Source organism: Cibotium barometz, chromosome 17 (genome assembly GCF_041138505.1).
Source record: "Cibotium barometz isolate CiBa-2024 chromosome 17, ASM4113850v1, whole genome shotgun sequence".
Taxonomy (NCBI): Eukaryota; Viridiplantae; Streptophyta; class Polypodiopsida; order Cyatheales; family Cibotiaceae; genus Cibotium; species Cibotium barometz.
This window is the reverse complement of record NC_141062.1, coordinates 11,541,913-11,614,001: the sequence shown is the minus strand read 5'-3', so window position 1 is coordinate 11,614,001 and position 72,089 is coordinate 11,541,913. Positions and strand designations below refer to the sequence as shown.

The following is a 72,089-nucleotide window of genomic DNA, read 5'->3' as shown; positions in this document are numbered from 1 at the left end:
GACACTTGTTGATAACTACAGCAAGAAGATGTGGATTTACTTGTTGAAAAGCAAGGAAGAAGCCTTGGAGAAATTCTAAGAATGGAAGACAATTGTGGAAAACCAAACTCACAAATATGTGAGATACTTGAGGTTTGACAATGGTCAAGAAGACTCTACATGGAAATTCAATAAATTTTTGAAGATGCATAATATATAAAAACAATTGACAAGGAGATGTAATCAACATAAACATGGACTTGCACTTGAGTTTAAGAATATATGAAAATAGTTGACAAGGAGATATGCATAGTATATGGAAACAATTGACAAGGAGATATAGTCAACCTCAACATGGACTTGAACTTTGACTTTAAGAATGTACATATTGAGGTCATGGCAAGAGCTATGCTAAATAAAAAAGTCATGTCAAACAATCTTTGGGATGAAGCTGTACTTACAGCAATATATTTGCTCAATAGAAATGAAAGTACAAGAGTCTAAAAGTGGTGTACATGGGTTTTAAACAAAACCCATCTTATTTGAAGGTATTTGGAAGCATTGCCTATATTCGTGTAGGATAGAAAATGGACAGTACAAGAGTCCAGAAGAGGTGCACATAGGTTTTAAACCAAACCTACCTTATTTGAAGGTAAGCCTATGTGTACAAGGTCAAAGACAAAGAGGTGTATATTTCTTAGATATGCAACAAATAGAAAAGCATACAAATGTTGAAACCCACTCACAAAAGAACTACACATCACAAGTGAAGTGACATTTGATGAATCAAAATGTTGATACATTGGTACATTTAGAGAACATGAAAAATACTAGAGGAATTCAAAGTCTACATTTACTTGGAAAGGAATATCTAGCATCGAACAAATTCAATTCAAAAGATCACCAAGAGAGGCTAGGTCACCAAAGGAGGCTACTACACAAAAACAAAAATAAATTGGATATTTCTCAATCATTGAATGATGGGTCACAAAGTTTCGACAAAGAACTTAGTTCAAGGCACAGTAAGTATAAAAGCAAGCAACGTTAACAGTGACTCAATCCTTGATACAACAAAGATGGTTAATGACATAGAATTGTCAACAATGAAGTTTGCAAAAAACAATCGACATTGAAGCCTTAAAAGACTTAAAGGTGAACATGGATGAAGCTACCTTGAATAATAGCAGTACAAGCTATCTATTTTGAAGATCTTGAGCCTGAGGAATTTTCAGAAAAGACAAGCTCAACATGTTGACGAGGATAAGATGAGTTCAACAGATTAAATGACATCGAAATCAGAGCACTCTAGCATGTTCCATGTGCATGTTCATTAGTATGTGTGTGAAAGTGGGTTTTTAAGGCTTTAAGCTTTTCCCACGTAAGTGTTTTTAGCAAAGTGCTTACCATTGTTTTTAGAGTTTTTGCTTTTCATAACTTGTATATAAAGAGTTGAACCCTCTCATAATAAACATCGGATTGTGTGAAGCTTCCACATGTCTCCTTTTTATAACAAAACAGAAATAGAGAAACATAAAAAAAGAAAAGAAGAGAAACGAGAAAGAGAGAGAGAGAGAGAGAGAGACCTAACTAGGAAGAAGAGTGGCAACACAATCAAACTAGACAAAAGTCCGAGAATTAATTTGGCTCCGCATCTCCCTCCAAGGTGCAAAACATACAAACAACCATGCTAACAAAACGAGGTAAAGATAGCCACAAGTCATTGCAAAGCCGCATCCCACAACCAACATTGTTCAGCAAGCCACCTATCACTCGTAATTTACCAACATACATGCCACACTCAGTGTCCTCAATTGTGCCTCATCTCCGCCGATGTAATAAGGTAAGTGTGACCAGATTTTTACAGCTAATTCACAACAGTTAGGTCAACTATGTAGAATTACCACCTAAGACAATGGCAACGTGCAATATCTCCTTTGATGTAGGGGTCGATTTCTACCAAACAAGCGGTGCATTTGAAAGGATTAGGAAACCTTAGAATGGTGTGAATCTTGAATATTTTAACAGTGTAGACAGTGTTTGCACATGTATTGTTAATCTTGGATTAGGAAACCTTAGAATGGTGTGAATCTTAAATATTTTAACAGTGTAGACAGTGTTTGCACATGTATTGTTAATCTTGGGTGTATGTACATGTACTCTAGTCACATCTGGTGACATACATGTTATGCAGAAGTAACACTGTGAGACGGCAATTTACAGGTTGCATATAGAAATTGTCCATTTGAAGGTTTTCGGTTGTTGCAGGAAAACATGCTTAACGGACTCAATCAGATTATCAATGAGAAGTTGGACAAGAAAATCTTCAATGCTTGGAAGTTTAAAATGACCAATTTTGTGATGGGTAAAGGATTTTGGGACTATGTCAAAGGAGACAATGAGAGTTTCCTAAAGAGAATACCACTCTAGAAGATATAAAGACATTCAAGGACTGGAACCAAAGTGTAAGGAAAGTTGTGTATTTCAATCAATGTCATAAAAACAATGATAGGACACATATAGGATGCCAATAATCTAGCAGTTGCATGGAAGAACCTGTTGCAGATGTTCCAGACCAACAGAAAGGCAAGGAAACTATAGCAAGAGCTATATATTGTGGAGAAGAAAGCATATCTATCAATGAGTATGCTTTAAAGATCAAGGGCATTGTTGAATCCCTTGGATCTATCAATGTATCGGTGGAAGATGATGATTTAGTGAGTATCGATCTAAATGGGCTTGGAAAAGAGTAGAAGCCAGTCAAGACCTCTATTGCAGTTAGGAAAAATGTTCCTAACTTTCAGGAGTTAGTATTTATGCTAATCATAGAAGAAAAGTCCTTAGGTGAAGACTCTTCTTCACAAAACAAGAACACATCAGAACAGGCCTTCTACGCTAATTCAGGTAGAGGTCGTGGTGGTCAAGGCCAAGGTACTGGTGGGGCCGACATGGAAACTAAAATTATGGACAACAACAGTCAAATGATTCGCAGTAGCAAAACAACAGTAACAATCATACACAAGTGAAAGAGGCTAGTCTTAAGGAGAGCCAAAGAGCCCGTGGGCAATTGGAATAGACAACAATTAGGAACGAGTTCCAAGGATCCGATTGTTGAAATATACAAGTGAATAGGGTGTGTGTGGGAACAAGCTCTTGGATAGAGGCTGTAAAAGAGGAGATGTAATTGTGAAAGAACCTGTGAAAAGGTTAGAAGAATCTACTGGGAGAGAATAATGGATAGCATGAGGGAATTTAGGAGTGTGGAGATATTCTGGGAGATATTCTGGGAAAAGAGAAAAGGTGGAGAGAATCAGGCAAAAGGTGGAGATATTCTGGGAGTGAATCATGGAGAAATCAATGGGATTTGATGCTTGATGTAAACTCTATAAATTGAGGCATAGCCCTAATAAGAATTTGCTGGTTTTTGAGTATCCATGCCTACATTAATCTATTTGCTAATTATTCACTAATTACGTCTTAATCATTTGCTAATCACTTTGTTAATGATGTTGATTCTAGTGTTTGATCCACCATAGCTCATCATTATGCTCAAATTTCAACATGGTATCAGAGCCATGCCTAGAATCAATTAGATTTATGAGCCCATTAGTTAATTAATTAGGATTAGTAGATAATTAGTAAAAAATCAATTTTTTAGTGAGTTTTCACTTCTCTCCTTCACCCCCAGCCAGTGGAGGATCTCTAGCACCTTGCACACATAGAATTAGGGCATAAGCTTCTAACACAAGCTAGCTAACCCATAGGAGCTCCAGCCCATCGAATCAGAAGCGCAAACCGCCCACGAAAGCTCCCGATTTTCGCTGATTAAAAAGCTACGTTTTTCTGAGATGATTTGGTGATTTCTACTTCCACAGATCAAAGGTCTCTAATTCCTCTTAGCCCAAGGGGTAATCAAGCATGCTCTACAAGCTGGTGAAGACAGAATTGAGTTTCATCAAGTCTACATTGAGATCCAAGATCTTCATCAAATCTGCAGGTGACTTTGGTAAAACAGAGATTAAGCTTTCAATATTTGGTCAAATCTTGTGTTTCTTGGCTTAATCCTCTACTAGACTCATTGCTATTGATGCCTTTGAAAGCATTTGAGCTCATTTGAAGTGGAAGACACCAGATCTGGACTCCCCGCATACTCTGTTTTCTGCACACAAAACAGAGCATTAATTTGCTAATCAGTGATTAATCAGTGCTAATCACTGTATTTTGGTACAATTGAGGGTTCAAATTAACCATTAGGTATCTGATACAGATCCCTATAACTTCAAATTGCAAATCGGAGTTGGTTTGATACTCCAACCATCCCGTACAAATTGGTTACCCTTAATTTAATGTAATTTCTGGTAAAATTGTGCTGATAAATTTGTGAAAATCATCATTTTGCATTTAACCCTTGGTTAATGCCTGTAAATCTCACTCAAATTCAAGATTATTCACAGCCAGAGTTGCATTTGGAATGTGCATGAGAACGAATGCTATACGCATTATGTATTGGGCACATTTTATCAGTGTAAAAATGGGAACAGACACTGCCCTTGTCCAGATTAAGGCAAGAGGTAAGACCTCCCGCATAAATTTGGGTTTGCATTGCATAATGATACAAAATAAACATAAAAAGCCCAAAGGAACTGTCAGCAAAACATTGAAACATGTTGCTCGCATGGAGCAAAAAGACCTGACAGACGAGCTCATGGCCCCAGCCATGAAAGAAGAAGAATATCTCTTCCCAAGAAGAGGATCCACACCAAGAAGAAAAGCTGAAGGAAGACATGGACACGAGAAGAGAAGCTGCCACGAGAAGAGAAGCTGCCCCAACAAGACTGAAAGAAGAGACGGACGCCTGGAGAGAAGCTGCCACGACAAGAAGACTGAAGAGAAGAGAAGATGTGAGGCTCCAAAGAGTGAGGAGCCATGTGAAAATCTCTGAGAGAGAGAGAGAGAGAGACCCCACAACCCAATGTAACCTGCCCCAACAAAGTAAAACCACCTCTGAGCCACCGATGATGTAGGCCACGTGGTAGATGTATGTGTGAGCACTTTAGTCAAGGTCGCGGGCACTTATAGAGAGAGAGAGTGTTAAGGACTATGGAGTTTAGGGACTTGAGGCACTGGTCACGGACTGTCAAGTAAGAAAGAAACTTGATACAGGGTCCAGGTGTGCTGAGATAACTTGAGGGGAGGAGTAGACACTGGTCGCGGACTATCAAGTAAGGGGAGGCAAACTTGGTATAGGGTCTAGGTGTGCTAGGATTATTCACTTGAGGGGAGGTGTTGAAATATACAAGTGAATAGGGTGTGTGTGGGAACAAGCTCTTGGATAGAGGCTGTAAAAGAGGAGATGTAATTGTGAAAGAACCTGTGAAAAGGTTAGAAGAATCTACTGGGAGAGAATAATGGGTAGCATGAGGGAATTTAGGAGTGTGGAGATATTCTGGGAGATATTCAGGGAAAAGAGAAGAGGTGGAGAGAATCAGGCAAAAGGTGGAGATATTCTGGGAGTGAATCATGGAGAAATCAATGGGATTTGATGCTTGATGTAAACTCTATAAATTGAGGAATAGCCCTAATGAGAATTTGCTGGTTTTTGAGTATCCATGCCTACATTAATCTATTTGCTAATTATTTACTAATTACATCTTAATCATTTGCTAATCACTTTGTTAATGATGTTGATTCTAGTGTTTGATCTACCATAGCTCATCATTATGCTCAAATTTCAACACCGATTTGGAGTCAGAGCAGAGCGGATCTAGAGCTCAAAAGCGATCGAATCAACATGGAGCTGGATCAGCAAAACAATATATAATAAAGCTCAAAGTTGAATGATCGACCTCCAGTTGGATTCTTGAACATTTTGTTTCCTGTGTGAGTGTCTCCAAGGGGATGTCACATAATGGGTTGACGATGCTACAGACATTGTGGTATCTAGGATCATCGGTCAACTATGTAACCTACCAACACTTTCCGAGTATGAGGCAGGTGGATCTGTCCTCCAACAGTGGCCACATGTGCATGTAGTGCGTAGGTGGACGCCAGGTGCTTGACACATGTAGGGTGGCTCCATTTACTGCGTTATAGATTTGAGAGCTATGTAGTATCTTGCTCCTATTTTCCAAAACCCATTCACAAAGGGATATTGCAGAGGTGGTTACAATGGACACCTGCCAAAGGGAGGTTACACAACTCTAAACACTGATCTACATTCCGAATCTCGGGGGATTCATTTCTGCATTTGCAGTTTAAGTCCAAAGTTTTTCAACATGCTATAGAATTAGTGTGATGGGCCAGAAGCACTGTAATTTTTATAGTAGTAAGGAGCATTAGTCTAGTGAATGTGTGACTTGCAAGCTTTGTGGCAACAAACATGACCATGAGACCAAGGACTTTCTCTATCATGTGTGCAATAAGTGCATGGATAAGGGTCACAACTCTAAGGTATGTTCGAGGACATTTTTGGAGAGGTTGGAGGTTGTACAACAGAGGTTGCAAAAGCAAAGGAACGCAGGAGATATTGATTGCCTTCTAAAGAGTAAAAAGGAGCCGAAGTAGTTCGTTAGATGCCCACCACCAAGCAGCAGAATGACACTACCAACACCCTCGAAGAGGAGATTCTTTGTTACAAAATATTGAGTGGGCAGCATATGCACTAGGGCAGCTCTTGTCGGATGTGAAGCATGAGATTACAAGGCTGAGATAAGGATAGTAATTTGGAGGGCAGCTCAAAGAGTGACTCCGAAGCTTTATATGTGGATCCGAAAGATTCTTGTAGCTTCCATGATAATGGAGTAGACTGGGCTATGATTGAGCATGTTAAGGAGGGACTCATAGGTGGAGTATTTCAAGGGAGTTCCTCATCTATCTGTGACCCTATGCCGGACATTTCTAATGTTTTGGTAGATAGTTATGCTCTAGTGTGGGTTCTTAGCCTTGGCATGTTGCCATGAAATGGTTGCACCGTACTTACACTATGATATATGTTATGTGAGTGACATTAGCATGACCGTATGTTTGTGGATTCGAGTCATTATATTTTCTATCCAATCCACTAGTGTGCCAAGTGTTAGCCCTTGTGCATGCACTCCATGTGAACTCACCCTTAACTGCCATAACCCTTCATTTACCCTATGCCTTTTCGCATTTACCCATCTCTCTTCGTATCTTTGAGTGCGCATGGGATATAACTACCTATTATCTTTGTAATCGGACATGAGAGATACACAGAATGAATCAAGAAAGCTTTCATGGTAATCTTTAATCTCTCTCTCTCTCTCTCTCTCTCTCTCTCTCTCTCTCTCTCTCTCTCTCTCTCTCTCTCTCTCTCTCTCTCTTTGTTTTTCTATCTTTATATGTGTGCAAGTGTACCTTGCAGCATGCTTTAGCATGTTGAAGGGTTTTCCCTCTAACATAAACAAACTCAAATAAGTAGCCTATACCAAAGGAACAATACAACCCACTAAAGGATCCATGTTCCAATGGCAAATACTATAATCCTAAAGGGTATATAATGTAAGGCTCAAGTGATCACAAATAAGGTGCCAATGTACATCAATGATAACAAACGAACCCCCAAAAAAGGACTAGTAGTCCAATCAATACATGGCACAATATATGATCACAATGCAGGTTATGATGCCAGTATGAAGAGCTAACTCCAGCCCAAAAATAGGACGACTGGCCCAATCAACAAGTAAACATTGAGGTTTCCTCAGGGATAGCACCTACCCAAGGGTCTAGACAAGGGCACTTTATCCAAGAAGAGCACTCGCTACTAACGTAGCAAAATGATTGTTGAACGGGCATTTTCTTTTTATAACAAGGGCATCGGAGATCCTGTTAGAGTTTGTTTTAAACGTTATTTACATATGTTATTAACATATTGTCATTTATGTAATTACATCAATGAAATCCTTGTGGTAAGAAACCTTCTTCAATTACATATTTTAAAACATTTGATTGTGACTGTTTTTTCCATGTTCCATGCTCTTCCAAAACCAAGTGAGATTCCAAAAGCATAAAGTGCATCATGTATAATATGGAGTATTGGATATTAATATCCATCCTCATATTGTATTACACCAGGTGGCTCATGTGTTTGTATGGCCGCATTATGAGGAGTATCCATGGTTGAGTAGTCCATGCGCCTATCGACATCCCTATATATTTACATAGGAAGGTGGCCTAGGGGACTAGATGGTTAAGAGATGGCTTGGATTAGATTTAGCACAATGTAAAATAGGCTACATTCTACACTCAATACATAGAGGGTAGGTAGACTTCACTCTTAAACACTCTAGCATCCTGACATTATTAGGGGTCCAAACAAGGCCCAAGAAGAGCCTGAATGGCTATGAGAGCTGGGGAAATGCATAGAGTCTATAGTTAGGCTGAGTCTACTTGTTCATTAACCCTAAGCCCTATGGCCCTGACCTTGTTATCTTTTATCACCCCCTAATGGCCTTCGCATTATGCCCTTACCTACCCTAAGGCCATAGGCCATAAGGTGTTATGGCCTTACCTACCATAAGGCCTTATGGCCTATGGCAATGCAATTATCAAGAAGGTTTATTTCACCTTGTGGGCTAGCCTTATGGACTTATGGCTTTATGACCCAGCTTGGAGAAATTACATTTTGTTATAATGTTTGAGAACTTTGTTAGCTTCTTTATGTTGCCAACATTTAATTCTACATTAACTATTAATTCATGTGTGCTTGTAACATACTTTATTTGTGCATTGTGTTTTACCAGATGGATAAATGAGGTAAGAGAGGCAGGCCATGGAAAAGACAGTAGGGTCATCTATAAGAAGAAGAGGGGGAAGAAAAAGGACCCTCCACTAAGCCAAGCCTCTGTGGGGGTGAAGGTGCCTTGGAGGAGACTGATGAAACTCCGGCCATTGAGAGGGTGTCCACACTCCTCATGTTGATAAGTTGGTTGATGTTGTGGGGCTAGGTGCTTTGGTGCCATTGTAGGTGAATGTTAGGGGAAGTGAGGATGTGGAAAGTGGGGAACATGAGGTTAGTGATATTGCCCTCTAATTGGCATAATTGGCAAGTGGAGGTGATGTGATTAAAAAGTGCAAGATTGTGGAGTTCAACCAGTGTCCTTAAGTTCCTTTGTGCAAATTGGTCACTTATGCCCATGTGAGAGGATTGAGGAATGATGTATTGGCCCTCAAGTCTGCATTTCAGCATGAGGGGTACCTGGTGGAGAAGGGGGCATTTATTGCTTTTGTTTGTACATGTAATGGAGATGCGATTGTTGTGGATGATCCTATGAGGACCTCTTCATCTCATTTATGGCAAAGAGGTTGGGGGGTAAATTTAAGGCACAAATAGCAAGCATGTCATACCTTCACTTCTTATCCAATAGAATTTTGTATGGGAAGGAAATCATAGGACAATGGAATGGATGTTCGTGATTGAGGAGATGTACAACAAAATAAAGTGGAGGCACATAAGGGTAGGGTGCACAATCATTGATCCTAGGAAGACAAAGTGAGATTGCTCTACTTTCTTGCAAAGAATGAATGTGTGAGTATATCTATGGCAATTGAAAGTTGAAATTTAGTATGTTTATGGTTTATGTATCTAATATTTTGGTTTTTACTTTATAAAGGCTCAATGAGCATGCAGTGATCAAGCCTAGCTTGAGAGATACACTCATAAATGCCAACAACATTTGTGAGTGTAATGTTGAGAAATATATGAGTACTCTCACTCCAAAAGAGTGCAAGATTATTAAGCACATAAAGTCAAGGGAGCTAAAAGGTTTAAGGCCTTGGTATCCTTTGACACAAGCATACTTGGCACGGCTTGTGTTTCAAGTTGTTCAAAGCTTAGCAATTACTATTTTATAGATTGAATACATACTATTGATCTTTGGTCTAATATCCAAATTGTTTATGCTATGAAACTTTTGGTATAAATTAGGTTGAATATAATGCCGAAGTAAAGAGGATCATTAAAATAGTGAGAAGTAAAGTGCCAATCAAAGAAAGAGGTGCTGCTGAGAAGCAAGCCAAAGATCAGATTCTAAGAAGAATATCAGATCGAATGGGGAAGGTATTCTTGAATTGTGTAGATTCTATGTTTAGTAGGATGGGCATATCGTTGTGTGTATTAATTTGCAATATTTGTTTCACGATCATGATATTCCAGGTCTTGAATTGTATTGATCCCCAATTAGGAGATGTTCGGAAATAAAAGGTTATTTCCATTGTAGTATGATGACAAAGACTCCATAGTGACCCTTGAAAAGTCGAAATGCATTGCCTTGTCATCTCTCCCGAATGGAGAGGAGAGTCTTTCTACTTTCTTTGCTGGAGAGTAATCCCATGATGCGAAACATGTATCATATATCACATGCCCAAGAAAGATGTGGAATACTGAGAGTTGTTTTCTATCACTGAATCTTGTTGATGTGTACATAGATATACTAAACTTCATAAAAGATTTTGGGAGATTTTGATAACCTAATCTTTTGATGACTTGTATATGCATGCATGCATGAATGTGTGTATGTGGCTTTTGTATTATGCTATTGATTTACATTGTGTGTTTGTGTTGTGATAAAGATGGTGCATGGGGAGTGATCTTGTATAAGATTGAGAGGAATGTCATTGCCTATGTGTGGTGTTCTTTCATATGTGCACCCATTGGTGATCACAGGGGATCACTCCCTTTCGTATTATATGGATGAAATCAAACTAGAGGGAAGAAAGCACATGTTCACTACTTTGAGAATGAAAGATACAAAGGCGGAGTCGAAGAATGCAATGCAAGGTAATGAAATCAAACTAGAGGGAAGAAAGCACATGTTCACTACTTTGAGAATGAAAGATACCAAGGCGGAGTCAAAGAATGCAGTGCAAGGTGATGCATCAACTGTGAAGCCAAATGTTGAGCTTATACAAGCTGCAAGTTGAGTTGTATATAGGTATTGTTACCATTGATGGGTTCTACTTTAAATTGTGGCTCTAATATGCATGAATAAAACTATGGTTGAATTGTTTTTTTTTTGTTGGTGTTAGATATCTCTCTCACTCGTTGAAAAAAAAAAGGATTTTTGAGATGCCAAAGCAATGCACACGGTGGAAAGAAATATCTCATCCTTTGACTTGCATGTATCCTAAAAGTATGCATGGTCTCTCCCAATGGGATTTGCGATTGCCCTTTGGATAAGACTTTACCCCAAAAGGTCTGTCCCAATGGGATTTGGCCGATTGCCCTTGGTGGATAGACTTTACCCCAAAAGGTCCTCACAAGAGAGCAGGACATGTACAAGTTGCATGTTACAAAGAAACGGGCCTCAATGGAAACTCCTGAGTTGTCAAGCAACAAAGGGGGGGAAGGGAGCAACAAAGAAGGGTAAGATAGAAGGAATTATATGCATGCTCCTAGGCAAGAATTTTAAAGTATGTTGCATATATTCAGAATGTGGTGAGGAATGCTATATTCATTTTTCACTCATAGTTATTGAGGATGAGAATAACTCATCATCACCCCCGCAACACATGAACCCCCCCTCACCATCGGTAGTAGGTGCTACTCACAAAAAATCCATTGGAAAGGAGATGATATGTGTTTTCAAACAAAGTTAGATGCATTGGTAGCATCGAATTCAGATTTTATTTGTTGTGTGGGCCAAGTCTTTTGTGTGATTCCCATTTTGCATTGGTTTGTGCAAACACTACCGCCTTGGAAAAGTTTGAGGTCCATTATGTTTATTACTATCCACCATATTTGGATGTAGTGTTGGATCTCCCACTAGACGTGGTTGTGTGGTGGGAGACTATATTGAGATGGAGTGTGAGTTTTCTCTCTGAGCAAGAAGAATGATGTCTATGCCAAGATACATGAGTTCTTTGTGCCTTTTGCAAATGAATACATAAAGATGAGAAGAAAGGTGAAATGGGCAATAGACTTTGTTATGCTAGACTTCCCTAATGGTGAGTGCATGCAAACTAGAGGAGGGATTCCACCATGGAATAGAATGATTGAGGAGCATGTCAAACATGGCATGAGTGTCACGAGTGAGCCTGGTAGATATATTGGGTGGTTGGTTCTTTTATGTCCTTTCTTTGGTAAGCATTGAACATGCATTATGTCTTTTTCTAAGTTTGAAAATGTTGGTGCATGCCAATCATAAATTGTGTGGCATTATCTTGAAGGTCCTTTCCTTAGGTGGAGCGCTACATTAAAGTGCAGGACCTTAAGGTAGCTAGGTGAGTTGTCATGCAAAACAAGCTCCCTCATGGATATGCCATATGCATCGTAGAGCGCTTTGACATTGACTAAACCTAACCACCAATAAACATTGAATTGTTTGAAATAAATTTTGTGTGTATGAAGCAATGTATTGTAGAAGAATATGTTGAAGCAAGTGTTTCTTTTGCCTAAGTAAAATAAGTTGTGGAAAGCTTGAACACACTGAAAATGAAAACCAGAAACCAAGCTATGAAAAAGTTTAGCTTGGATATACCACTATTATCTCATGCAGAATGAAGAGCTCGACTCACACATACACAATGCTAAAAGATAAGAATTCAAGGGTGTAGAGTGTGAAAAAGATTAGTAAGCTCAAAGAAGAGAGATGAATCTCTCAACTAGTACAAAGAGAAAGTAAAAATAAGAAAGCAATCCTAAACTATAAATGAGATTGCTTGTGTACTAGCTAACGCTAAGGTACACGTTCACACCCGGATGGCCACTGGGAAAAACCCATTGGGAAAAAAGTGTCCATGGAATAAGTGCAGAACCTCTCTGTAGTGAAGTGCTAACAAATATCTAACATTATCCACCAAAAGATATATTTTTAAGTAGAATCTAAGATAGTCTCCTATCCATCCACAAAAAGATATATTTTTAAGTAGAGTGTGAGATATAGTTTCTTATCCACCAAAAGATATATTTTTTAGTTGAATTTGAGATATAGTATAGGCTAGTACTATCTCTATTGTTGGGACTCTGTTCAAGTCAAAAGCTTACCTGGCTAGTAGTGGCATGACCAGCTAGCTCCAAGTGCAACCCCAAGTCCTACCCCAACCAACACCTCAAGCAGGACACCTACCGCATTTATTCCCAACAAAGTGTTATGCTTTGTTGTGTAATCTGCTGCCAAAATCAACCCATTATTAGTACCAAGAAAAGCCTACAAGGTGGAATCTAGCACCACAATAGATGCTCTCCATGCCAAGGCAACCATTGGCGTTGCCAGTCCCATGCCAAGGCAACCATTGGCGTTGCCAGTCCCATCTCAACATGCACAAGATCCATTGCCTACTTATAAAAAACCCTTATCTCGTAAGGTATATATAGACTACCCTAATTGCTATATGCACCTCTGATACTACCTCCCAAGCCGGTTCCTCCAAGAACTGCCATCAATACAACAGTACTCGGTGACCATGCCCACCACAGATAGAAACCCAAGAACAAGAGATCTATGGGTCTTATGAACAATAAGACCCATATGAGTATTATGAACAAAAAGAACCATATGAGTAATAACATTATGATCCCTATGAATATCCTCAACATGCTTCACCCATAGAATACACCTCTCTATTTCGAAGTCGCGATGCAACAAAGAGTGAGAGACCTCAACAATATGGTACATAGGCCATCGATGTAGGCCCACACTCTATTACGGAGTGCCCTCACAAAGACCCTGCACCAAATCCCCTAAGCACCTAAGTGCTTCAAGTACTCCGAATCATGTGCCCAACCCGAATGTAATTCCTTATGAAGGCACATGCTATACATGAGGATTCAACCATGCTTACAAGTATTGTCTCAATAAAGTGACAATCATCCCCATTGGTAGAAGCATTTTTCTTTCACTTCGACGAGGCTTAACTTGTTGAGTGTACAAAGAGGACTTATTTACATAGTCTTTACACAGCCCCCCTTAATTCCATTAACAAGGCTCCAAGCCAAGAAGAGAGCCACAACCAAAAGAACATCTAAGGTTACCATTAAGTAGAAAGTCTAGGGTTCAACTTCAAAGCAAGTAGCCAAAGAGCCAAAGGCACAATAGACCTAGTGAGGGAACTATAAAGTTTGCCACATGCCTCAAACAAACCATTAACCATTCTTAAGAGTTCACAAAAAACCAATTCTAGAGCCTCTCCCTATGTAACCAATCCAACCAAGCCCCACATTGCTAGATGCAGTGAGGGATGACTCAATGGGAGGTGAAAGTTGGCCTTTCATGGGTCATCATAGACAACGTAACATTTGCTCTAAGGTGATCGGCGGGGCGATGACTTTATCTTGTCCCCTTGAGAGGTGCTGCCTTGTAAGGAAGGATCAATGCAAATACCTTACACATTCGTAAGTCCTAGCCCACCTCAAAGTGAGTATGCGCCCAGTGAGTGCAAATATTGCTATGCGGGACATAGCATGCCTCATAGCCTTCTTGTCCTTGTAGGTATGATTTCCGATAAGTTCTCTTTTTCAAGGAAATTAGTGACTTTGGAGAGACTTATCAAGTTGGATGAATGGGAATTTTAAGAGTCCATACAACTAAACCTGAACTCGAGGAGTAGGAGGACTAACCATGCCCCATTGAGCACTCTCCCTCCATAGTTCATCCATGCTCATGTCTTTAACTAGGACTCTAGATAGTGCTAGTTGAGCATCCTTGTGGTCGATGATACATCTCCTATCTCTTGGTTTGGGTGGATGACTTTTACATCATTGTCTCGCAAATGATATATTAAAGGAAAACATTAACATCCTTATCTCGTAGATTATCTATCAAATCTAATATTGCCTTTTGGTGGGCAACAGCACTCAGATCGAAGATGTGGTGCCTAGACCTATAGAGATGGTCATGAAGCCTCTTGCTCTTTAGACCAATCATGAATCAATCAATGAGTGATAAAGCATCTAGTCTTTCGCAAGTGATGCATCTCATATGGACATACTTGGTTCTAGCAAGGGCGAGAATCCCACTATGAAAGTGTGTCTCAAGACCTCGTAACTGGCCTTTTCAAGTGGGTTTAGAGACCTAAAACACTGGCATGCTTTACTTTTAAGCCAAAGTCCGAATGAGCATATCTTGGTGGGATCATTAATCCCCCATGGCCTCGCAAATTCGATCTAGCTGCTCTAGGTACTGAATGAGATCTCTAATTCCATCAAATTTGGTCTCATGATCCTCAAGAGGTGGATTGGCTTGGTTTTGCCCAACTCTGAGTCTCTAGGTGCCATGTTGGTTGCAACCCCCCTTCCCATTTTGAATTCCATTCTCAGCATGTCTTCTGCATATTCACATAGCGGGAGAACATAAGGAGGTGGTTGCACCATACCCTCTATTCCAAGGTATAGGATATCTTTCTCTATAGGGTTGGGTTATGTGGTTTCCAATGGCACTTATCCTCTGCCAATGTAGCCTTGAGACTACAGGCTCAGCCACGTTGAGGACACATACTATGAATGCTCGTGTGGATATCTTTGTGTCAGGAGGTATTCCCTGACATTGGCTCCTTACCCCTTTCTGTGTTCCCTGTTCCTTGTCCAAAAAGGGAGAAGAACTAGAGCTAGATTACATGGTAATGACACTTCTATAGTGGGCTCTTGTAGAAAGCGGGCCTTATGCTTGCACTGTGTATGCTTGATGTTGCATACATTATGGAACATTTGTCCCTGGTGATATAACAAAAGAGATATAATTTACTGATTATCGTAACTATGGTTGTTAAACTGTTTGGATCATGGTCAGCTTGGGATAACCTAGATCGGGACCAACGCCACATTTTTGAAATATTGTGGCATCTGACATGGTTTGATTTCTTCTTATGGGAGCAAACCTTGAGGTTCCTAGTCCCACTTCCGCTCCTTTCATTAGGGTTGTGCCAAAAAATAGGATGATTGGAGGCTTCTTCATAAAAGTAAAGGTGCTATTTACAGAGCCTTTGAGAGTTTATAGGTCCATAGAGGCACTTGTTTCTACAAGTTTTGTTGTTCCTTCACTCACGTCTATGTTTCGTTGGCTCATATCTTCCTAAAGCTCCTCGCTTGAGGTACACCCCATTGTGTTAATGTCTTCTTTTGTGATTTGTGGGATAAAATATTGATAGTGATCAAAATTAGTCGCACCTTGTCCTTGGTGTTATACAAAGTTGCCACCCTTAGTCCGTGCCAAAGTTCCTCTATGACAAAATTTGACGAGATTTTGTTTGAGAGCGTTTAACAGCTCCCATGTGTACACTATTTAGAAATTAGAAACTCCCCCTACAAATGAGGAGCTACATACTAGAAACTTCTCTAGTTCTCAGTACTAGGACTTACTTCCTATTAGGAAGCACCAGGAACAAAGAACTCCGTGTGAGGAAGTACTAGGAACTAGGAACCTCCAAACCACCACAAACTAGGAACTTGGAAATGGGAACCGGTAACTTCCACCTCGAGTAAGGACCCTTTAACTTTCAAGGGTATGTAGAAGTGGAAATCAACAAGAATTTGTATTAAAGCTAACTTTAACAGAGTAAATACCCAAAAATCTTAATCACATAAAAGGCTCTAACTTTCAAGAATATGCAGTAGTTTCTAGAACTGGTCATATAGCCAACCAATTGTTTGACATTTTGGTATGGCGAGCATGTGCACACTTCAACCACGTCATTTGCAAATTGTACAGAGTTGCTTTCAGTAAATGATCACGCCATTAGAAATCAAACAATACTCCATACACGAAAAAATTCGCCTAGTATGATACAGCAGGTTTTAGAATTGTTTTCTTACTATATGTACCATCAATCATGTTTCATGTTTTCCACAAACAGAGCTCAAGCAGTAAACCAAATTAACAAGAATTTGGAGCTGTAACAAGAACTAGATCTCCCTAGTTCCTGTAGAGTTCAGCTAGTTTCTTGTGCTCTTGATCCTGGGGAGAGAAAAGAAATGGAGTTTAGGGAGTTCTTCATATGGAGCAGATGAAGGCTCTAAAACAAAAAATCTAGCTACACTGGCACAAACAACAGCTATATGATTCCTATATTAATAGCAGACTTGTGATTTATACTACTTTTCGTGTCCTCACAGCATGAAGGCCACCTTAGCTCAGAGGAAACCAATTTAATGACATCCACACTACATTTTTTTCACACAGCTACAATACATCAATTTAAATTCTGACAGCAACATCTTTAACAAAAAGAGGAAACGGCATTTTTTCTTCACCTTTCTCCATAACAAGCTCATCATATTTACAACATAAATCAGCTTGTGTTGCATCTGATTTGCTGTACAAATTGAGTAGACTAATATATTAATCAATATCTGGGGACAGGCAGAGCTGGAGGAGTGCCTGCAGGTATACATGATACACCTGAGTCACCAGCTATTATACAAAGTGATTCAGCTTCTCGTAATGCAGCTTCAAGGTTGATTTGTCCACTTAGTCCATTTATAAATTTCAGTAAAGTATCGAAATCCATCTGCTCTTCTACAATTTTCCTCCGATATTTCTTAAGCAATGCCACACACATGTACAGATGGAAGTGCTCTGTGAGGTAGTGAGTCCAGAAAACCTCCCAGAGTCGCATGACATTTTCATATTCAAACTCCCTGGCATGAAGAAAACCCTACATTAAAAAACATGTAACAACAATCTATTGGAGTTGCACATACTGCTAGCTGGCTAGGACAAACACAAAACAAAATCTTCAAAAAAAATACATTGCATGAGTCTGTAGATTAACCAAATGTGTATTCTGCTACTTTTGTAGCGAGACCCCCAAAATCACTTTTCTGTCCCTCATAACACACTACCAAAAGTATAGGCATGAAAAATTTAGCAGTTTCCTAAAACAGCATCCAAAGGGACAAGAACTTGACAGACATTCTCGTGTATTAATTAGTGCTCCCTTTCCTCAGCAAAGAAAACCATGGATGACTTTCACAATACCTATTTCCAACCATCTCCTCTGCCAATCTGGTAAATATGTTGATACTTAAGGCTACTTCCACAAGAGACTGCATTCTAACTTTAGAGAACAGGGCAGTGGTTTCCCATTGGGATCTTCACAATAGTCGAGGTGTCAATTTGTGAATAGAGCTGGAGCCCCCCCCTGCGCGACTGCACCCCCCCCCCCCTTGCCTCGCTCCAGCGTCCCCCTGCTCCTGTGTGCAGGCCCCCTTCCATCGCCTCCCCCCACCCCCCGGCCACCTGCGCCCCTCCCTCTCCACCTTCGCTTCTGCCTCCCACTCCCGCTTCGCTGCTGTCCCTCCCTCGCCTTTGCCCCCCCTTGCCTCAGCTTTGTTCCTTTTCCACCTCAGCCCCGGCCAGTGACTCCCTCGCCTCAGCTTTGCCTAGGCCATCACTTCCTTTCTCCTCGCTGCCTGCTTTCCTCGCCCTCCCTGCGCAGCCCACCAGGCTTGTTAGCCTTTGGCCTCCGAGAAGTCCTGGTGTGAACAGCCTTACACACAAGCACTTTTTACCCTGTGCTAGCAGGGGTTTTTTCCCATGTGAACACACACTAGTGTGTTGGGCACACTTAGCCCTAGGCTTATTAGTACTTTGTACTTCACTTTGATATCATTATTGAGAGTACTTCCAGCATACGACTTCTCTCACGTTTCTCTGTGGATGTGCTGTCATTGTGTGTATGGAGGCAAGCTCCCTCACCCAACATTGCTATCAGAGCCTCTGTACGGATCTGTGCATTTGCCCTCATACGGATCTGCAGCACACACACTGGTCGCCGTTCAGATCTGCAGCCAACAGCCACCTCCTGCAGACCTGCAGCAGCAGCCAACAGCCGCCTGTGCCGCCACGAAAACTGCCATCGCCGCCTGCTCCTTTGTACCGCCTACTGCAAACGCTTCGCCCAGCATCTAATTTGAAAACCCCCAAATCAATTTTTCGATTTGGGGATTTCCACCTCCACTGCCATAGCAGCACCCATCCGCCGGATGAGCTGCCAGCTCCGCCCGCTGGTGCCACCATTGCAAAGCCAATTTTTCAGACCAAAGATTTTTGCACAGCCATGTTCCTTGTCGTTTCCCGAGTCTCTCAAGCTGACGAACTCCAGAATCAGAGCCCGTTTTGGCCATCAAAAACCCTCTGCAAATTTTCAGCTTCTCCAAAAACAGAACTGAACCGAACCCTGGGTTAAATCCGGCATTCATTGTGCTCTCTCTCAGCGCACTCGGCATCGAAATACAACATTCTGACACCCATCTTTGGGGTCTGTTTTGGTCGTCAAGCTCTATTCAGATAACTTTTATATCCCTACACACTGTCATCTCAATACATTTGCAGGTCCTTGTTTGTTGGAATCAGTCAAGACCACTACACTTGGAGGATTGAGCTATGGAGGATGAAAGGAATCCATGGCAACTGTACGTGTAGAGAAAGGAAGAAAAGAAGAGGACAGCAAAAGTGAGGCGGTGATTGCACGGCAAAACAGTGATTGATCAATATGTAAAATGAAAGTACAAGAGCCCTTTTATAGGATTGATTGAGCCGTATTAAAGGCCGCCTAAATCACAAGAGATAGCATCGTGGCTGACATCCTGCTTAGCTAGCCAAAGGCGAACTACGCCAGGAGGAATAATATGTTAAGATCTAACATACCCCCCTTCGGGTCATGTGTGGCTACCTAGAAACAGGCAGTGTGTAATCCCAAAAACTAATATAGAGGGAAGGTCTTACCTCAGTAGAGGCAGTGTCTAGTCCCATACAAAATGCTGAATGGAGAGGATAGCAGTATCTGAAGCCAGAACATGGCATGTTCTACCATCGGACACAGAGGTTCAAAGGTTGAGCATGATCAGAGGTCCAATCTGCATGGCTCAGAGGCTCATCAATAGTAAGCATGGCTCAAAGGCAGATAGACATGATTCAGAGACCCATACCCAAAACATGGTCCTTGGACTCAACTTAGAGGCCATGGGAGCTGGTTACATTACTCCCCTGAATAAAATCCATACCCAAAACACACTAAGAAGAAATACATATCATTTCGGAGTCGGAACCTGGGCAAAGTACCCCACACAAATTATTGAGAAAATAAAAAAGGGCTTTAGAGAGCGTAGTCATCCCACTGTTCATCACTATCAAGAGCCAGTGAGTCAACAGCAAGGCATCATTGTTCATTGTTGAGGGCTCTGGATCATCATCTGGGTCAGTATAAGAGGAAGTGGCTACCAACTTAGCATGATCTGTTTCTTGTTGTTTGCCCTTCTTCTTGTAGCATTCGTTGATAGTGTGGCCAAGCTTCCTCCAGTAGCTGCATCTCTTGGGATTGTTTTTGCTGAAGAAAGTGCCTATGGGTAAGTCGTCACACTAGTGCCGGTCTTCTTCCATAAGAAAAGCGATCATTTCTTCACACGACATTTCTCTCCCAATTTTTAAAGCTGTGACAGTCTCTCTGTATTCCATAAGGCTAGGCTATTCAAGAGGATGGCCTTCTTGTCATCGTTGTCCGGTGGACACGTCAAGGTAGTGAGCTGCTGAAATAGGAGGCTGAGGGAGTCCAGGTGTTGTTTGATAGTGATAGCTCATGCTGTACAGTTGCATTTTCAAGAAGAGTTTGGAATTACTTGTCGATTATCCCATACCTCTTTGGCAGTTTTGGTTAAGTAAAGATGATGCAGGAGATTATCTGATAAGCCAAGACCTATTATCACCAATGCACTCTCATTGTTTTCCATCCAAGCTGCATGAGTGGTATCGCTACGGACTTGCTCAAGCTCTTCGGTGGTAACAGTCTTCCCCACACCTTTACGCATGAGAAGGAGCTGCATCTTTGTTTTCCACAAGGCGAATCCGGTACCGGAGAACAACTCGATGGAGATGCCATATTTGATAATGCCGATCAAAGCCATTGATCTGCTTTCTACTACAAACAAAATCCGACAGCTGATCCAAACAGCTGACTCCGATAGCTGAGTCAGAGAGCTGAATCAGCCCGCTGACTCTGTAGTTCGGAAGATGACGTGGCATCAGCAGGTCGAAAGCTGACGTGGCATCAGCAGGTCGGAAGCTGACGTGGCATCAGCAGATCGGAAGCTGCAGAACGAAATTGGTAGGTCGGAATATGTTGAGAATGGAATCAGCAGTGCATTAGTAGTAGCAGCCTTGATGTGGCACAGACGACAGGTCACAGTCGTGGTTGCTCTGCTCTTGAAGTGGCGATGGAGAAGCTTGATAACATGCAGATGTCGGACAGGACATCGACAATGGGCAGAAGCAGATGGTCGGCGACTGAGTGTCTGTGGCGGGAGCTGCACGAGCTTGGAAGTGCGAACTATGGTGAGTTGGAGGAGGAGAGGGTCGTGAGATGATGTGTGACGTAGTTGCATTATGTAGCGGCAGTTGCAGGAGAGGAGCCGAACATCAAATAACACAAGCGTCAGCAAATGTTTATGCGAACAGAGCACTTACGGACATCATCACCAGCAGTTAAGTGTGTCGATGATGCAGGATGTAGGGTGTTGCAGCACACACAACCCACGGTAGCATAGGTGCACTGGACGCCAGAGAGAATGCAACAAACTAAGAGTTAACGTTGCTCTGATACCAACTGTTGGAATCAGTCAAGACCACTACACTTGACGATTGAGCTATGGAGGATGAAAGGAATCCATGGCAACTGTACGTGTAGAGAAAGGAAGAAAAGAAGAGGATAACAAAAGTGAGGCGGTGATTGCATAGCGACACAGTGATTGATCAATATCTAAAATGAAAGTACAAGAGCCCTTTTATAGGCTTGAAGGCTTGACTGAGCCGTATTAAAGGCCGCCTAAATCACAAGAGATAGCACCATGGCTGACATCACTGCTTAGCTAACTAAAGGTGAACTACGCCAAGAGGTACAATATGTTAAGATCTAACATTGTCATCAGTGAATCATCGGGCATTACAAAAGCCTGCCTTTCAGTGGACATTGAGGGTATGCAGTGCATTGTGCAACGAGCATGGGACAGATTGTCAATTACCTTTGAGCTATGGCTAATAATGATGTATTTGAGATGCTCTCTGTCGAGGACAAGCTTGACGGGACTAATTATCCCATGTGGGCATATATGATGAAGCATGTACTGGTTGCAAAGAATTTGTGGGTGTATGTATCTGGTGTTGAGTTCAGGTCTGATGGTCCCGCATCTGCAGCTAGCACGTCAGGGGATCCACAGTTGGAACGAGTGATTCTGGTTCCAATGGAAGTGCACCCCCTGCACCTGTTCCTTCTACACAAGAACAACTCAAATGGGATGCTAAAGATGCGCAAGCTCATGCCTTGATTGCTCTCGTGTAAACGGCAAGTCATACCTCATATCCGTTCATCTACTTCTTCTAAACGTGTATGGGATATACTTGCCTTTTTATATCAGGTCCGCAATGAAGATTGTGTAGCTTACCTACGGAAAAAGCTTGACTTGGAGCATATGACTGAGGGTGATTCTATGGATGGATTTCTCACCCGTGTTAAGGATTTGCGAGAGCAATTAATCAATATTGATGAGGTGATACTTGACGGTTCACTTGTCTCTATGGTTCTCAATGGCTTGCTTGACTCCTATCAGGATTTGCTACCACTCTTCGCCTCTTGACAAAGAGAAATACAGATTTGTACACATTTGATGATTTGGTAGCTCTCTTACAGGAAGAGCAATCTCATTCCAACCGGAACAACATGATTGCTGCAAATCAACCTTTTGTTGCCTCCCATTAGGGCCAAGGAAAATCTAGGACTGGTTCTAGTGCTTAACCTAAGGGCAAAACACAAGCCCATTCAGATCCTCCTAAATCCAAAGAGGAGAAGACTAAGAAGAAGAAGAGATGCAACTATTGTCAGAAACCTGGGCATATAATTGAGGAATGCAAGAAGCGTAAAGAGAGAGAAAAAGAAGCAGCAGCAAGGTCTTACTGCAACTACATGTGACAATGCCGAGTTAGCAAATTTTGCACATGATGGCTATGCCTTAATAGTCACATGCAATGATTTGTCTACCTCTTGTTTGTCATTGTCGGATGTTGATTGGTATTTTGATTCAGGTGCTACAAAACACATCACTTCATGCAAGAAGCTATTTGCTACCTTGAGAGATGTACAGTCAGGTGATTCAGTTTTGTGTACTAACAATGCATCATATGCTATTAAAGGCATTGGCAATGTGGAGTTAGCATCATGGAATGGGAATACGTATACTCTTGCAGATACTTTGTATGTACCTCGAATTCGCAAGAATCTTATTTCTGTCTCAGCACTTGCAAAAGCTAGTCTCAAAATCCAATTTTTTGATCATTGGTGCTCCATTTATGATAGAACAGAATATGATGCGCTTATGCTATCTGGTACATTGCGCAATGGCCTTTACAAGCTTGACATGTATGACAGGAGTAGTGATTCTCATGATGATGCTATGGTTGCTTCCACATCACAGGTTATTCGTGACACTGAGCTATGGCATGCTCGGTTTGGTCACCTTAATTTTCCTTCTCTTATGGGTTTATAGCATCAGTCTATGGTTCATGAATTGCCACCTATGCAACTCCCACACAAGCAAGTAAGCAAGGGATGTATATTGGGAAAGATGCATTGCCAGTCCCTTCCAAAGGATAGCACTGTGCGAGCTACTCGGCCATTGCAGCTCGTACACAATGATTTATGTGGCCCTATGAGAGCATCATCTTTTACAGGACATCTGTACTTTATGACTTTCATTGATGGTTATAGTGGGTATATGGTTTGAAAGCTAAATTAGATGCATTTTCAACTTTCCATCAGTTTCTCCTTATGGCTGAAAATGCTTGCAGCCATAAATTCCTGACATTGCATACACATCGAGAGGGAGAATATTTCACATGATTTTACAGATTTTATGCAATCACATGGTATTTCTCATCAGTGTACTACTCCTTATACACCACAACAAAATGGTGTGGCTGAGCATTGTAATCGTACACTTATGGAAATGGCGAGATGTATGCTTAAAAGCAAGGATTTACCATCCAGATTTTGGCTTGAAGCAGTCATGTGTGCCAACTATGTGCTAAACCGATGTTCCATAAAAGCATTGAAATCTATGACAACTTACGAGGCTTGGAATGGCAGAATCCCTATAGTCACTCATATGCATGTTTTTGGATGTCTGGCTTACGTGCATATACCAACACAACAAAGACATAAACTTGAAGCAGAGGGATTGAAATGTATTTTTGTGGGGTATAGAAATGAGAGCAAGGGATACAGGCTATATGTACCTTCCACCAGGAAGATAATTGTGTCCACCAAAGATGTCATCTTTGATGAATATGCATCCCAACCTATGCTTTCATGTAGGCTACATCCATCCATTGATGCCCTAGATGTTTTTGATACATTGATGCCATTATTTGGTACAGGTGTTGAACCTGTTGAGCCTGCTTTGGCTCCAAATAAGCCTCCCATTGCTGTTGAAAATCAGCAATATCAGCAGCCCAACATTTTCCCTATTGCTCCAGATTTGCCACACTTTGATCAAGATGCCATGGGTGATGCATTGGTTGAAGAGGATGTAGCCATTCCTGACTCACAAAGAGTTTCCCGTTGGCTCATTGACACCTTGCGTGACAGCAAGCTGCCTACACTTATGCCAGGTCGTACACACACTCCCTCTCAACATGCATCTCATTTTGTTGACACAACCCTTGTTGCTACCGCATGTAATGAGGAGCCACTTTCTCATTTTGATGCATTGGAGAATGATAATTGGGTTACAGCCATGTGTTCGGAGTTGGCCTCCATTGACAAAAATGCTACATGGAGATTATGTGACTTGCCTGAGGCAAGCGTGCTATCAACACAAAGTGGATGTATGAATTGAAACGCGAGCCTGATGGCTCTATTGATCACTATAATGCCCAAAGAGAGGGCATTGACTATGATGAGACTTTTGCGCCTACTTCACATATGACCACCATACGCACTATTGTTGCATTGGTTGCGCATAAAGGTTGGAATGTGCATCAGTTGGATGTCAAAACTGCTTTCTAAATGGTGATTTGCAAGAAGAGGTTTCTGTATCACAACCTCCTCGCTTTGTTCAAAAAGGTGCAAAGCATAAAGTATGCAAATTGCGTAAAGCACTTTATGGCCTTAAACAAGCTCCTCGTGCTTGGTATCAAAAGATACATGCGTACTTGCTGTCTCATATTTGCAAAATAGCCCTACTGAGAGTACCCTCTATGTTCACAAACAAGGGGATGATTTCATAATCCTGAACCTTTATGTGGATGATTTGCTAGTGACAGATAAATGTAAATAACACAAGTCAAACTATGAATGAAATCCTAAATCCTAAGTCTTGATTCCTACAACAAAAGACTCAAGAGTCAAGACTCATCGTCGTCCTCACCCTCAGCCAGATCCATATCCTCATCTCCTCATCTGTATCATCAATATCATCAGCCTCATCCTCACTACTAGTGACACTCCCGCAAGACTCCTGAAATGCATCCTCATCAGGTGGAGGTGCATGCGAAGTACTGGCACCAGCTGAAGCTCCTGCCTCAGATCGTGTGCCGCGAGATGGAGCAGTGATTTCCTCGTAGAGCATGGTGTATATATCCCTCTCCTCCTGTGGAATATCGGATAGCTCATTGCACTTTCTGATGTCTATCTTGTTTGGGTTGACATGGCGGGGCTCTATGGGGTAGTCCTTTTGCTCAAGCAATCGTAGATTGCAGTGGCAAAAGACTAACCTCTCCAACTATGTTGTGGATAGTCTATTTCTCTTCTTGGTATGGAATAAGGCCCATGTACTCCAGTTTCTCTCACAAGGCCCGGAGCTACAATCCTGAGAGAGAACTCGCATAGCTATCCGTCTCTGAAAGAAAACAAGATAGACATCCTCAGTGCTCATATTATAGGAACATGCTTTAATTTTCTAATAACAAACTATTGGGGCTAAATCCGGAGTCTCGAGTCCCGAGTCCCAAGTCTTACCAAGTGAGGTGCCTCAATGCCGTATTTCTCCCACCAAGAAACTGGCTGCAACTGAGTCTCCTCTCTCTGGAGTGCGCGACCCAAAAACACCGCTTCGATTGCAGAATAGAAGATGTTCATCCTCCATCTTCAAGAGCAGATCATCGTCATCTCCCACACGCCTACTCATGTAGGCTGTCCATCCATCTTCTAATTCTCTGTTCACATACTACTCCTCACTCCTCCATAGAGGATGAAGGATATGGGCAACGGCATGGATGGGCTGTGAAACCAATCCCCAACGCTGGTTCCATATGCATTTCAGATCCTGGACCCTTTATAAAAAAATCCAAGAGTAACAGAGTTTAGAGAGAATGAAAACATAAAGTTATAAATATTCTTTAGCCATGGGCAATTGCTAAGAATGAGAACTGGCTGCAGACAATGCAGTACATCATAAGTCGAGAGCTTCTCCTATTTTGTCCATGAAATCATAAAGAAGGCCAATAGTGCTCCCCTCCATGTCTATCAATCGGAGGTTCATCGCCTTCACTAGGCTTGTTGCATCCTCCCACCAAGTATCTCTCATGACCATGCGAAAAAAAGCCAATGCCTTAGGATCATTCTTATCCTCCTATTGTTGCCACTCATGGCAAACAACTGTACGCAGCAAGCCATGTCGTACTCTAACAAGCCTCTCCAATACTATGAACATATAAGGTCATTGTTTGCCCTGTACATGCTCAAAACCTTGGGTCTCTTGCAGACAAAATTGACCATGCTTGATGCCATAGAGAAAATATGAGACACCCAAGGTAACTTCCCCACATCTTCAATCATGAGGTCCAGGCTATGTGTGGCACAAGGTGTCCAAACTATTGTGGAGAACTCCTCCTCAAGCATCCTCCCAATGGCCACACAGTTTGACCCATTATCTGTAATGACCTACACAATGTTGGCTGCACCTATTTCATTGATTGCCTAGCGTAAGTGAGACCATATAAATGCACCTTTAACCACAATCCCTGCAGTTGATGCATCTATGGCATGGAGAAACATGGTTCCTTTGCAAGAAGAAACCAAAATATTGTATACATTCCTTTTCTCACATCTGACCATCCATTGCAAAGCAAGATACATCCATACTTCTCCCATGTTGCCTTCAAAGGCTCCAGCTCTCTTGTCAAAGCTTCCTTCTCATAGCAAAGCTCCTTGCTACGCAATGTCTCATAGTTCGGACCCTCCCACTCACACCCAATGCAAGAGATGGCATGCATGGCTGACTTCCATCGAGGAGTTTGAGTGATATGAAAAGATAATGCACATTCCACAAACAACTTCGTGACCTCCCTAGTTGCCTCCTCCATAGCTGCCTTTTGCATGGCTGCTCTCATATCTCCTTGCTTGAATAGAGGAAGAGCACTTCTCTTAGCTGTTGGCAAGGACCTTGAGCTTGCAGCTTGCGACACCTGCGTACTCTCAACGTCATCGCTCACATCGACCACTGACCTCTAAGATGCCGGAATAGCTGCGAGAGATGTCTCAGGCTGATCCCATGCAGGCACTCTATCAATAGAAATGCCCAACATTTCAGCTTTCCAAGCGTTGAGGCTATCATAAACATTCTTCGGCACTTTTGTACAAGGGCCAATGCCAAATCCCTTTGTTCGGGAAAAATGAGCCTTCAATCTCTGAGCAACTCCACGGTGCTTCTCGGAACAAAACTTGCAAGTCCATTTCGTTGTGCCGCTCCCACCATATCTTGCATTCACAGCATCGAAGGTCACGTTGTCCCACATAGGAGAGCTCTTCCTTGGCATGATGAGATTCGAGAGAGAGAATAGGCTGCAGGCAAGAACAAGAAGAGAGTGGGTGAAGGCCCAAGGGTGACAGGCTCACCTTCGCTTGGACCTAGGAGTGTAGATGCCAGAGGTCGACGTTCTCAGGAAGAAAGGCGGCAGGTACTGAACGTGGGTGTACTTTTAGATTCGCTTATGGAAGACGATGCATCCCGTACCATACATTTTTTGTTTTTAGGTTTTAAAAAAAGTTTGTTTGAAACCATGTTTCCAACGTATGAAACGTGTAGACGTTTCATACACGTTTCCTAAACATTGGAAACGCGTTTCATTGCTATTGTGGCAGCAACGACGGGAGGCCTGCTCGGGCCAAGGTGGCCCGGAGAGTAATCATCATTCAACTGCGACGCAGAGGGGGCTTGGGCATCATCGACCGCTCCAGTCATAGGCGTGCCCTTTTGGGCAAGTTGATTGTTCAAGGTCTTCTTGCGAGTGGTGAGCCTTGGAAGGACTTCCTCCTAGCTAGGATCTTCGCCTGAAGCTCGGAGGCCCTTGGCCTCAGAGCACGAGATAGATTTTCATAGAGATGCGGGCACGAGGCTTTAGCCCAACATTTGAGGACAGATTTGCACCCAGTCTCTTGCGTGCTTGGGATCATCTAAAGCCAGCTCTTCAGCAACAACAATCAACTCCAGTAGCCTCCGAGGAGAGGCTCCGACAGCCTCTGACCTGGAACCCCATCTGCCTACTGGTCACATACTTGGGGCTTGCCCACTCATATCATGGGGAGCTTTGAGCATGGGCCCCCACTAGGTCACTTGGAGATTGGCTTACATTAAGACAACTGCCCCGAGAGGCCCAGGAGAGAGGCCTTCCTAGGATCCAGGGAAGAGAGAGACTTAGCCTTGACATCGACTCCTGTCCCTATAGAGTAGTTGGCCCCGATAGCAGACCCACCCCCCCCCCCCCCCCCCCCCCCCCCCCCGAAGTGGTTGGGAGCATCGTTCATATCATACATTTCATACTGCCACACGTCAAGGAGAATGATAGGTACGATAAAGTATGATTCAGTTCCTGGTGGAGGTTCATACGTGGCCTTAAATTTGGGGCTATATACGCATGTGGGGTTGGGACTTAAAAATATTGACAATTTGACACTTGAAGGCTGAAACTTGAAACTTGAAAGTTAAAGGCTGAAAACTTGAATGTACATAGTACATACTATGTACTATATGTACTATGTACATAGTATGTACATAGTACATACTATGTACTATATGTACTAATAAGTATGTGCAATACATTGGTACAGTGTAGGGCTTTTTCATAGTATAGTACCCACTGCCCAACCTGAGGCCCAGGTTCTTTACAGCCTAGTACCTACAAGGTGCAGACCAGCCACAGTGTCACTCTCTAAAAAAAGAGCAAGAATGATAGGCCAGTTTCATACACCGTTTTACCATACGTTAGCAAACGTTTGCTTCACCAATCATACGAGTGTGATATGAACTATGGCTGGGAGTGTTCATCAGGCACGATATACCCCTGGCAGTTAATGACACGGATGAGAGCACATCAATCAATCAAGTATCCCATTGAGTCATGCAATCACATTCTCTTGCTTTCTCCATTTGAGTTTGTTACTCTCTTACTCTCTCTACACCTGAGCAACTATTTCCATGGCTCGAACGTTCATCATCTCTCGACTTGAAGCTTTACTCTCTTCTACACACACCCTGACACCACCGTGGATATCTTCAAGCCTCCATAGCTGATGTTCTGTGTTAACCCTAATACCATTAGTTTCCATGCAATAGACAAGAGGGCTACCAGGGGCATGCAAGACCTCATGGCTATGGAGCTACAAGGTGGGTGGTTTAGCCTAGTGGTATAGGATGCTAGGTTGGGTTCATCGGTACCAAGCAGGCTCGTGGCAATCAGACCTCAGGCTCAGGGGTGAGTCTAGAGGACTCTACGGTTGGGTGGTGAGTCGCTAGCCACAATCTATCGTGGTCATGCAATGCGTATGATGTCGGGTCTATGAAACCTCCTTAGGGTTTCAGTTCTAGGTCAGATGATCCTTGGGCATGGTCTATGGAGAGGAGGGGGGGGGAGGGCGGCAGGAGGAAAGCCATTCTTTCATTGTGTTGTTGATTAAGTGAATAATTAAGGTCTCTAGGATACATGACCCCCGTTACAACTAGCTCACTACCCAACCATAGCGCACCCCCTCCCCCACCCCCCCCCCCCGACCCCCAAAAAAAAACAAAGCACGAGAATAGACAGACATCAAGACCAGCTATAAGACTCACATCACATATTGTCAAAGCCCGCTATTCAAGTGTACAGCTAGAGCTTGGCTAGGCCTGACCTGTGTCTTGATTCCCCACGTATCCACCTAGGGAAATCCCGATAATCCCTAAGGTATCCCACCTATGGAGAACCCCGATTATGATTAGTTCGCTCAAAAGTAGGCTTTGGGTCACATGTCCTAAATCCTAATGTGTCTTATATTCTAAGTTAATAATCTAGCCCATCATTAATACCAGCCCAGTTATGACGCTCGGACACATAACTGCCTTCTTGCTCCTGTTGTGGTTATTTTGGAAGTCAACACACAGTTGAAAAGAACACTATGAATTCTTTCTAGAAAAAATACAAGGCTCATATTAAGGCATATTATGAACATCAATTAAACAGTCTCCTCTACATAAGTACATCTTTTTGAGACTAACCTTTTGAATTGAATCAAGATCCACCGGAAGCAAAAAAAGTAATTCAAACAATCCGCTTGCTTCAGGTATTTGTGCAAAGGGCTGTCAAGAAGCTCGACCAACTGAAACTCGACACAAGAAAGTCAATAAAGTTCTTACAGAAAGTTTATTATCAACCTCTGAACAATCACATCTTGTGCTGGTTTCAAAAACATAAACAAGCAATCATATCTTCTATCAAAATAACAACCACAATGTATGCCATGTGGCAATGCTTTACTCATAGAAGCGGACAACTGAACCAAATTGCAGTTTGTTAAAACAAAGAAATGAACCAGAATCAAATAAGATTCAAATGGCATGATATTCCCGATGCAAAACTTTCTAAACAAGAAACAGCTAACGATACGTGTGAATTCCACTCCAAACAAAGTCCTTTATAGAGTGAGGCCAAAACAAAAAATTGTATGCTTGTTTACAAACACAAAAGAGAGAATTCATATGAACCCATGAAGCAAGTGCAAAACCCATCTCATCTTGTCAATGCTTTAAGCAGCAAAGGATTCCAAAATCTTTGGCTTTACATTCCTAAGTTGGAATAAGTTGGAGCTTTATAAGGTGGAAGAACATGTCTCTTTACATATGACATAACACCCCTCATCCAATTTGCTACTGCCACTTGCACACTCTCCTGACATACTTCTACCCATTGGCCAGCTCAAAGGTCGAGAACATGGCCAGATCTATGTGTTTGTAAGGGCTATTGTGCCAGATCTTTGTAATATTGTTCATGCGCCCAATGAGCAGCCCAGTGTGGACAGAGTTATTGGGTTATTGTGAAAACACACTTAGTTCAACATTATTATTAGGGTTGGTAGAGTTGGTAGTCAACTCATCAACATTAGACACTATGGCCTTCTGAAACCCACAACGAGCTTGCCAATGTGAGTGCTCCATGCCTTGGGTAGACAAGATAGCTACAACTATGATTTACCCCCCTTGGGATAAAACAACCCAAAGTGCTTGGTGCCCTTTAGGTACAGAACACCCGTTTGACAGACTGTCAATGCTTTGTGCCTGGGCTATGCATAAATCTACTCAATAATGAGACCCTATACTCAATGTCAAGCCCAGAGTTGGATAAGAAGATAAGGCATCCAACAGCTACAGGCCAGTATCAAAAGGATCACCTACATCTTCAAGACTAAGTCGCAAACCAGATTCCATAGATGTAGCAACAAGTTTGCAGTCTCCAAGATTGAACCTCTTCAACAATGCCTCTATGTATTGTGTCTCAGTGCCAAAATAATAGTGTAACGGGCCAAGATCTAGCATTTCAAAAGACCTCAATAAATCACCTATAAAACTTGAAATATGATCATCATCAAGGCCTATGAGCAGCATGTCATCAACGTATAGCACGATGACCAAAAATTCATCTTTAGTCCTCTTCATGTAGAGGATATTGTCAGTAGGACTGTTGCAAAAAACCTTGTGCAACCAAGTATGCATGTATCTTCTTATACCATGCTCTAGGAGCCTATTTAAGACCATACAAATCTTTTTTCAATATTTTTGATTCCTAACCTTTCTGAACAAAACCATGAGACTGAGATACATAGACCTCCTCATGCAAATATTCATTAAAAAAATAGTTTTTATATCCAACTGACTAACATTCCAACCTTTATGTACTGCTACTACAATGATACTCCGCATGGTAGTCATACGACATGTGGGTGCAAAGGTCCCACCATAGTCAATGCCTTTTTTCTGTGCATAACCCTTTGCAACAAGCCTTGCTTTGTGTCACTCGACACTACCGTTAACTTTACGTTTAAGCTTGTAAACCCATTTCGTATCAATGGCCTTCTTGCCATGAGACAAATTAGACAACTTCCAAGTATCATTTTTGAGCAAAGTATCATATCCAGATTGCGTAGCACTCATCCATTGTTCTAATTCCTTTGCTTCATCAAAGGAAACACGTTCCTCTTTATTACATAAACTTGCAATAAGAGCATGACCTGCGTCAACATGAGATGCGTGATGAGAACTTGCACGTGTTCTGCTAGGCAAAGGAGTGGTCAATTTGTTGTCATGTAATATTTGCACCAACCATTTTGGCATACTTTTTGACTCCTCAATTTCCCTTCTTTCCTCATCAACTACATCACCCTCATTCGCCTCATCAATAGGCTAATCTATGGGCTGAAAAACATACTAATTGTTAACCTGTGTGGATTGATTTTCAATATTCCTTTGAGTTTCCAAATGCTCTACATCAATGTATCCCCCATTGAACAATGGAAGAAGAGTGTCGAATATGTCCTGCGAATATACATTTTGCTATTTTTTACACGAAAGCAGGGACTGAATTACATCTTCCACAAATACATCTTTACTCACAAGAATCTGTTTGGTAGCAAGATGATAGAGACAGTAACCTTTACTTTCCGAGCTATAGTCCACAAAAATACATTTAACAGCCTTATCGTCAAGCTTATTACGAATTTTCTCAGGCACAAGTACATAGCAAGACAACCAAAAATGTGTAAGTGAGCCATAGAGGACTTTCTACCATTCCAAGCTTCAGAAGGCGTAATTGTATGCAAAGTCTTTGTAGCTCGTAGACAAGATCCAGTGTGGTGAGTATTTGATGATGCCTTCACGTGTATCTGCACACCCCTTTATAGTAGATCTGACAATACTACTCCAAAATCGGATGAAGAACAATGCAAATACCGTGTCCGAAGATATCTACAAAAAACCAAAAACTGCACAAATGGCTCGCGCCCGGAACAAAATTCTAACCGAAAAACTGAGTACAAAGTATTGAACACTTTACGGTCCTCTTTCTTCCCTCCAGAAGAGCTCCTTGATCCGATTCAAGAAGACAAGCGACTCAAGGGTGAAGGGTAGGCAACAGCAATAGGAAAGAGAAGCATATGCTCTGATACCAAATGTTAGAAATAGGGTTGCAAAAATACGCGTGTGTATACACACACACACAATGGAGAAGCTCAAGGAAGCACACAATGAGATGATAGATAGATAATGAATGTGTGTTATACAAAGATGATAAGTATACCCCAAGATGGGTGTATACTAACGCGGACGGAAAAGCCTTCCAAAGAGCGAAAAAGTACCTCGGTTGGTCCTAATGTGTTCACACCACTACCAAATATGGCTACAAACACCTATGCCCATGACCTATCCCAACTATGAGGGATCAGATTATTACACAATGAACTATACTTGCCTATTTATAGGCTCATGGAACTGCCCTACCAGTATCCGACTGTTGTCAACTAGGTCCTTAGACAACAAATTACTAAAAATCCCTTTTAAAGAACTAGTCAATGCCTAAAAAGTCACCTAATCGTAGTTAAAATAGAGGATTAAGCATGTCCACATCTGTGCAATTGACAAGAGTGAGCCTTCTTGGGATGCATGCATTAGACAGAATAGAAACAAGAGCTAGTATATTAGGCAATTTTAACATTTTTATGTATTGGGCAATATTAGGCCTTGTTTTGGGCACTTTTAGGACACCTTGTTGGCTGCCGATTTGGTCCCCTTCTAATCACCATGTTTGGACACTTGTATGCTAGAAATAGATAGGGTCACCACACACAGATGTGGTGTTGCCTCTTGCTGCTTGGTGTCCATGGAGCCTCCAACGAACGAGATGATTGAGAGATATTTCTTTTGGCCGTCCATGAGACGGGATATAGAGGCTTATGTTCGACAATGTCTTACATGTCAGAAGGTAAAGTTGGATCAACATAGGGCTTTCGGTCTACTTCAACCTGTGCCTATTCCGAGTGCACCATGGGAGAGTATCACTATGGACTTCATTATCACTAGCTTCCCTCAACAGCCTTGTTGCCCACTTAGATCAGTGATGATGTATACATGCTTATATCACTGCTTACCTCTACGCTGATGTACACACACTTGCATCACCGCTTACCTCCATGCTGGTACATACACACTTACATCATTGCTTACCTCAGCGCACCTCCTCATCTTAACCGCCCTCGGAGGTACTCTTAAGCACCTTCTTCCATTACACTTAATAGCCACAAAAGTGGAGGAGGGAGCCCAACTTCTGGTTGCGGCCCACAACTTGTAACAAAGGTTCTAGAAATATAATCACATTATTGGCAATTCTTGTTAAGTTGGACTGTGTTCATCTCCAATATTTATCTCATTTATTGCACCATTTATGCAACATATTTATCTAATGTATTTCACTCAAACGTGGGTATTTTTTCCCGCATTTTTAGGCACTTTTCCTAAGTCGTATGTATTTTTAACCAACCGTGGGTATTTTTTCCTACATTTTATGCACTTTTCCCCAGTTTTCACCAGTTGTAGGTATTTTTCTTCTACTGGCCAACTTGGTTATTTGTGTTGTATATAGAACAAGCTTTTTGCCATTTAATTCATTCATCGTGTTGCTCAAGTGTTGGATCATTGTTGGTTGCTCCAAGTCTCTCCTCTACTTCCAAATGCTACCTTCAACCATTCTCTCATGGTATCAGAGTGCTACGGTTCTTAGGCCCTTGCTTCTACGCTCTACAAGAAGACTATCAGCCAGTGTTTTCTTTTTTCCAGCCCTCCCTCCTTGCAGGGGAGTTTTTTTTACACAAATTTTCAAGTCCCCTAATTTTTGTATTATGTCGCTACCCTAGACTATCGGTAGCACCGTGCACTTGCTCCATTAGCCTCTTCCTCCCTTACTTCATCGCGCATCAAGTCGGCTCCCGTCCTCACCCGTGTGCATTGATCTCCGGAAGGAGTACAGTTCTACGTATTTATTTCACCTCACCTAGAGTATGGGCAGCCCCCGGGTATCTACTTGCAGCCTTTCCGCTATAGATTCAAGAGGAGGATTCCATGGCTTCTACACTGATTGTCATCTCTTCATCTATTCCCCAACTTCCCCAGGAATCCATCCTAGATGGGACCAACTACCTTGATTGGTCTTTGCATATGAAGACTTTACTCCGGTATCGTCGGCTATGGGGTATTGTTACTGGGGCTGACACCGAGCCAACTGCAACTTCTCCTCCGGCTAAAATTGATGCCTGGCTTGATAAGAGTGCTCGCGCACATGCATTCATCATCTTCAACATTAAACCATCTGTTGCTCGTCAATTTGATGACAATGATGATGAGACCGCAAAAGAATTGTGGGATGCCATACAAAGGAGGTATCATAGAGAGAACTCTACTCAGAAGATTGCCTTGGAGAATCGGCTTGCCAACCTGAAGATCTCCGATACTACCAACATCATGGATTCCATCACAGAGTTTATTACCATCCAACAGCAGTTGGTCTCTTTGGCGAGCAAGGCTACTGATGATGACTTTGTTCATCCACTCCTCGCTAAATTGCCTAAAACTTTCTCATCATTCTATGATACTATTTCACTTCTTCCCTCTAATCCCAATCTGCATACTGTTGTTGGCATGCTTCGGGATAGAGCTACAAGGAAGAAAACAAGCCGAGTGCTTCCGAGACCCTAAACCTGCTACTAACAATCTTGCTCATAAGGATCTTACTTGCCATTATTGTGGTCACAAAGGTCACAGTCAGCCTCACTGTCGCAAGAAGAAGAGAGAAGGTGGTTCTACAAAGAAGCCCGCCAATCAAACCTCTCCACCTACCAACCAATCCCAAAAATCCTCTTCCACCAAGGAGCTCACCTATTCCTGCCACCTCACGTCTTATGGATTAGTGGTTGATAGTGGGTGCACTACTCACATGACTCATGATAGGTCCATTATGCATGATATTCGGCCTAGCTCTTCGAAGGTATCCATTGGCGATGCCTCTTATGTGCGTAACGTGCGACTTAACTCTTCTCCTGGCCAGCCTTCTACCATTCCAGATGTCCCAAGCTCTCTAACAATCTCCTCTCAGTATTTCGGATTGCAGAGAAAGGCGATGGCATGTACTTTGACAGTTCAACTCTTAAGGTCATTGACACCAACACCTTGCAAATTGTTGCAATAGCTGTACAAGAAGGCAGTCTTCACAGGTTGAAGTACTTTAATGGCTCTTTGAATGAGTCATAGTCTCATTTGCTACAGCTTCTTCAAAGCCATCATGCCTTGGTAGCTCAAAGGGGATTCAGCGTTGTGGCATGCTCGCTACGGGCACTTGCACTATGCTTCTCTTCAACAGCTATCTTATCAGCAAATGGTCGAGGATGTTCCACAGCTAATGCAAGCAACACAGAGAGCCTTTCCCTCACGAGGCTACTCATCAGGCTTCTCCCATCCTGGTGCTTATACATATGCACTTGTGCAGTCCCATGCAGACTACTATCCAAGGTGGTGCCAGCTACTTCATGCTTATTATTGATGATTTCTCACATAAACTTTGGGTGTATCTCTTGGTGGAAAAATCTCTTGCTTTCTCTTGCTTTCAAGAGTGGGTGGTTCTAGTCAAGAATGTGACAACACACACAGAAGGTTCGACAAGTCCGTTCGGATAATGGAGGAGAATTTATCTCCAAAGCCTTCCACAACTTTTGTTCCCAAAAGTCACTTCTCCACACCTGGCACTCCACAGCAAAATGATGTGGCTACACAAAAACAGGACTGTTCAAGAGATGGCCCATACCATGCTTTCTTCTTCCGATCTTCTGAAGAGAAGCTGTGACCACTACTGTCTACATCATCAACCCTTCTCCCACAAAGGCAGTTGCTAATATGACAATGGAGGAGACTTTTACATGACAGAAACCTTCAGTTTCACATCTCAGGGCTTTTGGCTGTGATGCCTATGCTCATATCCCTAATTTTGCCAGGTCCAAATTTGATCCCAAATCTAGGAAGTGCAAATTCCGTGGTTATAGCTCTCAATCCAAAGCTTACAGATTATGGGATCCGGAGAAGAAGTCCTTAGTAATTTCCACGGTGTTCACTTTGTTGAACCCTCGTCCGATGACTCCCGGTCTCCACCCGAGCTTACTGTAGAGCTTCCTCATCCTCCTACTCTTCCGCTTCTTCCCCGCCACCCCCACCCCCTTCAGCTTCTCCAGCCCCAGCTTCTTCACCGTAAGTTTCTCCGCCCTCAGCTTCTCCTACTCCTCTTGCTTCTATGCGACAAACGATTGCCCCCAGGATTCCCCAATGGCTGGAAGCCCCTATTTGTGACTCTCATCTCTTAGATGTTGATCTTCATCAGCTTGCTGACTCTTGAGCAGCACCTTCGACACGGGCACGAAGATTACAGCGGCTTCGTCATTCCTATAACCTCACCTTGGTGAGTAAAGTGGTGCAGTCATATGAGCCTACTACAGCTAAAGAGACTCTTGCTCTTCCTTAGAGGCGGGCAGCCGTGGAGGCCAAGATTGATTCCATTGAAAGGAATGGTACATGGGAGCTTGTGGACTGGCCTTTGCATAGGCAGGTCATTGGGATCAAGTGGGTCTCTTTACCTTGTTTGGGGCATATCACCGCACACACCCCACCCCCACCCCCACCCCCACCCCCACCCCCACCCCCCCAAAAAAAAACACACACACACACACACACAAAGTATTGCCATACATGAGAAGGCCAAAGGCACCTGAGATACAACTGGAAATCAGGAAGAGAATGCTTGAAAGTTGAAATATATAACTTGATTCTTGCACATTTTCGACTTTTAATTCATGAATGTCGCATGAACCATGTTTGGTAGTTGAAAGTCACTTTTCCCACTACTCATTTGGGAGACTGTTCTGGGCAGCGGTAGGCTCGGAGGTGGGGTCTCCGGTATGGCTTGTTTCTGTTTTGTGGAAAAGATAGCAGAGCTTCAAAGAATATAAATTAAACCTTCAATGTAGCTTAGCATACCACTTAGGACAATTCTAGAAGGAGAGATGTAATAAGTGGGTGAGGCAAGAAAGCATTTGTCTGTTGAGACTAAGAAGATGTTGGTGATCTTGAAAAAGTAAGCTGCAAAATAGGAGTGATTATAACCTTGGAGACGGCTAGCAGCTGTGAATGCATCCCATTCTGATCATGATTAAAGTTTGGAGCCAAGTGCTCCATGAGAGCCACAAAACACCAAAAAGATTCAGACTCATCTTCCATTACAAATAGGATAGGTGACAAAAAATCATTCATACCCTGTAAATGAGAAAAAAAAAGGCGTCAGAGCACAATTACGAATCTAAATCAAACCGTAAGCTTAAACAAAGTGAAGGCAACTGCTATGCCGCACCTGGCAGTAGCCCAGGTCAAAGTTGTAGAATGAGTAGGTGACCAATATGTCATGCAGTATTGTTACATTGGGGTTGTCTTCACCAGCATAAAATGGCAAGAATCGATCCGTTCGAACCTGCCCCAACAATACATCAAACACAAACTTTAGCAACCTGGTGATCACCCTTCACTAAGAGTGAGCAATGCTTTCACCCACTCAACCACCATCCACTCAATATATTATACTCCCCTACCTTGAGTACCAAAATAAAAACCATGAAGAAGCAATGCATCAGTATAAAAAGAAATATTATGCTTCATAGGCATACCACATCCTTTTCAATTCGACTTTTACGTTCACGAAACTTCGCAAAACGTTTTGCTTGTTCTTCTGATACAGTCTGCACAATCCAGAATTTCTTACCCACAAGCTTAGTGTTAAGACGCTACAATAAGCTTTTCACAAAACAAACTTTTCAAGGCTAAGAGAAACTGCCTAACTCATTGATTTAAATATCATCACATGAACGTGCCCAGATTCTGCAGTTTACAGAACATTGCAAGTACTGTTGTGCACACTGCAGTACTGCAGTAGTACCATAAGCCTACTCATAGAAGATACCCTATTTGCAATAATGAAAAAAATAAAGATCTTGTAAAATCTGTAGCTTGAAAGAGAAACAGAATGGAGCTTGGGAGTACAGATGCATAAGAAACCACCTCTGAGCACTCGGCATCAAACTTCTAACTTTCATAGGTATTGAAAATTAGCCCCTTAGTATTTCATGCTTTCAGTCAATGCCTTGACTTGCTATATAAGAGGGGGAGTTTTCTTTAAATAATAGAACTTTGCAAAGTAGATCAAATGAGACGTCTTCAGTACATCAAACAAGAAAGATACCATTAAACAATAGTTAAGTGGTTACTCATAATTCTTGAAGATCTTGAAATTGAAGACCATGAACCCAACACCCCTGTGGTATTTGAAACTTAGAATGGGCTTCTCTGAATGTAACTAGTCCTTGCATAAATCAAGCTTTACAGGAAAGTGTATTACCTGGCTCCTCAAGTGCATGAGCTTTCACTTTTCCTAAAAAACACTCTCGGTCTACTATGCCTACAACATGACAACCTTTTCTTCACCCTCACTGAAGTGCTAGAATTCGACAGCTGTATAACATGCAAGCATAGAAGAAGGCATATCATTGACCATGCAACTTCTGTGCTCTGACATTGACGGAATAGCCTTGTATCTGATGAGGGGACCAGAAACAGTTCTGTACTATTGTGAGAGAGCTCTTAGGGAATACAAGTTCCCGAGATAATTAGCAAGTGGAAGAATTGGTCTGAGAAAGATAACTCATGGGAGATGACTGAATTTCTTAAGAGGCTGTTTTTGAATTTTTGCAAACTTCTCTGTCTGTGAGATGAAAAAATATGTTACGTCCCCAAGCAACATAAGTAAGCTGGCAAACTAATGCTTAAGGGCTAAACGTGTCTTAAGAGTTATTAATTGATGAATTGACCTTAAGGATACTCCAGTTAGGAGCATAAATTTGTTGGTGTAAAAGAGTAGATGGTGTGCACGCTCCCGTCATCCCCCCCCCCCCCCCCCCCCCCCCCCCCCCGCGCTTGGTGTCGCCTACGCCCTCCCCCCCTGTCATAGCTCAGCTGCCCCACCCCCCTATCAGAATGCGCAGCGGAAGACTAACGCACGTAGGAGACGCAGCACCATCGAGCACCACGAACACCCCCAACGGGCACTGCAGCATCCCTCCACCGGGCTCCCATCTCCCGGTGAGCTGCCTCCCAAAACACCGGCCGGAGGAGATGATTATGACAAGGTGCCACTCTAGCCTATAGATGGCTCTTCAACTTCCCATGCTTCCACTTATGGGATAATCCAAGGCACCTTTTAGCCATAGATCACATGCTCGAAATCGCCAACCTTCCAACACCCTCCCTCAATTCGAGCGCCGCAAGTCACCGAGGCGTGAGGGGATCGCCCAGGACCACACACGCCCGGGCTCTGATACCATGTCAGAATGCGCAATGGAAGACTTAACGCACGTAGGAGACGCATCACCATTGAGCACCACGAACACCCCCAACGGGCACTGCAGCATCCCTCCACCGGGCTCCCATCTCCCAGTGAGCTGCCTCCCAAAACACCGGCCGGAGGAGATGATTATGACAAGGTGCCACTCTAGCCTATAGATGGCTCTTCAACTTCCCATGCTTCCACTTATGGGATAATCCAAGGCACCTTCTAGCCATAGATCACACGCTCGAAATCGCCAACCTTCCAACACACCCCCCCCCCTCCCAAGTTTGCTCCTCTGCCTGCCCCCCTCTCTTCGGGGTCCTCCCCCCCTTTCACCCCCTATCAGCTCTTTTGCCTCTAACCCCCCCCCCCCTTCCCTCTCTTCGCTGCTTAGTGCCTCCCCCTCTTCTTTCTTTTTTGGATAAACCCCCTCCCCTCCTGCCTCCCCCCCTTTTTTCTCTAAGCAACCCCCACCCCCCCCTCCCTCCCTCTCTTTTCTTTCCTTCCTCCTCTTCGTTTCCCCACCCCTCTCCTCTCTCCCCTCCCGCGCAGGTTGATGCTTCCTAGCTTCTGGGGTTTTCAGCTTTATTCGGCAAGCTTCAATTTTTTCTGGTCTTCACCCTCAGGGGGATTCCATGGCAGCCGCTCCGTCATCCCCGACCGAAGCCGTCATTGCTTGCATTTCCTTCTCCGAAGCGGATCTCCAAGTTCTTGCCACGACTGTTGCCTCACTTGAGGCCTCCACCCTAGTCTGCAAAATTGTTGGTAGCCGCCCTACATGCAAACAACTCAGGGTTCTTTTTCAAGCCAGCCTCATTGGCGAACCTACAAAGATCACCGATATTCACGGATACTACCAAGTGGAGTTCGACTCGCCATCAGCGTCAAACCGAGTCATGCAGCTGAGTCCCCTTGCACTGTGTACGACATAGGCCTTCTTTGCACGGTGGCAGCACGCGCTTCGATCCTGCGTCTGACCCATTGGCTCTTGAAAGTGACAGTTTGTTTCACAGGCCTTAGGAAGGAGAACCTTCCTCTTCCCCGGTGATTGGTGGTGCCATCGGGAGAGTGATGGAGTCCCCCCCCCCACCGCTGCCTCAGCAGAGCTGAGCACCGCTGTCGAGCGTGCCATGTTGGTAGATCTCAAGAGGATTCGGTTCTGTCAAAGAACCGTTACGAGCACTTATCTCAGCATTTACCCATTGGTGGCGCGCCCTCTCTAGGCCCGGAGCGGGCCCCTCTGGCCCCACCAGTATGGTGGCTGATCCCTCGTCGAGATCCCCCCCGACCCCCAGTGTTCTGAGAGGCTGGTTCTCCCAAGTGGGGCCCCCAGGATCCTGGGACAGCCTATGGACTACAGTTTCTTCCAGTGTCTCCCAACGGAAGGGGCCAACATGTTTGAGGAGACAGTGGCCGTGGTTTTTCACTACTTCAGGCCCTCTACGCCAGATAATGGCGCAATGATCTTCTCTTTCCTCTTCAATGCAGCCCCGGGGACAGAGTGGGATCCTGAGTTGGTGGCCGTTGCCATCCAAGGTCAGGCACTCGAGCTCTCCTACCAACTCCAAGATCTCCGCAGCATCACCGACATTCTCACCCATTTTTGGCCTCTGGCTAGGATGGAGCTTGGAGGTTCAGCCGATGAAGGCCAGGACGGGGAGATGGTAGTCTCTAGTCTGGAGGTGCTACTCTTTGTGTTCATGCATACTTCTGCTATGGTACCTCTTCCCCACTCTTACAGATACCTCCACTGTGATCGATGGAGTCCGGAGCATGCATATGCGCGCGCTCGTACAGAATGGCGTCACATGGAGGACAGGATTAGTGCCCACCTGGCGCACCTTTGCCCTCGCACAAATTGTGATTATTCCCCGTCTAAACCCTCGGCCAAGACTCTTCGAGTGGAGGGCACTTCTGCAAGCGCCGCATCACACAGAGATTGATATGCGGATTGTTTCATGGAACATTCAAGGTTTAGGGGGGCCTCAGTGCTTTCATAGACGAGGAGTCCTACGAGGCGAGCTTCAGAGGGCCATAGTGGGGAGACCCATAGACATTCTTTTAGCACCATCTCTCAGAGGGGCGCACCCGTAGATGGGGGAAGATTCTTCCGGGCAGGAGTCACACTTTTGGTCCCCATCCTTCGGCCTCTCAAGGACGCAGGGAGGGGTGTGTATATCTGTCAGTGAGCAGTTGTTGCCGGCAATGACTAGCTCAGGCATTGTCCTGGGGCGAGCACAGTGGATTACCATTACTATTGGAGAGGATAGCGTTGGCTTCCTCAATGTTTATGCTCCGAACGCTGTTGCAAGTAGAGCCCTCTTTTGGAGCTCAGTACAACACGCCCTCCCTCACGCTGACTTTTGGTGCTTGGCGATGACTTTAACATGATAGAGGTAGCAGAGGACAGACTTGGAGATGGCATGGCCACAATTTCAAGAGTAGAGTACTCAGCCTGGGAGGAGATGATTCTTGCAATCAAGGGACAGGACCCTTGGCATCTTCCAGAGTTTGGGCGTAGCCCTGGGAGCCTTTGCTTCTCGAGATTGGATAAGAGGAGCACTGGCCCCAACCTCTCTCGACTTGACAGGTTTTATGTTGATGAGTGGACTTGCAGCCAAGGGGGTATGATTGGTATTTTGGCAGGAACTTCATTTTCTGATCACGCTCCAATTATTTTGTCCTTAGAGGACCCGTGGAGGCATGACAGGCATGTGAGCTCGAGGATTCCTAACAGCCTCATTCCGGAACCCGAGATATGCAACAAGATAGAGCAGATATGGGCGGGACCGGACTTTCTCTCCGGCTTTGTTGTGTGCACTTTGGATGAAGGCTTAGAGGAGATAATCAGTTTCTCGTAGGAGGCAGCCCAGAGCCGATTAGAGGGTTTCCGGGAGCAAGAGAGGAGTTTGAGGAGTCTTGCCTCTTTATAGCAGCTTCAAAAGAGGTCCCCGGATAGCCAGTGGATCGAGAGTCAACTTGCCTCCGCTCGCACGGAGATTAGATCCATAGAGGAGAGGAGGGTGGAGTACAGGTATCATGCCAGGGCCTCTTTCTGGACTCAGGTAGTCGACAAAGTCACAAGGGATTTCTTTGAGATAGCTAGCCCCCACAGGAGGAGAGACGTATTCGCAGGTTGCGTGGCCAGGATGGAGCTATTGTTTCAAATCCCACCCAGGTAAGAGCCATCGCCACGGAGTCACGGACTTTTTTCGATCCCTCCTCACTAGTGCCCCAGCATCTTCACAAGTGGTGGACGCTCTGGCAGCATACGAGGGAGCCGGTTCCCCCTTCTCTTCAGTCATTCTTATTGACAACATTTACTGCTCAGGAGTTGGTGGAGTATTGACGGTGTGTGAAAACAGCTTTTTGTCCAGCCCTAAAAAGGGAATTTTCTGGACATTTATTGGTATTATTTGGTATTTTGAGTCTTTTCTGCTGGCCGACCAGCAGTCCCACACAGTATATATAGCTTTGATTCATCATTCACCACAAGGTACCACATCATTGCACATATCCAGTACCATCTGCTTCTGCCCGGCTCTACATCACATTGCTTCATCATCATCGCCTGACAGGACAATACCTCAGCGTTTATCATCTAGCCACATCTTGGGACAGCAGCCCACTCTCTGCTACAGGCCACACCGTGGGACAGCAGCCCTCTCTGCTACATTCAGCGCTTATATCAAGCGTTTACATCAGCATATCATCAGAGCTCACATCAGCATTTACATCAGAATTCACATCAGCATATCATCAGCGCTTATATCAGCACATCATCAGCGTTTACATCAGCATTTATATCAGCATATCATCAGCGCTTTACATCAGCATATCATCAGCGTTTTACCACAGCTTATGGGACAGCAGCCCTCTCTACTACATACAGCACTTCAGCGTTTTTCCTCAGCTCTCACCATCGGGACAGCAGCCCACTCTCTGCTACATCACACCATCGGGACGCCAGCCCACTCTCTGCTTATCTTCACCATCCACACCCTTCAAGTACGCAACACCCTTGTCACCAGAGCTTGCACCACTCGGGACGGCAGCCCCCTCTGCTCCTCACCACCCCTCAAGTACGCAACACCCTTGTCACCAGAGCTTGCACCAATACACCACTCGGGATGGCAGCCCCCTCTGCTATTCATCTACCACCTCAGGTACCAAGAGAATAGGCGCCCGAGAGTAAACACTCTTCAAACTGGCACCAGATACATCCAAAATAAGATGAAAACAAATCAAACAATTGCCTGAGTCCTCAAACTCAAGCTTCCAAAAGGTCCTCGGGCACAGCCACACGCTAGTACGTGATCACACCCTCTAGCAATGGTGCTGTCCTGAATAACCAGCCGTGAAAACCTTGGCTCTGGCCACCCAAAGGTTCCACCCTTAGAGCGACAGGCTTCACGTAGGTTCAGAGACTGTTTGCCTTCAAATCTGTCGCGAAGAACCTTGCTGAATTGGACTGGACAGCACTGTTTTCAGCCCACAAACATGCTGTACAGGTCACCCCAAAAGATGAGATGGGTGCCCTGTCGTTTGCCTTGAACTCCGAGCCTTCTAAGCATCAAAATTCACCCCAAAAACCTGTTGTACAGCAGTCGACCAGCCCTGTGGAGAAGCCAGAAGGGGTCGCTTGCTTCAAGGGGGGGAGAGAGAGAGAGAGAGAGAGAGAGAGAGTTGTATTAACGTCTTCAAAAGGCCAAAATGACCTATGAGACCAAAAGGTTACATCATATCCATGAGGTACATAATCTTGGGTACAAAATAGTAATAAAGAAAGATAGGGTCTAGGGCGTCGAGCTCTGCATAACTCAATGGCTCTGTCGAGTGTCACACCTCTCGGCACTAGCCTGTGGTCTAGGTATGATGGGTGGATCGGCCCTCGTCAGTGAGAGCTCTCTGTGCTGGTCCTCGAGAAAGTACAGCCGATCTGGATCTCACTAAGGACTCCCTGTGTCTACGGAGCTCTAGAAGAAAAAGTCCCAGGCATCTCTGATCGGGGAAGTCCATGATCGGGGAAAGTGGTCTGAACCCAGCTCGAAAGAGGCAGTGGAACCTCCCCCGAATCTCATAGTACACAGGGCATCGGCATATGTAATGGTCCTCTGTCTCGGGCTCTGTGTGACAGAGCTGGCATATCTTGTCCTTTGGTGGTGCAGCCGCCCTAGGCCCGTATCTGGCAGTCTCCACTCTCAGCTGGTGGGACGAGGTGCGGATCTGGCCGATCACACATCTCACCCCAAAGGATAGGTGTATGTCCATGTAGCGTGGATGGATGATGAACCCGTCCTCTGTCAAGCATAGAAGGTGATCTCTGTAGAAGGCCATCTTTGTCCCCAGTGGACGACTACGTGAACTCCATGTCCTCTGAGTATCCAGTCTGACAATGTCCTTCCTGATAACCCTATTCCGCTCTGTGCGGCTGAGAGCAAATGAGGGGGCCTCTATGCTGTACTGGAAGGGGGGGAGTGCCTCCATCTGCATACCGTGCATGCCAAACCAAGTGCCTACCTGTGCATACCAGCACTCTGTATCGCCCTCAAGTGTCAACTGTCTCGAGGACTCCAGGGCTAGCCGGGGGTATCTATCAAGTGGAAGCTCCCATAGCCTATGCCAGTATGGCACTGTTTGGAATAGAACCTCTGTGACTATCGGTGCAGTGCCCATCTCTGCACGCACAAACTCATGTGGCACTCATGGTTTACTCCTAATCATGCGTGAAATCATCGCCACTAGGGGCCTCTCCATCGGCTTCCACCCATCATATACCTCCTCTGTATCTGTCTCGGCCGGCTCTCTCCTCTGTCTCCTCCTGTGGTATAAGCTAGGACCCCAGATGGGGGCACCATACAGTAGTGCAAGTGTAACTAGAGTATCAAATAGCCAAAGCTTCGTCCTCGGCTCCTGAAACTGTATCTGTGAGCATTGCCTCTCTAGCGAGCCAAGGGCTGCATATCCCCTCGTCAATCTAGCGTCAGCCGCCTTCCGCATTGAGAACTGAGGTCCAACAAAAGTGATCCCAAGGTATACATATGAGGTAACATACTCCACAGGCTCTCCACTGTGTGTAAACTGTACTACATATCTAGTTATCCACTGTGAGGAGGTGTTAAAGATCATGACCTTGGTCTTTCCAAGGTTCACAGTAAGGTCCCAGTCCTCACAAAAGGCTCGTAATGCATCCAAATGCCTCTGCAGTCCCTCTGATGAATCAAAAATATGAGCAATATCATCTGCATACAAGAGGATCGGTATTAAGACTCCGGCCAAATGTGCTCCTGGTCCTCCCTGTCTGTCTATGTAATCCGAGATCTCGTCAATGTATAGACCAAATAGAGTAGAAGACAAGGGGCAGCCCTGCTTCACCCCAATTGTGCTGTGTATGATCTCTGAGTCACCTCCTCGAGCCCGTACTCTGCCTGTGACTGACTCATAGAGTGTAATGATCCCCCACAGCATCTCTGCTGGCACTCCCATATCCTGCAGTCTCTTGATCAGTCTCGCCCGTGGGACAGTGTCAAAAGCTTTGCGGAAACCCACAAAGCAGCAGTATATCCATTGCCCGTGAGCTCTCCCCTCCTCAATGATCCCCCGTAGTGTAAAGATATGATCTAGTGTGGAGTGCCCTCTCCTGAAGCTTGCCTGCCCCGGTGCTTTGAGTCTCTGCTCCTTGGACCATCTACTAAGCTCATGCTCCAAAATCGAACCATAAATCTTGGCCAAGGTGTGACCAATCATGATAGTCCTATAGTTGTTGGGGTCCATGGGGTCACCTGCTTTCAAGATAGGTACAATAGTATTCGATGACCAGCTGACGGGGAAGCCTTCACATAAAGCCCTATTAAACATGTGAACTAGTAAAGGGGCTAGCATGTCTCTAGCATGGGAGAAATGCTCGGTGAGGAGTCCATCATGATCATGTGCTCTCCCAGTCTGCATCCTGTCAATAGCATCTCTCACCATGCTGAGGTGAAAGAAGGAAGAGTGTGGGGGACAAGGTTCGGGTGGATGGGGGAGAGGTGGCTGCTTGGGGACATGGTAGAGAGAGGTGGCATAGGTGTGCCAGGTGCTGGGTGAAGTAATCGGAGTTGGAACAATATCATTTGCATACAAGAGGATCGGTATATAAGCGACCAACTATATATCAGCCCTGTCCATAATCGACCAGCTCTCCCAAGCTGTTTTGCATGCCCAAATGACACCTGTCTCAAGCCCAAGATGTTCCACCACCAAAAACAGCTGGAAAGGGGGGCGCCTAGCTGACTTTGGCCCTCCACCCCCCCCCCCCCCGAATAGCAACTCGTGGAGCTTTTTTTGGCTTGATGGGCTGCCCACATTGAGTAATGGCCAAGTTTTATTAAAAACTGGTCCTTTTTTATGTGAACGCTTTAAAAATTGTCCTTTTTGATGTGAACGCTTTAAAAATTGTCCTCCCAAAACTTAAGTGTATGTGAACACTTCATAATTTGTCCCCCCAAATTTAAGTATGTGAACACCTCCGCTCATAAACCTTAGTATAATAAAATATAAGCTATAAATTGAGTTTGGGGTCAATTACCACCTGCAAAACACATAAGACCACCGCCTCAGTCCCTAACAGGTGTGCACACATGTGCCCACAAGGTTTCCAGGCATCCCCGGAGCCCATGGACAATCACAAGCAGAAATACAAGGCATTGTCTAGGCAGTCAAGACAAGTCATTCATACTTGTCAAAACACACACAAATGCTTTATGCATTATATTCTGGATTTCATCTCCCAACTTATTCATCTTGTACCAAACCCTTCTCAGGCACCACCCATACAGGTATAAAGAATGCTCACCACGGTGTCCACCCTTCCATGAGACTTTGCCAGGAACTCTCATCGGGGTATCCACCCTTCCATGAAGCCCTTCCACATGTACTGAGTCATGCCAAGAACTCACACCAGGATATCAATCCTTCCATGGATACCTCACATGTAACCAATCATGCCAAGAGCTCACACCAAGATCTCAATCCTTCCATGGAGTCCTTCCACATGTACTAAACCAGGCCTAGAACACACACCAGGGTCTATACCTACCCTTTCATGGTGTTCCTCCACATGTATATAGTCAGAAGTATGACACAATTCTTCTCTCCAGATGTTGTTTCTCCAAACTGTGATCTGGACCACACAGGGAATGGGACTTCTTACTCAGTGGAGAGTCCCATTCAAGATCTTACTTTGGGAGACGATCAACCCATCTACATCACCTCACCGTCACCACCTTTGCCATCATGATCGCCCTCTCTAACTTTATCAGATTTTGTTTCCAGAGGGCGATACATTCTTTCTCCCTGGCATCCATCTTCTTCTCTCATGGTTCTCTTTTTGCCCTAAAAAGGAAATTTTCTAGACATTTATTGGTTTTATTTAGTATTTTTGTGTCTTTTCTGCTGGCCGACCAGCAGTCCCACACAGTATATATAGCTTTGCCTCATCATTCACCACAGGGTACCACATCATTGCACATATCCGGTACCATCTGCTGCTGCTGCTTCTACCAGGCTCTACATCACATTGCTTCATCATCATCGCCTGACAGGACAGTACCTCAGCGTTTTATCATCTGGCCACATCTCCGGACAACAACCCACTCTCTACTACAGGCCACACCGTGGGATAGCAGCCCTCTCTGCTACATCAGCACTTACATCAGCATATCATCCGCGCTTACATCAGCATATCAGTGCTTATATCAACACATCATCAACATTTATATCAGCATATCATCAGCGCTTTACCACACCTTATGGGACAGCAGCCCTCTCTGCTACATAGAGCACTTCAGCGTTTTTCCTCAGCTCTCACCATCGGGACAGCAGCCCACTCTCTGCTTATCTTCACCATCGACACCCTTCAGGTACGCAACACCCTTGGCACCAGAGCTTGCACCACTCGGGACAGCAGCCCTCTCTGCTCCTCACCACCCCTCAGGTACACAGCACCCTTGTCACCAGAGCCTGCACCCTTCAGGTACGCAGCACCCTTGTCACCAGAGCTTGCACCCTTCAGGTCTTGCAGCACCCTTGTCATCAGAGCTTGCAGCACTACACCACTCGGGATGGCAGCCCTCTCTGCTATTCATCTACCACCGTAGGTACCGCAGCACCCTTGTCACCAGAGCCTGCATCACCTCATCTTCCACTACCACTACCACCTTTGACTGCCTCTGCATCCACCGACGCAAACCTTCGACACCGACGACCTCTCAGAGTGCTTTGCCTCACATCGACAGGAGCCTTCATCACCAACCGTGCTTCAGCTCCGACATCATCTCTGCTTCTGGCACTGGTCTTTCTACTCAGAGTCACCTCACATTAGAGAGCTCTTGTGCTGATGCTCACTCACCATTATATATAGACTCACTCACATATTTCATGCTGTGTTGTTTTGCTCTAATCTCTCGTACATCTGGTCCTTTCGTCCTTTTGCCCTCACAGACAGCACTTCCCAGGGACAAATGTCCGGGGGCGAGCTTCCAGTCTCCTCCTTTCTTCGCCATTGGGACCTCATGGAAGGTGGCCTTCGAGCTGCCTTCAATGAGATTATGATTACAGGTGCCATGCCAGAGAGGCTCTCAGAGGGCTTGATTCACTTGATTCCTGAGGAGGGTGGTGATAGATTGGAGATCCAGCAGTAGAGACCCATCACTCTTCTAGGGACAACCTATAAGACCTTGGCCAATGCCATCAACAGGAGACTTCAGCCTTTTCTCCCATACTTGATCCACGACACTCAGACTGGCTTTGTTCAGGATCGAAGCATTTTGGACAACATCTTTGCCTTTTGGGAGGCGACAACTTCGGCCAGCATGTGGCGACAGGACCTCATAGTGCTACTCCTAGACTTTGAGAAAGCTTATGATAGGGTGGATTGGAGCTTTCTGGAGGCACCATGAGCCGGATGGGATTCCCCATGAAGTGGATTCGTGGAGTCTCAGGACTTTACTCAGCCTCACACAGCCAGGTTCTCATTCACGGAGCCTGTGGCAACAGATCCCCCCTCTCCCGCTCGGTTCGACAGGGCTGTTCTTTGGCACCTTACCTCTTCCTATTCGTCGCCAAGGCCATGAGTAGTTTTCTCTCCGCCCAGGAGACCGGGCTTCAGGGATTGCGTCTTCCCCTCCGCACGCAGGAGGAGCTACTTGTTAGAGGCCTCCTTCTCGGTGGTGAGCCCTGGAAGGATTTCCTATTGGCCCAAATTTCAGCCTGCACTCCGAGTCTTGGGGGCCTTTGGTTGCAAAGTACCAGACAGATCCTCACAGAGATGCGAGCCCGTGGGCTTAGCCTGGCTTTTGAGGACAGATTTGCAACCAATTTACTTCGTGCTTGGGAGCACCTTAGGCCTGCCCTCAGACAGATAGCTCCAATTGCCTCAGAGGAGCGGCTTCGGCAACCTTTGGTCTTGAACCCTCTGATCTATTTACCCGGTGGCAACATGCCAGGGGCCCGACCGCATGTTTCTTGGGGCGCCTTGAGCATGGGACCAGCCAGGTCTCTTGGAGATTGGATCGCCCACAGGAAGTTACCCCCGGAGGTGCAGGAGAGAGGCCTGACAAGATCCGGGGGGCTCAGCATCAACATCGACTCAGCTATCCCTCAGTAGAGGCTGGCTCCCCAAGACCTGACCCCCCCAGTGTGGCTAGATGTGTTTACCAAACACGATATCCTAGTGGCGGTCCACGGAGCAGACAAGGACAGTGGTCTGCTCACTTTTTCTATTGGATCCCATGGCAGACTAGAGAGATCTGAGTTTCCTCTAGAGAATTTCAGTGGCTGCACCTTGCAAAAGGTGGTGTGATTGGTTTTCAGGCACGGGAATGGCACATAGATTCAGCATGGGCCAAGGTGGCCAGGGAGAGATTATGGTGGCGATGGATCTGGGAGTGCCGACCTCTCACGCGCCTTCAATGGGACCCGAGAGAGTGAACTTGGCATGATCCAGCAGATCCGGAGGAGACCCTGGACGCCCCCTTCTTTGCATATACTGCGCAGCTAGGCCTGCGCAGCTAGGCCACAGGTCCAAATGCCTAAGATAGATGGCACACCGACAGTTGCAGCACATTGGTAGTCTCAAGGCCTCTCACAGTGCTTCCTTTCACATTTCTGGAAGAGACTATGGGACAGCTTTCGGCCTAGAAAGATCACCCTCTTTCTTTGGTTGATGGCACATAGGAGTTTGGCGGTTGATACTTGACTGGCAGTTGGAGGCCAGCCAGCAACTTGCCCACGGTGCAGCCACCCCCGGGGGTCTCAGAGACATTGCCTTTGGGATTGCCCGAAGGCTCAGCAGATTTGGCAGCAGATTCTCCGCATCTTCGCTATGGGCAGGGCATCGACCTGGATCATTACATGGGGCACTATCGCTTGGGCCACAGAGGATGGAGTGGTCAGTGCTTATGAGGAGGATGGGGGAGGGCTAGGCCTTCAAAGTTCAGGTCTCTCACCATCGTATTGCAACAGTACCAGTCACAGCCCCACCTACATGCGACTGGCGAAACCAAGCTCATGCTAGAGATGGGAGATTTGCATTAGCATAGCAGCCTGGCACATTTGGCATGCTAGATGCAGCGAGGCCATCGAGGGTACCAAGACTCTGCCAACTAAGACCATCAGGAGCATATGGCCTGATATCATTCACACCCTCTGCGGTCAATGGGGGAAGTTACATGGAGGTTCTGACCGCATGCGGAAGCGGCAAGAAGCTTTCTTGAGGCTTTGGAGGCTTGGCCCTTTCCTTGTAGATAGAGGTGGTGACCCCATTTGGCATTACAGACCACCTGTATGGTTCGCCCCCCCACCCTCCCCTCCAAATGAGATAGCCTTCTCCTCACAGAGCAGCCAGCCAGAGGAGAAGCGTCTCTTCCCTTTATGATCATGTGATTCCCGCCCTTAAATGAGGCGAGTTTGTATTTAGCCCTTCGTGGTTGTATCTAGCCCTTTGTGGCTATTTTTTCTTTAACTAATAGAAGGATCTTTTTCCCAGAAAAAAAAAAGGATACTCCAATTAGAATCTATATAAGCGAGGCTCTGCTCATTAATCCAGATCAGGCCTTGTTCATCCACTAGCATTACACTTGGAGAATGAACAAGAGACCACGGTTTGAGCAAGGAGCTAATCCCCATATTGGTCTAAGCCTCAAGGAGCTAATCCCCATATTGGTCTAAACCTCAGGCTCAAAGGTGCTCTACAGGTAAGATATGGCTGGGGATGAACTAGCAAGCTCCTCCACCTAGGTCCATCTAAGTAATGAACTACTGAGCTCTTTTTGCAGACTAAACTTGTTGAGAGATATTCGCACCGCATCTAGGGTGAGTTCTAGAAACACTAATCCCTAGCATGACTTTTACACTATCTGCATCTATGCTTCTCAGTACCAACTCTGAGGTAACCATATGTTAAAATGAAAGAAAGACTTGTTTATGTCCTCAAAACAGGAAACTGGAGGAGGTCCACATTTTGTTTAGGATTTTCTCAACCCCAGGAACTTAAGAAATTAAAGGGAAGCTTCAATTAAGTTCAGGACTCCAGGATTAAAAAAATCAAAACAATTGTTTGAGGTTTTCAACAACTATCATGTTTTAATGAACTCAGGACCAGTTTTTTGTGACTAGGTTTACAAGTTTGATCTTGACACTAGTGTTGAAGCTCCTATTTGCAAGGGGGCAAGAAGAATACCTACAGAAGCATTGTGTTGCTTCTCTAAAATTCCAAGGTCACTACTTTTGTTAAGCACAAGCCTAGTGATAGACATATTACAAATTCAACAGCGTACCTGCCATTGAGCTTTTAAAACTTTGTACTCGTCGTATTTCTTGGTACGACTTTCTTCTCGTTCTATGTATGTTGAATCATAATGGTGATATCCTAGAAGAAACTTCCACACCTGATGTTTGGATCATATAAGTAGGTGTTAGCGCAATTCACCCCACTCATAAACAAGCCTATAAGAAGCTGGAGGAGCCTAAGAGTTGAACAAATATCCAGATTAAAATCCACAAGTGTTGACAAACCTCGCGCCGTAAACGATGCCCAAGTCCACCATAAAATATCCTCTTTCTCAATGCTTTCGAGTCAACTACACGTCCTTCACTGTCAAGGAATGTAGCCCACTGCACATACATGCTGTATTGATTTTATGAAGGAAGATAAAGCACAGGAATAAACGCATGTCATAGCTAAACGTTTGCCACATACCTCCTCATTCTCTAACGGAGGAAGGCGAGCTCTCCCCCACACCAAAAGAGGGGAATCATTCTGTCCAAAACTCAAAAACAGCAAGCCCATCGAAACATGTAAGCCTAACTGATTACTAGCACCACTAAAAAAGTATGTTTTAGCAGCAGAAATGTACCTGTTTGGGATCTATAAGTTCGAAGGTACCTACACAAGTGGATGCCAATTCATCAGATGTTATCCTCCCTTCAAACTGCCACCATTGCAAACAGTTTGTTAGGAAAAGTTACAGGTGATAGATTAGATCACAGCTTCTCATCAACCTTGGAATCAAAGTGTTCAGTGTTACAAGCCTGCTGCTGGGATAAGGGCTTTGGCTCTTCATGTCTTTCCGTTCTTCTAAATAAAAGTTCCTTCCCTCCCCCAGAGAGCCATTTTTCTCCAGATACTGGATTTGCAAATCTGGAAGCCAAAACAATTTTGAAGAACTTGAGTCGGTATTGACAAGCAAGATAGTCACCTACTTCTCAAAGGTATAAGTTTAATGAAGATTAGAACTATTACTATCCCCCACCTCTCTTCTTCTTGCTTTTTAAACGTAGGTACATAGTTTTCTGCAACTGCAATAGATGTGACAGGCACAACGTCTCTCAATTCTAAAGATGACAGAGTTCTCTGCACAGTCAACAACCCATTTCAGGTAAACAGTCCTACATATTGACAAAAACAATCTAGTTCTCATTTATCTTATATTCGCATCCTCTAAAAGATATCCTTCAATGCAAGGTACTGGAAATCCTTTCCGGATCTTTTTGTACAAGAGAAAGGCTAAAAGCTGGGTTGATTATTCTGAAAGCTTTATAAAAAATTGAATTCCTTTATCACTAACAGTGTTATCAAAACACGACCAAAAAGCATGTGTGGGCCTTGGAGTGTTTTAGCAGGAGCACTTGGATGAAAATCAATGTGGTGAGTAGTGGAGGTCATTTACGCAAAACACATGCATTCAGTTTGGAAGAAATTCCTAGGACACGTTGAACCTTGGTGCAAAGATTGAAAACAATAATTAATGGAACAATGTATGAATGTGCCAAAGTAGATGCAGGAAACACCATATTTGAAGATTGGGAGACTGGGGATATATATTGTTCATATCATTCTTTTGGAAATATTCTTCTCCACCAAGTTGCAGATGTATCGAAATCACTAGCTAAGATGGCTTCTTAATACCATGATGAGGAATCGATTCCGTGTGTGCGCCTCATATTGCAATCAATTAGATTAAAAAAAGAGAGCTTTTCGGCTCAACTGAATCAAAAATTATAAAGATCCTAGACCTAGAGGTGTCTTCTCCAACAGTCCAATCACTGCACATAACAGCCTTAATCCAAGGCTTCTGTTCTATCAAAGTCATGTAAGCAACCCACAGGCAGGGCATGCCTGCATCTCATGCATCCTACAGCCTATAGCAATAGGTCAAAGGTGATCATGAAATCTCCTCCTTTGAACCATCAAGTCTCTTGGGTGTTTCCCTTCTTGAAACTTTTTAGCATTTGTACTCATTTGGTCTTACAGGCCAAATTGGCCTTTCTACAGGCCTTAAAACTTTTCTTTATTTGTCACAATCCGCTAAAGCTTTGATCGTCCCTTTTCTTGAAAGTACAGCTGCCAATATCATAACTAGGAAGAGGAGCTTTTGCATCGAGATTAGCATCTTCTGCATGTGTTCGTTAATGTGGCTGCATCGAGCGCCCTTGAGGCATGTGCATGGATGATGGATGATAGGATCCCTAGTAATTATTATCCAAGTATAAAGACTCTTGTGTTGCTGCTCTTGTTTTTTGGGTATTGCATAACTTTGATGATGTGTACGTAAACCCTTCTTGTAAGGTCAGATCCTTGAGGGAGAGTCACAGCCTTAATTAAGTGCTCAGGTGAAATAGCTTCAAATTGCACTCTCAGATCAAAACAATCCGGTCAATACTGAGACCCACTTTGCAATTAGGAGGCATTGGAGAGTGAGAAGCATACATTTTTGTAGTTGGCCACAGGTGATTGGGCATATGCTTTTGGTGCCTTTCATGTCTTTGAGGGGATGCATCAATGACTGCATGCCCCTTGAAAGTTATGCACTACACAAAAAAGCAAGAGCAGCACAACAGTCCTCATACTAGGTTGCATGTCTTTGAAGGGATGCAATAAATCTAATATTACTTGTGACTCCATTTGTTGCAAAGGTCTATCATGTCATCCTTCATCAGTAACCATGAGACATCACATTGGGATTCAGGAAAGCACAATTTCACAAGGATCTGATAAATAAGTTGGAACAAAAATAGGCTTTGAGGGAAAAGAAAACATACATGAAGAGGATCTTGAACAACATCGTTGAGGAGATAAAGATTTGCATCATCCACCGACCTGCCACAGTGTAAATAGCAGTGGCCCCCAAACAACATTTAAATGTTGCGTACTTCATACAATCCATAAATAAATCAATATAAATGGTACAAACTAAATGCAAACACTAGAACACCCTATGAACTACTGAATACAAGAAGAAAAAAGGACCAAGACCTCGCAAGGAGAACAAGAAGCTAAGGAAGAAAAAAGAGAGAGGGTCCAAACATGGATAAGTTGTTGCAAATCATATAACTCAAGATGGGTGTTTTTCACCTTTTTCTACTAAAAGTTCGTCCATGAGTACTTTGATGTGATTAGCAATATACGGAATTAAGTAGATCGCGGTTGGAATAAAAAACTTTCTTCGCTTTTAAGCTAGCATTTTAAGCTAGGCCCTTAAGCTGGTTACTCACTGATGTTTTTTATTTCATGCATTTAATGGCTAGCACATGCATGGTCACAAGAAACATTTCCAGGTTTTTGGTGTTTCAAGGTTCTTGAAGTGTTGGTTCAAAAAGTTTAATCCCTCAGTAAAAGCACGAGGGTTTCACACACACACACACACTTTTTTTTGGTAATAACGACTATTTATATTATGTCAAATGTACAGAGAGGGACCCATCAAAGTAATAGAGGTCTCATAGATGAGGAAAGAAAACTAAAAACAATGGAAAAACCCATCAAAGTAATAGAGGTCTCATAGATGAGGAAAGAAAACTAAAAACAATGGAAAAACAAATCTAGATGAGACTGATCCAACTGTTGTAGCTAATAGCAATCATGTAGAGATTGTCGAAATGATAACGGAAATATTTATACTTGTCAATCGAGGTTGACTCGAAAACCAATCAATTACAAGCAATCCAAACTGTCCAAAGAGCCCAAAATCTCATCCATTGGAAAAAAAATCTCATCCATTAGCAAAAGCATGACTCCAATGTATGTTATCATGCCTAAATGAATTTCCTGTCTGAGGAGGTCTTCCAAACCAATGAACATATTGCAATACTGCTTTCCAATCAGCAATTAATCAGCTTGTGGATGGGCAGCCAGGATCCTTGCCTTGGATATGTCCAAATAGTATATCCCGTAGTATAGCTTCCATTTACCAAATGAGCAAGTTTGCTATCCCAATCCATCTCCTTCAAAGACAGTAATTTCGATTTTCTGAAATTTATGAACAGGCTTGCCACCTCTCCAAAGAGCTCAAGAGCTCACATAAGTACTTTAAGATCATTTGGTGTATTCCTAGGGAAGAAAAAAGAGTCATCGGCATAAGCTTGAGCAACCAAAGCACATCCATTTTGTAATTGCAACCCATGTGACAGCCCAGTATTAGTGAGTTTATCCATGTAGAGCAGCAAAGTATGAGGCAATTGCATACAATAAAGCACTTAATGAGCATCCCTATCTAACAAATTTTCCCATTACCCATCCAAAGCACAGTCCTTTGCCCAATATGCATCATGCCATACTATCTTCGTAAAGCTTGTAAATAACATTGGATAGTTTTTGCCCAAACCCAAGCTGTCATGACTGCAACAATGTAATCCCATTGAACAATGTCAAATGCCTTTGCTAATCAACTTGCAGTAATAAAAGATCTTGCTTTGTATATTTTGCATATTCTATCCCCACATGGGAATTACAGATATTATCAATGATCTATCGTCTGGAACAAAGCCATACTGTGCACGATGGAGGCCTCTATTTAAAATCTTTTTGAGTCTGTCAGTGAGCATTTTTGTAATCATTTTATAGATTATTGGTATCAAAGTAATGGGACGCCAGTCAAATAAATTTTGACATAGTTGTTTTTTGGACACCAATTTGATGAGCCCTCTTGCCAAGAGGATGGCATAATTCCTTACAACCATGATTGATTGATCATAAGCAATAGGGGCTACTCAAGTATTTGAGAAAGAATTCAACAAGCAAACCATCCCAGCCTGGCAATTTCCATCGGCCTAAAGATTTAACAGCACCACCGAGGTCTAAAGCTGAAAAAGGAAGTTCAAGGTCTCTTGGTTCCTGTGCATCCATAATTGACACCACCTCAGAGAGGAGCTCAAGACACGCATTAGACATAGTAGCTATCAATGGTGCAAGTGAAGCAAAAGAATGCTGAAAATAAGCAATGCATTCTTGTTGTCATTGCATGAGATTTTGCATCCATTCACCAGTTTGCATTTGAACTCGTGAAATGCACTACTTTTGCCACGTTGAATGCAATTTTTTGAAGAAAGCTTTGGAGGAACAAACCTTGTCAAGCAGGGGTTTTGTCGTGATCCAATTTGCCATTTTTGTAGCTTTCACTAATCATTTTTGTCCGATTCATGCACGGCATAATTCATCTGCATTTCTTCATGGAATGATAACAAACGAATATAGCTGAGCTCTTCAAGAACTTGCAGTTGATTTTTCAGCCCAGTGATTCGTTGTCTTTCTTCCCCTAAGTACCATTTTCCATAATCTGTTATTGCTCCTTGTATTCGCATTGCAAAATGATACAAAGAAATGTCTATGTCCTCGTACATTTCAGCTTTTAGGGCATCCACAATAGCACACACCATTTCCTAAAATAGGGGGTGAGTGAGATAACTATTATTTACCATACAAAGTCGTTTGGTCAACAACTGTATATCATCAATGGGAGCATCCAAATAAAGACCCAGCCATAAGGGAGCATGATCAGACAGTCCCAAGGAATGGTCAACACACATACGGCATGCATGAAGATCGGCATGATCAACATTTAAAATATACCAACAATCCAGACAAGCACAATAATCAATAAGAGCATTATGATGGAATGTAAACCCTTTTACATCCGAGCAAGTTCCTTTTCACATATCTATTGCATTCAGACAACATAATGCATTTGTCCATGAGGTCTGCTCAAATTGTTTGAATCCCACCCCAACAAACCCTTTAAGACTATGATGCTACAGGAGGCAAATCGGACACTGAGAAAAAACATCATGGTGCTAGATAGACGGAATCTAATTATGACCAAAACTTGCTATCTATAGTTTGCACTTGATAAAAGAGGCAACATTAGTTAATTCCACTACAAATGCTACCTGTGTGGTCGATAACAAGTATCACAATCTTCTTTTGCCAGTAACATAGACTCTGCAAGCTTATATCTGCGTTGCTGAGTCACTACTTCATAAAAGAGGCAACTACAAATGTTGCCTGTGTGGTCAATAAAAAGTGTCACAATCTTCTTTTACGAGTAGCATAGACTCTGTGAACTTATGTGTGTGTTGCAACTTGCTGAGTCTGGGCAGGGCCTAAAATACTTCTGTGAGCTTAAGTGTGTGTTGCTGAGTCTGGACAGATGACTTGAGACATAAAAGACATCAAGGCCTTCAGTAGCACCAACTGCTACTATTGTCATGGATATAGCTATTGTTGGAAGGTTGGCGATTTCGAGCGTGTGATCTATGGCTGGAAGGTGCCTTGGATTATCCCATAAGTGGAAGCATGGGAAGTTGAAGAGCCGTATATAGGCTAGAGTGGCACCTTGTCATAGTCATCTCCCCCGGCCGGTGTTTTGGGAGGCAGCTCACTGGGAGATGGGAGCCCGGTGGAGGGATGCTGCAGTGCCCATTGGGGGTGTTCGTGGTGATGCGTCTCCTACGTTACATCAGGGCCTCTTCTGTGGGTGTGCCCGCCCTGTATAAGGTGTTTTATCATTTTTCCTCACTCCCCGTATTTTTTCCTATTTTTTTCCATTTTTTCCAATGGTGAGGAGGGATGCCAGAGGTTGGCAGGAGCACTTCAGGGCTGGCCGACTGTCCCATCTGCAGTCCTGTGGCTGGCCGACTGCCCACACATCATTCGTGGGCTTCTGGACTGCTGGCTGACTGAATGTATGCAATCGTGGACCTTTTCTTTGTTGGCCGACTGCTCATGCAGTCGTGGAGGCCCTTCAGTGCTGGCCGACTGCTCTCATAGGGGCATATAAATAGGCCCCATGCCCCCACCACTTCCTCATTCAGTTTTCTGCGGGATCTTGTGTATAGAGAAGAGTTTACACACCTATCTCTCTGTGTTTCTTGTGCTATCTATTTTCTGCAGTCTACTTGCTCGTCTACCCAAGTTTGGTTATCATTTCCGCTGCATATTCTGACACGGTATCAGAGCCTGGGCGTGTGTGGTCCTAGGCGGCTCAAACGTGTGTGGGGTCCTGGGCCACCCCCTCGCGCCTCGGTGGCTTGCGGAGCTCGAATCAAAGGAGGGTGTTGGAAGGTTGGCGATTTCGAGCGTGTGATCTATGGCTAGAAGGTGCCTTGGATTATCCCATAAGTGGAAGCATGGGAAGTTGAAGAGCCATATATAGGCTAGAGTGGCACCTTGTCATAGTCATCTCCCCCAGCCGGTGTTTTGGGAGGCAGCTCACTAGGAGATGGGAGCCCGGTGGAGGGATGCTGCAGTGCCCGTTGGGGGTGTTCATGGTGCTCGATGGTGATGCATCTCCTATGTGCGTTAGTCTTCCGCTGCGCATTCTGACAGCTATCTATGACTCTGAGTGGGTGGAGCTCATAATCTATGAAACTTGTATAGAGCTACTTTGCATGCCTTCCGGGGTTGATGTAAATTAATGTGCGGGTGATGGGGTGAGGAATGCAATAGTGTGACATGGGCAGCAGAGATGAACATGCAGAATTTAAATTGATTAGTTGATTATCCATTTTTGGCTAGCATATCAGATGGTGTGGAATTTTCCAAATCATTGAAAAAAATGCCAATGCCACGAATTATACATAGTAAATTGGCCTAATGCACTAACGTGTACCTCACAATGTGAACATGCTCCTTCAATTTGTTCAATAATTCTCTAATGCCGCCATTGTGAAAATACAGAGGAGGGAAAGCGAGGCCTGAAAAACACATTGCAATTGCACAATTTATTTTCTGATGCAGATAAATCAAGAAGAAGACTACTGAAACAGAGACACGATCATGATAAAATACCAGTGCTTAGCACAACAATGATGTACTGCCAGCCGAGTGGTGGAGTGTGACGCCATATTGACCTTATTTCAGCCAGTGGAACAGCTCGTATAGAATACAAATTTCTGTCTGAACAAAACACAAAAAATCATTGAAATGGACAAGTGTCACAAAAAACAAGTAGGATACATAACAAGCAGGAAATCTTGACCTTTACCTCTTTCAGATGTTTTGCTGTTACTGCTACTATTTGTAGCCATGGCTATCTTGGTACTGCCTCTCTGTGAATAGGGAATCCATGTCTGCATCCACCACCAATAATCAAGAGCATCAAATGCAAAGCAGCGTAGAAGATCTCCTAAGCATTTTGCATGAGACCACACAGCTAATGACATTAATTATGATGACTTGAAAGAGATGAAAAGGAAGGAAACAGTGATTTGCTAATCTTCAGAACCCAAACACCTGTGCTGTCATCTGTAGAAAAGTCAGAAAGTGGAAAGCAAGTGGTAAGCTTGAGGTGCCAAAGCTACCATGAACAAAGAAGGACCTTGCTTGAGAAGACGGAATCGTCCACTTATCCGCTGAGTAGCATATTGTGTGGGACGCATTGATACATTCTCTTTAACGAATATAACTTCAGATTCTTCCCCTGCAGCCTTTCTTCCATCATTAACTCCTTGCACTGCCTTTAGAAAACAAGCAAACCAAGCCCAAATGCTCCATATTAATCATAATCATGCACGTAGGCTGACATTGTGTTTGCTCTTAATATATGTATGTGTGTAAGTGTACATTTGTGTGTGTGTGTGTGTGCGTGTGCGCGCGCGCACGCACATGCATGTGCGTATGTATGTATATATGAGTCATATCTACATATGAGTTTTACCACCTTCAATACCAAACTGAATTTAATTTATGAAAATTCGAAGTTGAGTTCTAGGTAGTTAGTTTTCAAACAAGAGTTTCCTAAATTACAGCATCAAATTCGTGATGCTTAGCAGTATAAGCCGCACAGAAATTAGGGGAAAATCGAATAAAAACGATGTTCAAACGAGATAATTATTTCAAAACTAATAAGAGCTTGATTGTGTGGGGAGCCCCACTGGAGACATGGGGAAAGCATGGCAGAACACACACCACACACAGAGACACAGACACATACCATGATCGCTGCAGGAGATCGATCCTGGGCGGAGGAAGACGAAATGCGCGGGATCCTACGACCCGTCAGCGAGGAAGAACCACGAGAATCGTCGGGGGTACGGTGTGGTTGCGTGCATGCACAAGCAAAAGTCTCTCTCTCTCTCTCTCTCTCTGTGTCTCTGTGTCTCTCTCTCGTACAGTGGAAAAAATACACAAGGAGGAGTGAAAGTAAAGGAAGCTCTCTCTTCACACGTCACTCCTTACCCCTATGTCTTTTACATCTTTTGAGGTGGGGTAAAATCAATCACCCCTATGTCTTTTAAGGTTATATGTTTTGTCTTTTAGTTACCAAGGATCATGATTTTCAATTTTTACTCATTGTAGCCCCCTATTGTGCATGTGTGACAACTTTCATCTGGTTCGTTACCAAACGTTGTGTACGATGATTCAAGTGTTAGGATGTATTGGGTGGACTTATGATGCATTATCGTTTATGTTGTTTCATGTATAGAGTTGGCAGACTTGGATGTTCGTGTTTGTTATGAGAATTAATGGAGCAAATCACTTGCTTTAACTAGTTTATGTTATCCTTTAAGGTAAAGTAAAAAGATATGGAGTGTTGTGGGCTTACGTGATTCCCTTGTTTTATATACTCCTTTGAGTTTAAGTTTTTTTTTTGGCAATGTTGTGGGGGTTATGTGATTCATGTGTTAATAAACCATGACTATTTATGGTATTATGGTGCATTTAGGTGAACTATTATTAAGTAACGTGATGTTATATTATTGATGAATTGTGAAGCAAAGAGCACCATATGGTGTTGCTAGAGATTAAACCATAAATGGAAAAAGAGTTGTTATTTTTTGTTATGAATCATCTCTGTGTTGTGCTTTATTTAGCTAGGAATGTTTTAAAAATCCTCATTTTTTCCCCTATGCATAGGTGAAAATAATGATATAATGCAAAAGGGGAGATAACTTTTGTTTGCATGTAAAATACTTCTTCTCATTTACAACAAGTCAATACTATAATATTGTCTTTGTGGCACTGTGCAATTTTTTAGTTGAGAATTTGGTAACAAAAACCATCTTCCAGCATGCACATAAACATTGTTTCTTAATGATCTTACACTATCATAGGCTTGTTATTAGAGCCTTGGTCAATGTGTTTTTACATAATGGAGAGTCTTGACTTCATAATAAGTCATTAGACCTCCAGCTATTTGCATATCTTCTTGGGCTTCTTGATTTGATATACACCACCTAATAGTCTTCGGGCCTCCATCTCCTTACCTTCTTTATTTGTTAGAATGTCACTTCCCCCCACCTTCCCCCTTGATTTAACTAGTTCTATGTTGTTCTTTAAGTGAAAAAGATGACTCAATGTCTACAACTAACATATCCTTTGGTAGTAGATCTAGTAGTTTCTCCACATTCCATCTCTTAAACCATTTTCGGATGTCTTGTGCCCAACTAGAAGAGAGAATCTTGCTTTTGTTTGTCCTTTGTACTTTGCACAATTGATGTTCCAAACGCACTCTAGTAGACGATGCATTTCCATTCCCGGGTTTAGAATGTACGTGGTTAGTTGTATGGTTGGGAAGTCGTCTTATAGAATTGTACTTGGAATGTTAAGAACTTCGATTGTACTTCTTGTGAACCTTAAAATCAAAGCAACAGATCGTCATCAAATAGCCATAACTCATACGTTGGGTTAGACTTAGTGTCACTAAACTCATTATTCTCACTGTTTGATACTAATATATAGGCCTCCTCTAATGTATGAGGCAATGGTCTAAGTGCATCCTCACTGTCTGTGATTTGGCATGGGTATTACAAGAAAGTGAACTAAGTAGCTACTGCTAGCTAAGCTGTCAATGACCCACCATGTTCAAGAAGGGACAAGGAGTCGGTAACATTATTTCATAGAATGATGGTGTAAGTGCATAAGATCTTGCTCTTCGCCCTTGCTCTACAAGATTTTCACGTGTATTTGATAGGGTCCTCCCCCCACTGAGTAAAGTACACTCACGTCATTATGTCATTATGGTGTCTCTCCTACCATGGACTACAAGAGTCTTGTCCTCTCCCATAGCGCCTAAAATAAGTTCTAGAGTGCCTACATAAGTAGGACACTACGGATAACACTCGGATAACATGTGATGCTCGCAGTTAAGACATGGTGCAAAGAGATTAAACTATAGATAGAATGGGTCCACAAAGGTGGCTCCATAGCATCGCTCCCCTAATGGTGCATAAAAATATCATGAGTGGGTTTGGAAAGGATAAATACTTAGTTTCCCTTGATAGTACTAACCCAAACAATCCGAGTCCACGATACGGTAACTCGTATATCAGTCCTCAAAAAGTCTATTTTTAAGGCATGTAGTAACAACAAAGTCATACTTTCATTCTCTTATTTTGGTATGTGCTCTTTCTCATCATATTTTTTAATTTTTATTATTAGTCAAATTTTTCGTATGTGTATAGGTGCTATATTATTAAAGCTATATTGTCATGGGTTAGCTTTTTCGAACAGGCTCCCTCCTGATATGGACATGAAATTTATCGGGGAGCAAAATGAGCAAAGTGATATGAGCATAAGTCCCCCCTTTCTGCTTTCCATCATACCTTGCTTTTGTGCAAGGTATTGTAGGTTTTTTGTAACTATTCTTTCTAGCTTTGCTCCATTAGTGTTTGTTGGCTAAGAGCGCCCTTTGTTACGTGTTGCTACATATCAATCTCTAGTTGCAAGGGTGATAAGGGGCTTTCATAAGATTGGATGGAGCTTATGGGTTCTCTCTCTTACAGATATGCAATGGAGTTGACATTTGTAGTGATAAGATAATTTCTTTTTTATTAGTGGGTCACTCTAGGGAAACTAATGGGGTTTAGCCTTGGATAACCAACAATGGTTTTATAACAATTTGTGATGTAGAAGCTTCCTGATCAATAATCTTGTCTCTTGTGATAGGTTTCTCTTTAAGATCCAGACTTGTTTGGGTGTTGGTGGTGAAGGTTCTCTTACAATTGTCTTCCCTTTGTTTAAACTTGAGCCATTGAAGCCTTTGTCCATCAATGAGAAGGATTTGGGAATTTGTAAGCAGCGGTGTGGCAGAGTGAGCCTAGTGGAATACATTTATGTGTGGGATCCAAATACAATCGTTACCCTTGTAGTAGTAGTCTTGAACTTTCAATAAGCATTTAGGTATCCATTTTGGGGTAATCTGTAGTTTAGACTTCCTTCACCGATTATTATGTTGAGGCTTTCTTTGCTCGGTTAGTTGAGGTGGTACAGAAGGAGAAATCTTGGGAACCCATTTCAAGGTAGATTTAGGTTGCCACTTTTTATCTGGTGGTATTTGTTCGCCCTTCTGACATGGAGATGTTTGCCATGTGGAGGTAAAAGAATCGAGAGTTCCTTGAATAGTGGAGGGGGTTTCCTTAGATTTTATGGATGGTGAAGCTTCCTCCTGCAACTCTCGACAAAAGTGAGAAGTGGTAGGGGGTTATGAGTAGAATGTTCAGCCGTGGCTTCACCCACAGCCGTTGACCAGTCAATCATACATCCAACAACCTTTATCCATGTACAACCAAGTATTACTAGTTCAAGTAATGTTCTTGTAGGCATAACCCCCAAGAAGTCTCCCACCTGGTGCTTATTGCCATCATAATATATTTCTATTTGTAGTAGCCCCAGAACCTTGTTCCTAGCATTGATATCTTTCACCTTCAAGGATGTGTCTATACGAGTTGAAGTTTTCCAATTGGTTCCATGCATTGAAGGAAATTAAATTGTGACTAACGTCCATGTCAAGCAATGCATTATTGTAGAGAAATTTACCATAAGGGCTAGGCAATTGAATGGATAGTCATAGAGGCGATATGTGCTCCTATGTGTCTCCTTTAGCTTCTCCCACAAAGTTTTGTACAGATCCAAGGATAGCTTATTGTCATTGCATTGTTGTCAATTTTACCTCTGTTTAGCTTCTTGTCAAGATTGGGCTTTCTTTAATTCTGCTTTTTTCTTGGCTGCCTTTTTATTATGTGCAACTCGCAAGGCTTCCTCGGTAAGAGGACCATAATACTTTTTCAATTTACTGCCATTAAGGAAGCCTACGGTTTCAACCATGTTAAGGATTTCAACATGCATGATTTTGAAGACTCAAAATGGTCCTTTTCTAGTATACTTTAGTTTCTTTTTTTCATTGCGGAATCCGTACATAAACACAAGGTCTCCCTCATTGATTTCCTTATCCTTGAAATTATTATCAAATAATTTTTTTATTCGATCCTTTTCTGTTAACATGTTCTGTACAATAATTTGTATTTCTTCCTCTAGTTTAAGAATGAACAGCTGATTGGCCAACATGTTACCCTCAGGTTTATCACTCACTACTACTACCCTTAAGCTGGGTATCATAAATTCCCAGGGCATTACCGCCTCAACCCCGTATACTATGGTGTGCAACCAATTGCAACTTTGTAGTAAGAGGTTTGGTAAGCCCTTATTGGTAAGCCCTTAAAGCTGTTGTGAGCTTAAATTCCCAATCATTATGTCAAGCGTCAACAATTTTTGTTAATATGGAAATGAGGACTTTGTTGGTGCTCTCAACTTGACCATTTACTTGAAAGTATTATGGAGTGGACTTGCGTGTAAGATCATGAATATTATTGGTGAGATGTTGGATTACATCATTTATAAAATATTTCCCTTGGTGACTCACAAGCTCGAAAGGACAACCAAAGTGAGTAATGATATTCTTATAAAGAAACTTTGTCGTAGCATTCACTTTTCTTGAAGCTCTTGCTTCAACCCATTTTGTGACATAATCCGTAGCTATTAAAGTGTACCTTGCGTGGGTGCTACATGCAGCCGGCGGACTGATGGGTCTCACAAAATCAATGTCCCATTTCATAAAGGATTCTATAACTTTATTTGCATATCTTCTTGGGTTTCTTGATTTTATATACACCACCTAATAGTCTTCGGGCCTCCATCTCCTTACCTTCTTTATTTGTTAGAATGTCACTTCTCCCCACCTTCCCCCTTGATTTAACTAGTTCTATGTTGTTCTTTAAGTAAAAAAGACGACTCAATGTCTGCAACTAACATATCCTTTGGTGGTAGATCTAGTAGTTTCTCCACATTCCATCTCTTAAACCATTTTTGGATATCTTGTGCCCAACTAGAAGAGAGAATCTTGCTTTTGTTTGTCCTTTGTACTTTGCACAATTGAGGTTCCAAAAAGCACTCTGGTAGACAATGCATTTCCATTCCCTTAACCTTAGTCACATATTTGTACACTCTCATGATGGCCTCCATCTCAATGGGTTGCATGTTAGTTTCTAAAAGTATCACTGAGTAGGGGGTAGTTGCCTTGAACTCTAAGCGCCATCTCATTTTTTGCACTTTCTTAATGTTATTCTAGCAAGCTTGAGATATGCTACCCCCCCAAACTTCCACTCCATAAAGCAAAACTTGGACCACTAGAGCACTAAAGTGTCCAACCTTGGTGTGCCATTTTTGTAGGTTGCATGAGTTACATTTAGATTTAAACATGTTATAGCCAGTCCATTCTACCTTAAGTCGCCATTCTATGCATGTACTCGATCCATGATTCTCCAACACATCAATACCCAAGTATTTGAATGAATGAGAGAGAGAGAGAGAGAGAGAGAGAGAGAGAGAGTTTTGTCATTACCAATGGAGTTTTGAAGTTGAGACCATCACCTTATTTTCTAACTAAATTGCAATGTTTAGATATGAATTCTTGTCTCTATGTGTGGCTGCTAGGGTTTACAATCTTGGGCAGTGAAAGTTAAAAATTAGGTCCTAGGACTCACTCGACCTTTCTAGCTTGTGTAAACACCCAATTCACAAATAGTTCTCTCCCCCTAAGATCTCGTGGTGCACTTTAATAGACAAGCGGTGATCACACATGTAAAATAATACACTATAAGTATATTCCAATGAAATCCGGTATTTCCAGCTTCAGCCAAAATTATTAAAGATAGTAAGGTGGCTGGCATCGACGACATAGAGGTCTCTGGTAAGGGTTGACATACCCCCCTTCCTGATGTAGATTGCGTCCTCAAAATATGTTAAGGTTGTATAATGGATGCGTGTTGGCATTGGAAACGTCAGAGGTCTTGTAAGGTCTACAAGGCAACATGGTATAACCATAAGGTGTTCCTGTGGAAAATAATTGAAATTTAAGACAATACAAACGCCTAATTAAGAAGTGAAGAAATTTTGTTGACAGGTCAAATTTTTCTAGTTAAGACAAGGGTAATATTAAATTTGCTCCAAATTCGATCTAAACCAAGACGGAGCAAAGAACATGTCTTAGGTTATCCTTAGTCTGTATACACTATTACTTCTTTAAGATAAAAATGTAAGAGTAGGGCACCACCCTGCAAAGACCCAAGCAATTGCCCAGAGACCTCATACAAGAGTATCTAATGATTGCTAAGTACCTCAGTAGAGCGATGGTTTTTTTAGCCCTTTATTGGGACATTTTTAGCCACAAGGTCCCATCCCCTGAAGATCAAGGCTACAGTCCCAAGGCTCTATCACTAAGAGCCAAAAGTTCTACAAAGATCTCATCTGGTGATGGTTATCTTCTTGGGCCTTTTATTATTATTATTTTCTTTTCTTTAGTTTTTGGTTTTTGGGGGGTTTTTAAACTACTTTCACTTGACAATTCACCTAGAAGGCTCTACTCTAACTAAAGAGGGCACACTAAGGAAGGTGGAGTACTTGGCATACTCTAAGGTCAATCTAAGTAATGATTGAACTAGGACTAAAACCTTAATAGTTATCCAAGTAATAACTAGAAAAATGATAGAGCAGTCACAAAACGATGCAAGCAAGCACTCAAACAAACATTGAATGGAGAATTATAAAAAAGATTAAAATTGAAAAATAATAGCATTATTTGAGGATGGGTTTAGAATATGCCTGGTTAGTTGTATGGTCGGGAAGTCTTCTTCTTGTAGAATTGTACTTGGAATGTTAAGAACTTTGATTGTACTTCTTGTTAACCTTAAAATCAACGCAACAGATCGTCATCAAATAGCCATAACTCATACGCTGGGTTGAGGCAACGGTCTAAGTGCATCCTTACTGTGATTTGGCATGGGTATTACAAGAAAGTGAGCTAAGTAGCTACTGCTAGCTAAGCTGTCAATGACCCACCATGTTCAAGAAGGGACAAGGAGTCGGTAACATTATTTCATAGAATGATGGTGTAGCGAAACCGGCGGCGAGGTGGCATGACGAGACGACACACAATCTGAAGTCGCAGTCAGTATTTTGACTCAGTGTATTCACTATTTTCATGTGTATTCCTTACTTGATAGGGTCCTCCCCACCACTGAGTAAAGTACACTCACATCATTATGTCATTATGGTGTCTCTCCTACCATGGACTACAAGAGTCTTGTCCCATAGTGCCTAAAATAAGTTCTAGAGTGCCTACATAAGTAGGACACTACGAATAACACTCGGATAACATGCGATGCTCACAGTTAAGACATGGTGCAAAGAGATTAAACTATAGATAGAATGGGTCCACAAAGGTGGCTCCATAGCATCGCTCCTCCTAATGGTGCATAAAAATATCATGAGTGGGTTTGGAAAGGATGAATACTTAGTTTCCCTTGATAGTACTAACCCAAACAATCCGAGTCCACGATACGGTAACTCGTATATCAATCCTCAAAAAGTCTATTTTTAAGGCATGTAGTAACAACAAAGTCATACTTTAATTCTCTTATTTTGGTATGTGCTCTTTCTCATCATATTTTTTAATTTTTATTATTAGTCAAATTTTTAGTATGTGTATAGGTGCTATATTACTAAACATGTTGGTGAAAGCTATATTGTCATGGGTTAGCTTTTTCGAACAGTCTCCCTCCTGATATGGACATGAAATTTATCGGGGAGCAAAATGAGCAAAGTGATATGAGCATAAGTCCCCCCTTTCTGCTTTCCATCATACCTTGCTTTTGTGCAAGGTATTGTAGGTTTTTTGTAACTATTCTTTCTAGCTTTGCTCCATTATTGTTTGTTGGCTAAGAGCGCCCTTTGTTACGTGTTGCTACATATCAATCTCTAGTTGCAAGGGTGATAAGGGGCTTTCATAAGATTGGATGGAGCTTATGGGTTCTCTCTTACAGATATGCAATGGAGTTGACATTTGTAGTGATAAGACAATTTCTTTTTGATTAGTGGGTCACTCTAGGGAAACTAATGGGGTTTAGCCTTGGATAACCAACAATGGTTTTATAACAATTTGTGATGTAGAAGCTTCTTGATCAATAATCTTGTCTCTTGTGATAGGTTTCTCTTTAAGATCCAGACTTGTTTGGGTGTTGGTGGTGGTGAAGGTTCTCTTACAATAGTCTCCCCTTTGTTTGAACTTGAGCCATTGAAGCCTTTGTCCATCAATGAGAAGGATTTGGGAATTTGTAAGCAGCGGTGTGGCAGAGTGAGCCTAGTGGAATACATTTATGTGTGGGATCCAAATACAACCATTACACTTGTAGTAGTCTTGAACTTTCAATAAGCATTTAGGTATCCATTTTGGGGTAATCTGTAGTTTAGACTTCCTGCACCGATTATTATGTTGAGGCTTTCTTTGCTTGGTTGGTTGAGGTGGTACTACAGAAGGAGAAATCTTGGGAACCCATTTCAAGGTAGATTTAGGTTACCACTTTTACTTTTTCAATTTACTACCATTAAGGAAGCCTACGGTTTCAACATGCATGATTTTGAAGACTCAAAATGGTCCTTTTCTAGTATACTTTAGTTTCTTTTTTTCATTATGGAATCTGTACATAAACACAAGGTCTCCCTCATTGATTTCCTTATCCTTGAAATTATTATCAAATAATTTTTTATTCGATCCTTTTCTGTTAACATGTTATGTACAATAATTTGTATTTCTTTCTCTAGTTTAAGAATGAACAGCTAATTGGCCAACATGTTACCCTCAGGTCTCTCACTCACTACTACCCTTAAGCTGGGTATCATAAATTCCCAGTGCATTACCGCCTCAACCCCGTAAACTATCTTAAATGGTGTGCAACCAATTGCAACTTTGTAAGAGGTTTGGTAAGCCCTTAAAGCTGCTGTGAGCTTAAATTCCCAATCATTATGTCAAGCTTCAACAATTTTTGTTAATATGAAAATGAGGACTTTGTTGGTGCTCTCAACTTGACCATTTACTTGAAAGTATTATGGAGTGGACTTGCGCGTAAGATCATGAATGTTATTGGTGAGATGCTGGATTACATCATTTATAAAATATTTCCCTTGGTGACTCACAAGCTCCAAAGGACAACCAAAGCGAGTAATGATATTCTTATAAAGAAACTTTGTTGTAGTCATAGCATTCACTTTTCTTGAAGCTCTTGCTTCGGCCCATTTTGTGACATAATCCGTAGCTATTAAAGTGTACCTTGCGTGGGTGCTACATGCAGTCGGACTGATGGGTCTCACAAAATCAATGTCCCATTTCATAAAGGATTCTAAACCTTCGATAGGGTGCAAGGGTATCATGTAATTTTTTGTGGTTTAGCACATCATTGGCACTCATTACATCCTCTGATAAATAGTGCACAATCTTTGAAGAGTGTGGGCCACTAATATCTTGATTGGATCATTTTTCTTATAGT

The 72,089-nt window shown here is 43.1% G+C and overlaps 1 protein-coding gene across 9 annotated transcripts; it reads right to left on the bottom strand.

Annotated features, from left to right (window-relative positions):
• Positions 1-17,144: 17,144 nt before the first annotated feature.
• On the bottom strand, positions 17,145-62,708 carry LOC147629675 (uncharacterized). Of its 9 annotated transcripts, none has more exons than XM_086811192.1 (17): positions 62,426-62,708; positions 61,794-61,949; positions 61,478-61,562; positions 61,282-61,389; positions 61,103-61,187; positions 56,259-56,316; positions 54,470-54,570; positions 54,219-54,357; positions 54,074-54,148; positions 53,917-53,976; positions 53,733-53,831; positions 53,495-53,605; positions 38,965-39,036; positions 38,655-38,771; positions 38,411-38,560; positions 30,446-30,546; positions 17,145-17,566 (listed from the first exon to the last, which is right to left on the bottom strand). In XM_086811192.1, the coding sequence occupies exons 1-17, from the start codon at positions 62,426-62,428 to the stop codon at positions 17,272-17,274; spliced, it is 1,815 nt and encodes a 604-aa protein (XP_086667318.1). In that variant the 5' UTR covers positions 62,429-62,708; the 3' UTR covers positions 17,145-17,271. The 9 variants fall into 9 exon arrangements, with proteins under 9 accessions (XP_086667318.1, XP_086667323.1, XP_086667322.1 ...); XM_086811197.1 differs by having other exon boundaries at positions 54,249-54,357; positions 61,794-61,945; positions 62,426-62,678; XM_086811196.1 differs by having other exon boundaries at positions 61,794-61,945; positions 62,426-62,656.
• Between the last annotated feature and the right edge of the window lie 9,381 nt (positions 62,709-72,089).

What these genes read in the sequence shown, in the direction of transcription:
- LOC147629675 (XM_086811192.1), bottom strand. An exon ending in AAGGTCCTTCTTTGTTCATG is followed by an intron (nt 61,563 to 61,793) that starts GTAGCTTTGGCA and finishes TGGTGGATGCAG; the next exon opens with ACATGGATTCCCTATTCACA. An exon ending in AGCTGCTAGCCGTCTCCAAG is followed by an intron (nt 30,547 to 38,410) that starts GTTATAATCACT and finishes GTCGAGTTTCAG; the next exon opens with TTGGTCGAGCTTCTTGACAG.